The sequence below is a fragment of the Populus euphratica genome, unplaced genomic scaffold, assembly GCF_000495115.2.
Source record: "Populus euphratica unplaced genomic scaffold, PopEup_1.0 scaffold12.1, whole genome shotgun sequence".
Taxonomy (NCBI): Eukaryota; Viridiplantae; Streptophyta; class Magnoliopsida; order Malpighiales; family Salicaceae; genus Populus; species Populus euphratica.
Genome location: NW_011499858.1, coordinates 403,323 through 475,411, shown reverse-complemented (window position 1 = coordinate 475,411; position 72,089 = coordinate 403,323). Strand labels below are relative to the sequence as shown.

The 72,089-nt window shown below is 30.3% G+C and overlaps 6 protein-coding genes and 1 non-coding gene across 7 annotated transcripts; 5 read left to right on the top strand and 2 right to left on the bottom strand.

Annotated features, from left to right (window-relative positions):
• The first annotated feature begins 19,678 nt into the window (after nt 1-19,678).
• On the top strand, nt 19,679-22,697 carry LOC105123880 (probable WRKY transcription factor 51). The gene is made up of 3 exons (XM_011023645.1): nt 19,679-19,964; nt 20,133-20,279; nt 22,169-22,697. The coding sequence occupies exons 1-3, from the start codon at nt 19,705-19,707 to the stop codon at nt 22,377-22,379; spliced, it is 618 nt and encodes a 205-aa protein (XP_011021947.1). The 5' UTR covers nt 19,679-19,704; the 3' UTR covers nt 22,380-22,697.
• Nucleotides 22,698-28,666: 5,969 nt separating this feature from the next.
• Nucleotides 28,667-28,747, top strand: TRNAL-AAG (transfer RNA leucine (anticodon AAG)). The gene has a single exon. It is a non-coding gene; the product is annotated as a tRNA-Leu (tRNA).
• Nucleotides 28,748-32,667: 3,920 nt separating this feature from the next.
• On the top strand, nt 32,668-38,641 carry LOC105123879 (uncharacterized GTP-binding protein At5g64813-like). Its single transcript, XM_011023644.1, has 7 exons — nt 32,668-33,217; nt 34,634-34,725; nt 34,823-34,964; nt 35,619-35,923; nt 37,193-37,246; nt 37,350-37,480; nt 38,056-38,641. The coding sequence occupies exons 1-7, from the start codon at nt 33,127-33,129 to the stop codon at nt 38,249-38,251; spliced, it is 1,011 nt and encodes a 336-aa protein (XP_011021946.1). The 5' UTR covers nt 32,668-33,126; the 3' UTR covers nt 38,252-38,641.
• A 2,700-nt stretch (nt 38,642-41,341) lies between these two features.
• LOC105123878 (uncharacterized) lies at nt 41,342-42,218 on the bottom strand. The gene is made up of 2 exons (XM_011023643.1): nt 41,816-42,218; nt 41,342-41,687 (listed from the first exon to the last, which is right to left on the bottom strand). Exons 1-2 carry the CDS (start codon nt 42,058-42,060, stop codon nt 41,462-41,464), a joined length of 471 nt encoding a protein of 156 aa, XP_011021945.1. The 5' UTR covers nt 42,061-42,218; the 3' UTR covers nt 41,342-41,461.
• A 4,483-nt stretch (nt 42,219-46,701) lies between these two features.
• On the top strand, nt 46,702-49,124 carry LOC105123877 (DNA-directed RNA polymerase II subunit 4). Its single transcript, XM_011023642.1, has 6 exons — nt 46,702-46,949; nt 47,035-47,143; nt 47,749-47,826; nt 48,105-48,138; nt 48,224-48,292; nt 48,757-49,124. The coding sequence occupies exons 1-6, from the start codon at nt 46,901-46,903 to the stop codon at nt 48,832-48,834; spliced, it is 417 nt and encodes a 138-aa protein (XP_011021944.1). The 5' UTR covers nt 46,702-46,900; the 3' UTR covers nt 48,835-49,124.
• A 434-nt stretch (nt 49,125-49,558) lies between these two features.
• Nucleotides 49,559-65,288, bottom strand: LOC105123876 (ABC transporter F family member 5-like). The gene is made up of 9 exons (XM_011023641.1): nt 64,208-65,288; nt 63,409-63,750; nt 53,059-53,199; nt 52,775-52,954; nt 52,496-52,651; nt 50,668-50,769; nt 50,444-50,572; nt 49,999-50,103; nt 49,559-49,917 (listed from the first exon to the last, which is right to left on the bottom strand). The coding sequence occupies exons 1-9, from the start codon at nt 65,066-65,068 to the stop codon at nt 49,822-49,824; spliced, it is 2,112 nt and encodes a 703-aa protein (XP_011021943.1). The 5' UTR covers nt 65,069-65,288; the 3' UTR covers nt 49,559-49,821.
• LOC105123875 (DNA-directed RNA polymerase II subunit 4) lies at nt 57,363-59,827 on the top strand. Its single transcript, XM_011023640.1, has 7 exons — nt 57,363-57,381; nt 57,603-57,652; nt 57,738-57,846; nt 58,452-58,529; nt 58,808-58,841; nt 58,927-58,995; nt 59,460-59,827. The coding sequence occupies exons 2-7, from the start codon at nt 57,604-57,606 to the stop codon at nt 59,535-59,537; spliced, it is 417 nt and encodes a 138-aa protein (XP_011021942.1). The 5' UTR covers nt 57,363-57,381; nt 57,603; the 3' UTR covers nt 59,538-59,827.
• Nucleotides 65,289-72,089: the final 6,801 nt, after the last annotated feature.

The window sequence follows — 72,089 nt, the reverse complement described above, 5'->3', positions numbered from 1 at the left end:
CCGATTGACACCCCTTTTTGTTACAGATGAGATGATTGCTGGCCATACATTACAACATCGTTAGATTATTATTATCATCTTTGATCATCAACTTAGCTTTTCTCGTGGGAACTTCACCAGTCTATTGCTGTAATTTTAAATGCGATATTGGAAGGCGTCTTGTCTCTTGAATATAGAGCCAGAAAGGGTATTTCCAGCACTGCTTGCTTGGCTCTGGGCTGGATTTGGTGCATCTCTGACCGATCCATATTCTATTTAGTTGTCATTGACAGTACAGCATAGCACACAGGCCTAAATATTCTGTTCTTCTTCTTCTTCGTGGTCTGAATACTTGCCTCCATGCTAGGCAATTATGATATCTCACTTCAGCTTGGGCCTTGGCTCGCACGGCATCGCAAGGATAAACTGGGAGCACTTAATTCTCCCCTTTCCCACTCTAATTTGTTTTCTAGTTTAATCATGGGCACTATTGTTACAACATCATTTTTATATATATTGTTATAGTATAATGATATTTTTGTTATTTATAATCAAAGCCAATAAAGAAAAATTTGGGAGCCAAAATAGTTTTTTTGCAAGGGCATTTTAGTCTTTTTAACCTTTTCAAAACAGTAAAATAATCATATTGCCTTTAAAATCAAAATCTACTTAACTTACTTTAAGGTTTTTTTTTTTGTATTTTTATTATAGTAATTTTCTTATAATAAAAAAGAATGAGGGGTTATTTGGTAATTTAATAAAAACAAATATTATTAAAAAAATAGTTGATATGTGCAATTTACACATCAATATAAGGGTTGTCTCAATCAAAATCTACTTAACTTATTTTAAGGGTTTTTTTTAGTATTTTTATTATGGTCATTTTCTTATAATCAGAAAGATTGAGGGGTTATTTGGTAATTTAATAAAAATAAATATTATTAAAAAAGTAGTTGACATGTACAGTGTTCACATTAATATAAGAGCTATCTCCAAGTATAGAATCATGAGATTGCCAAACATTGATTTTATAGGTCACGTCAAAATATACTTGGCGACTCCTCCATGCCTAGACAACACATATAGTCAATAGATATTCGATGTACCTCAAACAATCTTTTTCTTCTTCTTGCTTTTCCATTTTCTTCTTGATTTCCACGCCAAATCCTTTAATTTTTCAAAACAACCATTCGATTTGTTTTTTCTTCACATTTGGTCTTTGCTCTTTTGATTATTATTTATTTTATTTAAAATAATTTATAAAATTAGATTTTTTTTTTAATTTCATCCTCATTCAATTTCTTTCATATATCATATTTGATCCCCACTTATTTGATTGTTATTTTTTATTTATTTTATTTTTCAATTTCATCCTGATATTGACCTTTAATGTCACACATTATTTTTTAATATATTTTTATGATAACAATAAAATAAAAAATAAACTAATAATATACTTGATTAAAAATAAACTTTAAACATGTTTTATATGAAAAACACATCAACAAGCATGATAAGTTCATATCTCATTGGTGCATAACATATCTTACCAAATTTATAAAAATTTTATATTTCTTAAGTTTTAGATTAAAAATCTAATATTATAACCTTAAATTCAGGTTCTATTTGGATATAATTTTATGGTTCTTGAACCTTTTCAAGAATATCTCATGAGTTGAGTTAGTGACACACTAATAAAAATGCCTCTATTTTAAGTAGGAGAGACATTCAGAGCTAGACCTTCAGTAGATGGAATTTATTTTATAGGAGTAGATAGGTGCTTGTTCCTTGTATTTTTATTTATTTATTTATTATAATGTTAATGTGAGTTTTTATCTATATGTGAAATGAATTTTAGAAAAAAAAAAAACAAGAAAGAATTAAGTTGATGCATGAGAGGGGCTATCTATTGATTTAAAAAAATTAAGTCAGCCATGTAAGTAAGAACTAGGTAGAAAAATCAATGAATTTGACTCATTGTATATGAATATAAATCTGTTATGAAGCACATGATATATAATTCTTATCAATGTGCACATGTTTATATATATATATATATATAGATTCTATCTATCATAGTGCTTGAAATTGATGATTTAAATGAAAAGCAAAAGAAATTAAAATCTTTTATAAGATGAATATTCAAGCGAGGGAAGGGTTGCATTATAAATAAAAATGAAAAAAAATGATTAAAAATGCAATTAAGTTTCCATGTTGTTACACAAAACCTCTTTCATTTTAGGAGTAATTTTATGATGCTTAAATAATAACTAATAATTACCATGTAGGATCCATTAAAAAAAAAAAAGATACAAATAAGAGAGAGAAATTCTAGGTAAATATATTTTTATTATTTTTAGTGGATCATAAATTTTATACTCTCTCTTTATTATATGTTTCTTTTTTCAAAATAAATCCTGAAAAATAACGAATAACATATTACTAGTTATTCTCTATATACCACAAAGTTTTTCTCATTTTAGAGCTTCCCCATTATTTCTCAAGTTCGAGTATGATATATATAAATAAAAATCTTGAATCTCAATCATTGGGAATTTCCCTGTTGAGAGATCGAACTCACATTTTTAATGGTGGGGACATTATTTTATTAGCATGTGTAACAAATGTTTGAATTATGTCAGAAAAGCAATTGGAAATAACGACATGACCTAATTTGTCTACATGCATGTATCTGCAAGAAATTTTTTGTCGAAGCCAACAAATTGATATCTATGGCGCTGTTCGACTTTTTATTTTTTAAAATACAGTAAAATAATTAAATTATTTTAAAAATTAAAAACTTAACAGGTATTCATTGGCATTTTTATATTTTCATCCTAGATATTTTGTTATAATACAATTTTATATTTTTAAAAATATTAATTAAATAAAAAATAACTAACATATATAATACACACACAATTTTCATACTATTAAAACAGCACGTGATAGGTCATATGGTATGGTGGCCAAACAGTAATTTAAACAGTAATTTTTAAGATAATGTTAAAATTGTCTTGGCAACAACTTTATCCCTGGGCTATACACGTGGCCAATAAATATTTAATTTAGTGTTAATGATTTTTTTTTTTCATCCTTGATTTTTTCATCTAACTCTCTAATTTTTCATAGAAGCCATTCAATTGTTTTTTTTTTTAAGATTTGATCTATGTTTTTTTTTGTTACTATTTGTTTTATTTGATATTATTTATAAAATCATATATTCTTTTTTCAATTTTAGCCTCCAATTATTTATCTGTCAAACTTGGTCCTTGTTCTTTTGATTACTATTTATTTTATTTAAAAATATTTATAAAATTAGATATTTTTTAATTTCATCATCTTTAATTTTTTTTATTTGTCAAATTTGATTATTATTTTTTTTATTGTTATTTGTTTTATTTGAGATAATTTTTAAAATTAATTTTTTCTATGATTTTTTTATTGATTGAGAATTGAGTTTCTTGATTGAAACCAATTCTAGGATATCATGGATTGCGAGTTTGAGAGATTAACCTAGGTTTAGAAGATTTGTTCGGGTTTACTTGGTTTATTTTTCTTTTTTTTAAGTTCATATTTTTTTTAGTTCCATCCTTCACCATATATTTAATTGGATATTGGGCCCGTTATGTTTTTTTTTTCTGTAGGATTTTTCACTAATTTTCAAAATGACTTGGATTATCTTGAGTCTTTTTTAATTCTCATTCTTTGTTATATTCAGTTTTTTTCAAAGAAATTTTATTTTTTAATTGAATGAAATAAAATTAATTAAATATTAGTATTATATGCTCACTTCATGATAATTTGTTTGATTTGCTTATGGGGTTGATAATCGGACGACATGTGTAACATCTTTCATCATGCAGCCTTTTGTGGTGGCGTTAATACCATCTTGATGAGCTTCTTTTTTGTTTGAATGGTGGGGCGATGTCCATGGTGGAGCGATAATGATTCTGCAACAAGTTTTTCTTCTTTATCCTCTCGAGTATAATATTGGCAACTTATTTTTTATAGTTAATCATTGCCAAAAAAAATTTGTTCATTTATTTATTGTTGATGCTTTTTTTCTAATTATATTATTAAATTAACAAAGTTTATTGAACTAAGTCAGGTGAATTGCACATGTCTCAAATTGTTTTTTTTTTAAAAAAACACTAGCATAGTACGAACATCATTTTTTTTCTTTAGAGAAATTTTGACTTGATCCATGGCACAATGTGAGACATCAATCTAGTATTATATGTACATATAGCATATATTGTACCCTTTTAATATGTAAGCATGATATAATTTCCCTCTTTTCTATTATTGTTTTTAGAGTATTTTGCTTATTAACTCACTTCAAAAAAAAAATTGGCCAAATAATATAGGTGCAAAATGTATTGAAGAAATAATATAGTTTCATATTTTTCAAGGTTCCTAAATGCAACATTTGAAAAATGTCATGATTTGAAACTATGATATCTACCGAACCCTAAATTACCCTAATTTTTGTATTTATTCCTAAAATTCAACACAAATTATAATTAATCAAAATTCAACTTAATTCATGTTATTTTGATGTTCAATTGCTTGAAATCAACACTAATTGCAACAACTAAATTCCCTGAAATGTTGGTGGTGGTAGAGCCATGTAATTGTTTTTCAACTCTATGGAACTCTCTAAGAAGCTTAGTCCGACGGTGATTTCATCTAAAATGTCAATGGCAAAGCCATATAATTTTTTACAATTCTTCGTAACTCTTCGAGGGGCTTAGTTTGTTGGTGATTTCCCTCTAAAATGTCGGTGTCAGAGCCATGTGTTTTTTTCAACTCCCTAAAACTCTTTAAAGGCTTAGTCTATCAATGATTCTGTCAGTATTTATAGTTCATCAATAATTTTATCGGTGTAAAACAATTTTCAATTACAAGTGTTCTTATTTTCAACGTGATACAATATGTAGAAGTTTGGATATATGCTTTAGCCAATTGTTTGGTTATAACTTAAAAACTACCGACGAGTTAATTTAGTCGGTAATACCTATAATAATAATAACACATTATTTTTTTCACACCATCATTTCTGGTTGTAATTCTCTCGATGTATACCGATAAAATTATTCCCTCAATAAATTACACAAGGATATAGTGGGGAAATATTTTGTTCGTAGATGTCATTGTAATTTATCAACGATAAAAAATTCCTTTAGTATTTTCATATGTGTTTGCTAATTTTCTAGCACTGGTACATGAAATTGCATGGTAATAAACTAAATATTTCATGTTAACCAGTAATAATCTTTTGAAAACCCCATGCTTTTGATTTGTAAAACCATTCTTTTATTTTGTTCTAACTAGTGATTTGTTTTTCATACCAGCTGAATCAGAAGCTCTGAGAGGAAATTATACCGATCATGCAACCACGCATTATTATTGGGTTTAACCTATCCATGCATTATTGGGTTTAACCTATCCATGCACCGATGAAAATATTGAAATTCTAGGAAAGTGCTTCCCTGGAAGGAGGCGTGATTAAATCCCAACATCTACAGGGGAACCCTCTTTGATTGCAACCTCACACATGTAAGTGCAGTGCAACCTTTTTCATTTCAACATCCTTGATGACCTTCCTTCTGTCTTCCTTCTCCTTTAATTTTAATTGAGTGTCAAGCAAGTCAATTCTTTGTAGTCTATATCAATCTCTTCTCTTTAATATTTCAGAGCTTTTGATATCCCATGTTCTCGTATTTCCTGAAAATTTTAATTTTAATTTTTTTATATTTTTGAATTATTTTAATATATTAATATTAAAAATATTATGTTGATATATTTTTAAATAAAAATATTCTTTAAAAATATCCGTGGCTACACTTCCCTATTTTTAAATAAAATATATTTTAAAAACATCCTTGGCTACACTTCCAAACAATCATGTATTTCACTCATGGAATATTAATATTATTATAAACGGGAAATAGCCCTACCAAGGCTTTTACCAAATGAAAGACCATACATTCACTAATAGCAAGTCCCAGTAAATGAAAGGTCAAATGATGAGAAAAGTTCTTAGGTGGCCATTGCTGTCATATGCAACTTCTTCTTGGTTTCCAACCCTGATATAATATGAAGACAAATTATCAATGGTTGAAATTTAGTCATGATCAAAGATTTTTTATTTTTTTCAAAAGAAAACAGGGGATAGTTTTGATCGAAGACACATTTCCTTGCAGTTTCTCACATCAGCGCTCCAACTTCGAAACAAAAAGTGGTGGATAATTTAAGTGATTTCTTCGTTGCTGCATCTCATGTCATGAACAGAGGAACCCCATTCACGACTAGAGAGGAATCTTCCCTTTTGACTTGTCTATGATTAAGCATGTGTGAGGGAATTAGTTCTGGTGGGATTAGGTGGGGTGGAGTTCTTTTTTAGGTACAATTCTATTATGCTTTTTTTCTGGGATTATGTTCCGAATAGATTTTGGTTAAAATTTATTTTTTTTTAATTTTTTTTATGTGTTTGAATCATTATGAGATGATGATATTAAAAATATTTTTTAATTTTTTTTATGTGTTTGAATCACTATGAGATGATGATATTAAAAATATTTTAAAAAAAATAACAAAAATTTGATGCATTTCTAATAAAAAAACTTTGAAAAATAATTCTTCCATACTTTCAAACATCCCTTAAATCACAAACCATTCCTCATTAAAAATTAAAAATACATGTGTTTTTGTTGTTTTTTTGGTCTCACCAATCACACCTCACCGCACCTCAATCTCAAACACCCCCTGAAGCTTTCCTAGATTAGAATGTGTTGGACGTGCACCTGTGCTATGCCATGGGGATAGATTATTGTTTTCATAAAAAATAATGTTAAAATGTCACAAATATATTTAAAAAAAAAAGAAAAAAATTTGTGAATTGGATAATAAACTCAACTTGAACAAAAAAGTTAAGTTTATTTTAATTAGATGATAAAAAAAAGCAGGTTTATTTTAATTAGATGATAAAAAAAAAGCAATTTATTTTAATTAGATGATAAAAAAAAGCAGCAACAACAAATGAAACAAATATAAATAACTTGGAAAAAGAAACCTTTTTTCAAAAATAAAAAAATAATGTAACTCAATTCTCAATCAATTAAATACAAAAGAATGAAATTTAATAAAAAAAAATTTAAAAAAAAACCCTGCATGATTCAATCTGAATTAGCATGATAAACTTAAAACTCAAGTAATAAAGATCAAGTCAATCGAGTTAATTTGTGACTTAGGACATGAGAATAAAATTACCTAATAGAAAAAAAAAACAAAAAAAATCACAAATCACAAATTGAAAATGAAGGATAAAAATGAAAACAAATCAAAATTTTACAAAAGAGACAAGAATAAAAGTAAAAAGTAAAAAGAATAAAGATCAAAATTAAAATTTTAATAAATAAAAGGACAACTCTTGAATTTTAAATACCCAACGCAAATTTTAAGTAAAGAAGAAAGCATTGTCGATGACAAATTACCTCACCACTACCTTGACAGAGAAAAGATGCCACAATGATTCCAACAACACGATGGAAGGGAATTTTTCACTACCAGGAAATGCCACACTAGCAAGGAAACCTCAGGTGCCTCTCACACATGCCAACTACTTTTTTAATTATATTTTTCTTTATAAAAATATTAAATTACCCATCAATCAACTTGATTATTACAAAAAAAACAAGGTTGAAAATATGAAAAATCCCTTAGATACTAGTTTTAAAAATATTAATATGAAAAAGCCTCTAGATGCCAATTTTAAAAATATTGCTTTTAAAGGTATTTTACTCATTTTATTATGCTTTACAAACATAAAAGCAATAAATTATTTGGAATCATTCTTATAATAATTAATGGAACTTGTGAAAAGATCGCACTACTCGCTTATCTAGTTTAATGATTTTTGGTAGGAATGGAAAAAGTATCATCACATTGCTCCAGCGAACAATGATCTCTTTTATAATGAATCGCTAGATTTCTGGTTTGTGCATCGCCGCGAGACAATTATTTTATTTTTTTGACTAAGGAAAAAAAATATGAGACCCAAATCATTGGACCAATTAGTAATTTAAATAATATAAAAAGATATGACAACAATAAATAAAATGATAAGAAAATGATAGTGAAAAAAAAAAGATAAAAAATTTGACATGAGCCTATTGGAGTGTAAAAAACCTAATGTTGAAGGTGAAAATGCAAATAAAAATAAAAATAAAAATCAGTTAAACCTGGTTAACTCACAAACTCTGTAACAATAGACATAATAAGATTAGAATAACCTTATAGATAAATAAACAGGGAAAAAAGGACCACTTGAAAGGAAAGGGAAAAAAAAGCATGAAGATCAATTTTTAATGCATCAAATGTTATATGATGAAATTGAAATAAATAATTTTTTTTAAAAAAAAAACTAAAATTAACCTACGTTAACCTTTGAAACTGATAATTCTAGTCATAAATATGAGATTAACCCTATAGAAGTCAAACAGAAAAAATAACAAAACAAAACTCTAAAAAAAGTGTAAAAATAATCAACTAGGGAATAAAAAAGAAAAGGAACTAAGCAAATCCGAGCAAACCACCTAAACTTGATTTAATCTCTAAAACTCACAACTTGGAAAGTCTTAGACCCTTGTTGAATTAAGAAGCTTAATTATTAACTATTTAAATTTTAAAGAATAAAATCATGAAAAAATATCAATACATAGAATTGGGATCAAGTTTGATAGAAGAAAACCTATCGAGGATGAAAATGTAAAAAAAACCTAAAAAATAATCCCAAATAAAATACTTAAAAATAAAAAGAATGAGGACCAAATTTAAAAGATAAAAAAAAATAAAAAAGGGTGAAATTAAAAAATATTTGTAATTTTATGATACAAGTGTGTTTAAATTCTTTTTAAAAAATGTAACTCGAGGCATAAAAGCGATCAAGGAAAAAAGATTGATATGAGGACAAACAAACAAAAAATAGAAACGACCAAATATGCACAATTAAAAAAATATATGGATGGTAGATAATGAAAAAAAGGGTCTAATCATTGATGATATAAATATTAAATAATAAAATTATATTAGTATTTTCTTTACTATCTAGCTAACCTTTCAAGGTAACTCAATGGTCAGATTCTTATATTATGAGAATGTAACGTGATGGAAAATGATAATATCTTAGGTTATGTTTCATTAAGAGGGATGAGTAAAAAAAAGAGAAAAAAAACATAAAAATAACAAATAAATATTGAATGATAAAATTATAAAAAATCAACTTTAAAGCATAGTTTTGAAACTTGATCCAGTCATTAATCCAGTCTAGTGATCGAGTCACAAATTAGATGGGTTGACCCGGGTCAACTTAATAAAAAACAACGAGAAAGTAGAATGGATAAAACTTTTATCCATTCATAAAAGACAATATCTCTTGAACAAATGACATCAACATTTGTGTCATTGATTACTTATAATTTTCATGGAAAATCCTCACTTTATGGCCAAGAATCCTTTCAAAGTTTTACATTTTGGTGACCTTTTCACCTTATCTTAAAGAAAAGAGAAACAAAAGAGGATTGGTTTATGGGTCTGACATGTCCATCGGCATCGATTCACCTTGTTCTCTGCTCATATGTAGGGCAAAACATGCAGAGGTAGAGCTGTAAAATCAAAATTAAAAGAGAGGTAAGTAGCTTTGTATTCCTCAAACTTTATTTTTGTTGTTTGAATCCATATGCAAAATGTTAGGGAGTACTATAAGAGCTTCAACAAATCATAGACAACACTATTTTCTCGAAAACCCTTCTTTATTATCATCTCTTAGACATATCTCATCGAGCAAAAGCAATGGAAAGGCAAATCAACACTTATTTACTATTTCTCACTTCGTTAACAATAGCTCATCTAACCTTATTCTCATATTTTAAAACATAATCAAGGATTTAAGAGTATCTGCTCTGCTTTTCTTCACAACTAAAATGGGTTTGAAGATTTCTTGAATTAAATTTGAAATTAATTAGGTCTTCTGCATTGCTTTCATTCCTCTACTCTTCTTGTTTTGACTTTTTAATTGTAAAAGACGAAAACTACATTGTTTTTGTCATGAATATATATATATATACTACATTGTTTTTGTCATGAATATATATATAAAATAAACTCGAGTCTTAGCTGGGTTTGCCCCGGTCATCCTGCCGGGTCGACCAGGTCTTATCGGGCCAATTCCCAACTTTTTTTTTTTGCTTAGACCCTACCTGGCCCGGCTACAGACCCATGTCCCAGGTCGACCCCCCGGGCCTGACTAGGTTTTAAAACTATGCTTTAAAGTAAGGTAAAAAAAATTCAGAAAACCTAGGCAAAGATCTCAAACACACAACTCATTAAAATATAAACTTATACTTAATTAAGAAGCTCAATTATTTAGCTAAAGTAAATCCAATAAAGAAAAACAATTAAAAAGATGAAAGAAAACCCGAGTCAATTTCAAAATCAATTGAAAGTCCTAGAAAAAACAAACAAATAAGAATAATTTTAAAAAATTATCTCAAATAAAACAAATAACCTAAACAAAGGGTATGAAATAGATAAAGAATTGTAACCTTATAGATTGTTTACAAAAATCATTTCTAATATTGAAGGAAGAGATCTGGAAAAAAATTAGAAATTTAATTTATTAGTAAAAAAACCCTACAAAGAATAATAAACAAAAAGACTTGAGATAACTTGGTCAATTTTAAAACTAGCAAAAAGCAAACTTATCTGTGTAAAAAATCCAATTTTCAATTATATAAATAGTGAAGGATGAAATAGAAAATTAAATAGCCTAAACAAAGGAAAAAAGAAAAACAAGCAAACTAAGGCAAACATCAAACATGGTTAGATCTTAAAAATTCACAACATGTGAAACCCTATATCCAGTTTTAATCAAGAAGTTTTTTTATAAACCAATTTAGAAATATCATTTTAAAAAATTTGTCAAAGCAAGAAAATTGTCAATAAAAAAATGAAAATTAAATTTGATATGAAAAATAAACAAAGAATGGTGAAATTGTAAAACAAAAGCAATATGAAAAATAGTTTGAAAACAAAATAGTAATCAAAATAATAAAAATCAAATTTGAAAGATAAAAAATTTAAAAGTGATGAAATTGAAAAGACATACTAATTTTATAAGTTATTTAAGATAATAAAAATTATAATAAAAAATGGATCAAATCTGAAGAATCAACAAATTAAATGGTTGTTCTTGAAATTTCAAGGGGTTAACATGAAAATCTAGACGGAAGATTTAGTATTTATATATGTTTGGTTAAAACTATGGTTAAAATTAAGATTGAATAAAAAGTAGTTTAATGTGTTTGATTAAACATGCTTCTCTAATTGAGGTTATAAAATAACTAAAAAAGATATATATTATTATTGATTGATGACTTTTAATTTAAATATTATAAATTTAACTACCACTATTACATCATTAAATAAATAATAATTTTATTAAATATTTTTTATTATTTCATTAACTTATCTATAATTTCATCATATATGAAATTCATCTGAAAAGTATTATAGTTTCCATAATTTTTTGAGCGTGTAATAAAATCAAGTAAAAAATTATCAGAAATAAAATTGAGATTGTGATCAAATTCTACAAATATTGCATCATCATGTGATGTCCTTCTAATTTATGTAGTGTTATTGAATAATAATATTACATATTAATTTTTTGAGTAAAATACAATTTTAAAAAAATAATTTTTTTTTACGAAGTCAAACGCGGTCCAATTCACCTAGACGCTGAAGTGAACAATGCAGAATGAATAATTTGCTCCGCCCTATTCACTTCAAGAAGTGAATAGTGCCGAGGCAAATTATTCACCTAGTATATACGTTGCGAAACGAAGAAGTAGTTCTCAGCTGCTTTGCGCGAACTGGCGGTTTCAACATAAAATATATAGGTCCCACACAAATAGTAAATTGAGTTTATATATTACCAAACATGTTCTTTATGCGATTTGCTTTAAAACATAAAGCTATTGAGTAAACAAACACCATTTTTGTCTAATGATTATATAGGAAACAACCATGAATCCTTTTTTTTTTTTAGTTTTCTACAAGTGACCTGAACGCCAAGTAAAGTGAATGCTTTCACAAAAAAAAAAAGGTTCATACATGATAATAGAAGATTATATATATATATATATAAAACAAATAGTCTTTTTAAACAAAACAGACTGAAAATATCATACAACATGATAGATCCAAATAAAATAAATTTAAAAAAATTCTCTTAACATCGACCCAACAAAAACACCATTTGGTCCTGGGCTTGGTACCCCGAGCCTAAAGTACAATAAAGGGCTTATGAAGAGTTGGCTCAGGCATAGTAATCTAAGCTTAACTCCCTAAAAGGCATAAACTTGGCCAAGAAACCGAAGCCTATGCTAAGTGTGCTGTTACGCCTAGTATGGGCGTGAAATGCTCGGCACCCTTGGTGTATGGCGTGCACCCAAACACCCCCGCGTGTTCAGGCTAGAGAGCATGTCCCAAGTCCAATATATTTAGGTACATGAAGCATGTTTGAACCCATTTATCAACTCTAATAGCCCTGATCCCACCACTCGCTAGGAATTTTTTTAAGACCTCATGCGAGTCTCTTAGTATTTTATATTAATCCAATACATATTAAGTACAATAAAACTCAAATATCATAAATGTAAAATTATAGTCTAACCTCTTCTCTCCACAAAAGGATAAGATTTATAGACTATAAATACACCATAAATCCTTGAAGTTAAAAGTTCATAATCTCTTTATTTTCTATTGCATTTATAATTTTAGAGCATCTCTCTCTAAAATAGTATTTCACTTTCTTTTTTTATGAAGTTATTGACTTTACAATCAGAGAGTCCTCGCATCCATCAAATATGATCTTTTGTAATTCTAACTACCAATCACCTGACTTACCAGACATCACCTACTATTAGTTATAAACCCTATGAACTTTTTATATCAAGTCATCAAATATCTTGACTATAAAGAATGGATTAAATTGTTTGAATTAAAAGATCGGTTAATTATTCAACACATTAATCTTATTCTTAAACATCTTGGATTTTAGGACTAGTCATAACCCTATCCAAAATTTATGTCTATTTAGGTAGCCTAAATAGACTGATCATGTCCACAACACCCTAGCTTTCCAACAATTACTATTTGAACCTTTACCTAGTACCACAACTGAACAACCGATACATGTTACATTCCAAGAAGTTAGAATGGTATTATGTGTTATCTGCTAGTGCTTCGTGACATCACACTTAACTCTCTAATATAATGCCTCCCTCTCTTGTGTTTACACTTAAACTATTAGTGCGATGCCTTTTTTTTACCAATGTCTACTTTCTACTAACATATCTTTTTAGAGGGTGCCTATTTATCATACTGATGGCTATATTTTACCAAATTGTTCTCAGTCATAGTGTTAAGGAGTCCATACACCTGATTTCTATCTGTTACACTAGACAATCCTGCCTCCAACCATAAATCTAGATCGAAATCCAAGTGGATTAAAGGATCGTCCTTATACCTCTCTTTCAACCAACTATTTATTTCTCTTGGAAATAAAAAATGAATTCATTGAGTTCAAGAAAATAATAATTTAAGAAAAAATAGTTGAAAATCAACATACCATAAAGTGTTGAGCTCGGTTGTCGACGAACTATTGCACCTATTTTTTGACGGCCATTAATCCACACATGCATTTCCATAAAAAGCTTTATTGGACTTGGCTCACATTCAAAAGCTGTAACCTACAAGATAAAAGTATTATCAGTTAAATATATTTATAAATAACAACAAATTAAAAAATAAATATAATTAAAATAAATCTTTTCATTTGCCTTGCATGCGAAATGAACAAAACAGAGCTGTTTATGTGCGTGGTAACCAAATCATGAATTTGTTGGATTTGGTTCCCCACACCAGACTATGACCATCATGTTAAATGTTCGGACATCACGTGCTGAATTTATTCCATCCATATAGTCTTCGGGATGTACGGTGACCTGGAATTATTCCAAATTACCACGTCATTCTAGCCTGATAGAGTGCTTTTTTAGCATATTTTTTTGATTTTTTTGGCACCTCCTCTCAAAAATCATGCAACCTATATGGTACAAACATATTATCTATGAGTAAATGACAAATGAGATTCTAATATTTGGAATAAAAAAAATTATCTTGATTTTAATATTACTTAGTTGCTGCATGATTCTCTTAAACCTTCATCGCAATATTATTATTTACTCTATCCCACTCAAATTTAGCCTTGCAATAAATATTTATAAAAAGAAAAACTTCAATAAAGTAAACAAATTAACATAATAAATAAATAAAAAAACTTAAATTAATCTTAATTTTAAATCTTGAAAACTATGCATCAACCTACGATTTCCATTCAGGAAATTTAGAAACCTGGCTCCATTGAAATATTGAAATCTCCATCAATAAGTTAAATGTTGATGTTATTATTCGAATGACCTCAATGTTTGTAAACTTAAAAATTGATAAATCTAATGAAATATTATTTGTTCATAAATTGTTAAACATAAACAAATTCAAAGCAAAACAAACTTATATTGAAAGGCCATCCTTCCACTATACCTCATACTTATGGTTGAATAGATCCTATTGTAAAGGGATCTATCTCTACATTGCGACATCACACTCGAAGAGACAATGTCGTGAGTCAATGTATATGCTTCAAGTGACTCTTCTTGGTGAACACCTAATAACTCATGGTTGTCATTATCATTCCTAGAAAAACTAGTAACAATCATGTGCTCACGATATGAAATTGATTTTTTCCTAGGTATCTAAATAAATTTACTGAAAAATATAAACAGTTTTGATTTTTTATATAAAAATTTGAAAGCTCCATACAGAAACCTACCTAAAATTTTTAATCCAGCAAATAGACAATATATATGCTATAAATCAGTTGATTTTATTCTATTTCTACCAAAAATTTTGAATAATTCAATTTCATAAAAAATCATCATTTTCTACTGAATTTATTTTAAATGGGATACATATAATATAATAATTAAAACTAATTCTACACATTTAACTAAATATTAAAAACAAAATTAAACAAAGAAAATTACTAAAATTCAACAAAATAATAATAAAATATTTCAATGACAACTGAAGTTGAACATAATTATTTCTAAGTGCTAATATTTGTGATCCTAAATTCACAAAAAAATAAAAATTATTCCAAATGGTATACAATACAATATAATAATTAAATATAATTCTATATATTTAATTGAAATTGATTAACAAATTTGAAAATAATATCTAAAATTCAACATAATAATGAAAAATTATTGCAATAACAACTAAAATCCAACACAACTATTGGCTTAAGAAATGAAAAATTCATAAAATTATTACTTCATAAAATTATAAAGAACAAATAATTGACCAAAAACTTAGACAAAAAAAATAATAATGTAGAAACAAATATTGGCCTAAAAAAGAAAAATTCTTACCTTAATGGTGTGCTTAATTTCAAAGTTGAACAAGTGTGATATTAAAAAAAAAAAAAAAAAGACATTGTTAAAAAAACCTTAGAAAAGAAGAAAATACTTCAAAAATTTAACCATAAATACCTGTTGATTGTGTTGATATAAAAAAAGCTTGATTTCTAGCCTTCATGTTTGAGAGATAGAATGTAATGACATATTAGTGAGGAGAGAATAAAAGAGAAAACAAAGATTTTAAACCAAGAGAAAAAATAAAGGTGTGTTATGCTTGTTGTGTTTTTATATTAGGTTTTATGGATGAAATTATCGATGGAATATTAAATATTATTATTTTTAAATAGTTCGTTAGTGATTTCGTCTATAAAGTCCCTTTGAAGTTTTCATTTTGCACTAAAATTTTTAAAAACCCCTCCAGATTTTTTAATTTTGTCTTTTATTCTGTTAGTAAAATAGTAAATAGTCAAAAATCTTTTATTTTGCATTTTGTCGGTAATTCTGTTGGTAAACCTGTAAAAACGTGCAACTCATTTAGTAAAAACATTAAGTGTCAGTGCGTTGGAGTTCACATTCTGTCGATGATTTTATTGACAACATAAACACTTTAATTTTCATAACCGACATGTGAAGGGGAGCATTGAATTTTGCCTCTAGAATATATCGACGTATTCAGACCATTGATATATGTGTGTTTGTAATGAATAAATCATTAGTATTTCCATCGATATGAAACAATGTATGACGCTAGACTAATAGTTCCACGTATAACAGAATAGCACAAGTTCATATAATAATAATAATAAAATAATAAAAATAAATATTACATCATAGTTTATGTATTACACTTTCATGTTTTGCAAATTATGTAGGATTGTCTTCTTTTTCTTTTTCAATTGACTTGTCATCAACTCCATTGTGATCTTCCACGTTGATTTTATTGTTATCATCATCTTCATCTGCTTATACTTATACGCTGGAACTTAGAACAATATGCAACTTCTCTCCGTCAACATCGACAAAAATATTCTCGGTGAAGTAAAAATTTAAATTTTCTTCTAAGTCAATCGATAAAGCAACTTGATATAGATCAGCTAACTCATTAACCTGAAAGACATTATCTCCCATGTTTGATTCATCGTTCTCATCCTGAATAACTTTAACAAGACTCATAGGTTTGGTTTTCATTATGGATAATTAATCAACTCTTGAACAATCTTTTCTAAAGAAAGAGTTGTAGATGTAATAAATTTGTTAACATTGCTTGGCGAAAACAAAGACATTGTCGACATCACAAAGTCTAGCTTTTGAATTAATTCTAACTAAACCATGATGGGGATCTACTTTAATTCCTCTTTCAATGGTGTTATACTAATCATATTTGAATAAAAATATTCTATTATGCTTGTTAAGATATTTTCAATTCAATTATCTCTTCTAATTTCTCATAATAATCGACTTCAAATTCATTAAAAATCAATCCTTTAACACAAATTCCACTGTTATATCTTTTTACCTAGCTTATATTTTTCAGTATAAAACATGTATCCATTGATGAAATACTCGTTATAGCACTTCACCTTTTTTTAGGACCCAGACTTAGTAAAGACCCATTGATGAAATACTCGTTGTAGCACTTCACCTTTTTTTAGGATCCAGACTTAGTAAAGACAATGTTACATTAGCATTCCCTCTCAATTTATAAACCTGGTACATAAAATACAACCATAAACAGTTAACGAGAAATGTGTAATGAAATTAAGTATCCCTATAGATAATGATAATTAAATAGTACGTACATATGTTCTAAACCACATGAAAAATTGTTCATCTTGTAATCAAAATATTTAAAATTCAGTCAGCTGTAAGTTTTGAGACTATAAATATTGATGATGTTGCCTATGAGGTATTCAATAATTTACCAGCTTGTGATAATTATAAGAGATAAATAATTTATTAATAATAATTTATCAATATAAAAATTCTCTTTCAGCTTGTTCTCTTCAGATAAAATATTTCTCATCTATTCAACAATTTTATCATAACCAGCCTCACTCAACCTATGATCCGATTTGATAGTGAATACCTATGCAACAACCGATAATTTACTGTGATTTGTGCAACCATCCTATAATGGTTCATCAGAATCTTTCAAAAGATCAAAAGATATGGTCGCATCTGCATTAAGTTCTTTATCTCTAATAGGACATTGACTAGCATGACCTTGATTCATTCTCATCACATCTATAACCATAGTTCTATAAGGATTATTATTATTATCTACAACTCCATGCACGTTACTAGTACTAAAATTTGACCCAACCATCATTTCTACTGGTCTCATGAGGAATATATAGTTCTCCATATGCATACCAACACATATATTGTTCCATGAAACCTTTTTGTAGAAGATGCATTATTATAACATTTAGATCAAAAAACTTTTTTATTTTTACACCTCTTATGTAGAAATCTAATATTGTCTCCACTAATATTTTGTTAAGTTATGTTTAGATTGAAGGGGGGATGGTTGTTTTGTTGCAAAGAAAAAATTTGCAAGGAGAAAGTAGAAATGGAAGATGGGGAGAGGAGAGTCAAGCGCTAAATTATATATTAAATATTACCGATGAATTTATTGATAGAATTATTCTGATGGTGACTCCATCGATAATTCTATTGATATCAATATCATGTCACTGTATGATTTGCTTTTTTTAATCTCATTGTAATATCATAAGCAATGTCGTCAGTATATATCGATGGATCAATATATTCAAGGATGAATTGTACAGTCGATGTAATTTCATAAGTAACTCCATCGATAATTCCATCGATATCAATATCGATGTAATTTCATAAGTAACTCCATCGATATCAATATTACATCACTGTATAATTTGCTTTTTTTAATCTCATTGTAATATCATAAGCAATGTTGTCAGTATATATCGATGGATCAATATATTTAAGGATGAATTGTACAATCGATGTAATTTCATAAGTAACTACGTCTGTAAAAACTTACACATCATTGTAATATTTGGCTTTTTTTACTCCTTCTATTCCTAGTGCAATTCCCTCGAAATATATCGACAACATATTTTTATCGGTATTTACTAGTAGAGTTAGCGATGAAAAAATTCGGTTAGTAAAAATTACTATAATATATCAATGGGAAAAATCTATTAGTATTTTTATTTATATTCGCCAAATTTTGATAGTGCACTAAAGTTTAGTCAAAAAAAAAAATCAAACATTATGAAGTGCATCCGGCTAGCTATGAGATGGTTTTTTCAATTTTACAGTGTGAAGTATTTCGAGTTAATTTTTATTTCGTGGAATTAAATTCATCTTCTAACCCAGTTTAAAAGTTAAAATTCATGTGAAGTTTATTTAGCATAATTAACGTGGCTTGAGGTTTGAACCAAAAAGTTGAAAACAAACCCTTTTAGCTATAAGGACAACTTTTTACATTGTTATAATACTCAATATAGATATTTTTTATATTATTTTTATTTTTTATTTTTTTTAAGTTGATCTTTTTATATTTTTTTTAATTTTTAATTTTTTTTTAAGTTGATCCAGTTAAATCAACTTAAATTTAATTTAATTAGATTAGATTAATATTTTCTAAATTTAAACTAAAACTCGATTTAGATGAAGTTTGAAAATATAGTTTCTCGTATCAACACGTAGTTTTAAAATGCAAGTGTAAAAATAAATAAATAAATACTCATTTGTGCAATATTCCTCGCAATGTAGGAGAGGGTCCCTGTGATTGATAGATGAAATCCCTGAGATGCTGCCAAACGAAGACTAAACAATACGGCAACATGAGTAACTCCGCTGTGAGTGGCAACACACAAGGCCGTCCTCCCGACCAATTACTCTCCATAGCCTTCTCAAAAGCAACGACACGAATTATTACAACCCACATAGGACACCGCCAAGCGGTCCCAAATCCCAAGACATTACAGTGACGTTATCATGCTGACTTCAACATGTCTAACCAAATGTTGACACGTAGCACCAGTTGGGCACCTTCATTGTATCTCGCCAGGAAGGTGCCTACGAAGGACAGCAGCTCAAAAGAATGAAGATGACCATACTTTTGGATTACATTTTTTACTTTATTATAAATATATTGGAAGCATGGTCCGGGCATATTTTATTTATGTCCCTCCCTCTCAGTACTACTTGTCAACCCCCCCTCTTGTACGCAATGGACTTCCCTGAGAACCCTAACCATGATTTCTCTTATTTCGATGAAGGTTTCGACCCGCCGGCGACTGAGTTTCAGGTGTCAGATTACCTCATGCTTGATGGTGGATTTGGTGAAGATAATTCATCCTCACAAAGTATGGCATCATCGGAGCAAGTTCCAAGTGGTTCATCAAGCGGATATAGTGGTGCAACATCAAGAAATAATAGCATGCAAGTGATCATGATGCCCTCTTTAGATTATTCTACTGCTACTAATTCTTTAATTTGTTATTTTCTTAAAAAAAGAAAAATAAAGTATTCAAGATTAACTTTTTTCTGTTTCTTGAAGATCAAAATGATAATCTTGTCTGCCCATTAATCTTTTGTATATTTTTATAGAAAATGCAAGAATGGAGTGAAGAAAAATAAGATAGAAGGGGGGCACAGAGTTGCGTTTAGAACAAAATCAGAGCTGGAGGTGATGGATGATGGATATAAATGGAGGAAGTATGGAAAGAAGTCGGTCAAGAACAGCCCAAACCCAAGGTAAGTTTGTTTGTTAAAGTACGATTATTTCTCAATTTATTTTAGAAGTTAATCTATTGCCTGTGGATAAATGGACCTGACAGTAATCAACTGACAATGAATTTGATTAAATGGCAGAATGATTGTGCTGATCGATACATGCATTATCCATATTTACACACCCTTGGATCTCATGTACATAGGTCTCTATACATATATATGGCTTTGATAAGGCATTTCTTTACTTAATATCTATGGACTATCCACAATTGTTATGCAGAGCTATAATGTTAGATAAGAAATATTTATTGCTCAAGGACCCATTTCTTTTAAGTTCTGATTGATGGTTTTAGATATATCAGGCATCACTTCTCTCTAATTAGCTTATACAAAACCCTTTTTTTTAAATTTTATATGGATAGCCTTTATAAAACAATACTAGTTGTAGCCTTTGCAATTGGCACCTGGGCCGGGTTCTCAGGCCACTGCATGCCCATACACTCACAGTAGAGAGGCGATGGTGGCTAAAGGTGGTTGAAGAGCAAGGGCATCAATATTAATCACATCAACCAAAATACAAAGCCGCCCATGGTTTTATAAATGCACTCATATCTTAAGCTAGCTAAAAGACATTTGATTCCAGCACTGAAGGAGGCTGAAAGGCACTTACTACCACCGATTACGTCACCTACCACACGTAAACCCACCTAGCTAGAAGACAGTAAAAAATGCAATATATGGCTATCATATGCTACGTCCACTCCAGTGACTCCACTATATATTGGCCGAGTGTGTGTTGTGTTGACTTTTCCATTTATTCGGCGACAGCCATATGTATAGATATGTCCACCCAGCTAATCAGACATCTTTTGCAGCCACTGTACTGAGAATGGTGAAGGGGTGTGATGCCTCTAAATGTGTCCATGTATCTCTGTGTATATGCATGTGGTCCTGGAGCTTGCTGGGCAACTTGGAGAATCATATAATTCACCATTATAGAACAGAACTCTGTTTATGTGCTGAACACACGCATTACTATTATTTTTTGTCTTTTAATTCGATCAATTTTTAAATTTATATATATATAGACTTAAGTGTATGTTAAGTGTTGAAGTCAAGAATTAGGGTTAATCAATGCTTTTCACTTAACAATACTACTAGTGCTTGCTTGAAGAGCGAATGTTATCCGACTTCGTATATATTACTCCCTCTTAAGGGGGAAAAAAAAAGAGTTTTATTTTCTTTTAATCGAAAAGGAGGTTCATGTTTTTGATTCATTTAAATGCTTTAACCTTTTGCGTCATGTAAAAGTTAAGCTTAGAAATCAACTTCCTCGTTTATTTTATGAATTAAGGTTGATGATGATACATTCAATGAGATATATTTCTCTAATATAATTTTATATCTAAGATTATGTTAACTTAATCTTTGAACTATCATTTTTATAAGATTTTTAGTTCATTCTATTGGATTTAACCGTGTGATTTATACATGAGAAGCATTGAAAACTTAATGCATAAATATTCAAGAAAGAACTTATTATTACGTACAAATCATATAACAGGTTCTAGTTTATGTTAAGTACTGTTCGCGTGATGCTACTTGAAATCAATTCTGACAAGTGACAACTGCGCCTAAACCATACCACTCCAAGAAACTCTTTAATCACCAAGGATATATTTGATTGTAATGAACTATATATACAACGTACGTACGTATTGATTAATCATTATATTCATATAGGATTTGGTTTTATCAATTTGAAAATTGTAATTAAATGAATGATTAGAGACTATAAAGACTCGTTATATTCTAAATCGTAAATAACATGCTAGCTATTAAATGATTAAGAAAAATAAATAAAAATGTTGCAAATACTATTGACTGAGTTGAATATTGTAATTGTTCAGGAATTACTACAAATGTTCTAGCAGCGGATGCGATGTAAAGAAGAGAGTAGAGAGGGACAGAGAAGACTCGGCATATGTGATAACTACATACGATGGAGTGCACAACCATGAAAGCCCTTGCATGGTGTATTATAATAACCAGATTCCTCTTGCGGTCCCTAATGCTTGGACCTTCCAGGATTCTTCTCCTCGCTCTTCTTCCTCTTCCTAGTTAAGAGTATCCATAGCCTTTTACTTCACTTCACTTCATGTCCTCGTTTGGATACTGAGGATCACCATGCATGCTGTATTATGCTGGAGAAATTACCATGTAACTCCTTCTCTTTTTTTGATAACTGAGATTGAGATGTTACTAAATGTATCTAAAGGTAATTAGTGATATAATGATTTGTGTGAGTATTAATTACCAAGAATAATCACAGGACTTTCCAGTTCTTGGGCTTGGCTAAAACATCCAAAAACATACAAGCAACAGCAAAACTGAACGCATTGATAGATGGTAGTTCGGACTAGCTGAATTCTGGGCCTATTTATATGTACGTGCTTGCTTGTTTTCTTTTTTCTTCTGTGTATTCTTGTCTTCAAATCGTGAATGGGATATCTTCTCGCACACTAGGAATAAACTATTTGTGCGTCTAAGCATATACGAGGTAATATCTATTTTTCTCAAAAAGGTGAAAAATTATGTTTTCAGTGATGCAAAAATATCTATTAATTAAACAGATCAAATAAGAGCATTAATTGGTTATTTTACGCTTATATAAAAAAAAATGATTATTTTAATTACATAATGAAATATTGAAATGGAGATTATGAATTGAATTATCTCTTCTAATAACAAGAGTCTATATATAAAAAAAAATGATTATTTTAATTACATAATGAAATATTGAAATGGAGATTATGAATTGAATTATCTCTTCTAATAACAATAGTCTATTACACTGTTTATATAGACTAGTATGAAAACAGAATAATCAACAGTTAATTAACAGAATAACAAACTCTTCTAACAGCTTTAACTAACTCTATCAACTTTAACAAACTCTGACTTCTTCAATGTTGCTTGCTAAAGAAGTTAACTGAAGATTGCAGGATTGCTTGTTACTGTTGCTGCTGGAGATTTGCACTGCTGTATTCATTGTTATAGCTATTGATGTGGAGAAGACGGAGAAGACAGAACTGCAGGCTTCATTGTGGACGTGAAGAAGATTGAGCTGCATGCAATTCAATACTCCCCCTTAAGATGAGACGCATAAAAAGATTAAGGAGAATAAATGTTACGAAGACTCATCTTACGTAGCAAAGGATAAAAAAGAGAGAAGCCAAGAGCCTTACTAAAGATATCCGTAAGCTGGTGTTTGGAGGACACATGAAAAGCGCTCCGAATACCTAACTGATTCTTCTCTTGAACAACATGACAATTAATATCAATGTGTTGTGTATGCTCATATAGACGGGGTTAACTGTAATGTGAAGAGTAGCTTTACTGTCACAATAAAAAAGAATAGTTTGAGGTGGAATTTGTAGGTCTTGAAGAAGAGTGCAAAGCCACATAACCTCACAATAATTGGATGTCATTGCTCTATATTCAGCCTTAGCAGAAAACCCGGATCCAGTGATTTGTTTCTTTGATTTCCAAGAAATTAAAAAATTATCAAAAATCAACATAACCTGCCCAGTCAAAATCACATAATACCTTCATTTGTAAACTAGAAATAACTGGAAAGAGCAACCCTTGAGCTGGAGAGGTTTTAATGTATCGCAGGACTCTAGTTGCTGCAGTTAAATGAGAAGCTATAGGCTTGACTATGCTGCAGTTAAATGAGAAGCTATAGGCTTGTCTATAAGTTGACTTAAGACTTGAACTGCAAATGAAATGCTAGGTCTACTGATAGTGAGATAAAGTAATCTCCCAACAAGCCATCTGTAGGCAGTAGAATCATCTAATATTTGGCCAGAATCTTTAGAGAATTTTATATTAGGTTTCATTGGAAATTGTACTGGTTTTGGTTTTGAAGTTAATGTACCGATATCTGTAAGAACTTCCCAGGAATATTTTCTCTGGCAAACAGAGATGTTAAGCTCACTGTGAGCTATTTCTAAACCAAGGAAATATTTTATCTGACCAAGTTTTTTTAGCTTAAATTTATCATAAAGCAATTGAATAAATTTCAAAACCCCAGCTGAACTATCATTGACAACAATTATGTCATCAACATAAACCAACAATGAGATGAATGAATCCTCCAAAGTTCTTGTACATAAAATGTAATCAGCTTTGGATTATATGATTCCAAACTTAAGCAGGGCATAAGAAAATTTAGCAAACCATTGCCTGAAAGCTTGCTTTAAGCCATAGATTGACTTGTGTATCTTGCATACTTTGAAGTCCCCTTGTTTGGGAAATCTAAGAGGTAAGGACATATAGACTTTTTCATCAAAGTAGCCATAAAAAAAAAAGAAGCATTATTCATATTCAATTAATGAAGATCCCATTTCTTTACTGAGACAATTGCTAAAAAAGTTCTCATAGTGGTGAGTTTAACCAAAGGAAAAAAAGTTTCATAATAATCCAATCCCTCGCACTGATTATACCTCTTGGCAACTAACCTGACTTTATACCTTTTCAAAGTCCCATCAGATTTTAACTTGACTTTGAAAATTCATTTGCACCCAATAACATGCTTTAAAGCAAAAAGATCAACAGCAGTCCATTTATCATACTGTTCAAGTGCTTTGATCTCATTATCTATAGCCTCACGTCATTCCTCATGCTTGATAGCTTGGATATAAGATGTGGGTTCATCTAGTACAGAAATAAAAAGACTAAATAATTTCTGAGTTGAGGAAAGATGATCATAGGAAAAAACTAAAGAAAGAGAATAAGGAATACCTAAAGTTGTAAACGAAGGTGCAGGATCTAAAGTGGAGGTTGCAATATAACAATGATAGTCATGTAAATATCCAGGTGTGTGTTTTACCCTAGAAGACTTTCTACTAGGCTGTGGTATAATTTCTGAAGCAGATAGTTTACATGGTTTTATAGTGGGACTCATGTTACTGGAACTAAAAGGTGAATCATTGATGGAACTCAAGGGAAAAGAATTTGTAAGTAAGGGATCAAGTAAAGGAATAGCTAAGTCATGTATTGGAATAGGCAAAGGTAAGATAGAATCAGTAGGAGATATAGGATATTTGAGTGTAAAAGGAAATATATTTTCATGAAACACAATATCTCTAGAAATAAACATAGTATGGAGATGTAAATCATAGAATTTGTAACCTTTCATGCCAAATAGATAACTAAGAAATATGCAAGGCTTGGCTCTTGGATCAAATTTATGTCGATTTTAAAAAAGAGTATTACCATAACAAAGACAACCAAATACTCGCAAATGAGAATATGATAGAGAAGATTGAAAAAAAGTTTCATAAGGAGATTTATTTTGCAGTATAAAAGTAGGAATCCTATTTATCAAATACACTGTAGTAAGAATACAATCCCCCCAAAACTGTAAAGGCAAATATGATTGAAAATAAATGGATCTAGCCACATTCAGAATATGTTGGTGTTTGCATTAAACAGTAAAGCTTTTGTTGTGGTGTTTCAACACCTTGGTTGATGGACAACATTCTTTGATGCATAGAAATGACTCATTTTGAACTCAACTCCATTATCTGACAGCAAGGACTTGATTTTAGCATTGAATTGTCTCTTAACCATATTAAAGAAAGCTTAAACATGAGTTTTGGTTTAAGATTTATTATCTAAAAGGTGAATCCATGTAAATCTGGTATGATCATTGACAATGGTTAGAAAATATGATGAATCGGTAAGAGATTTTATAGAAAAAGAGCCCTAAATATCACAGTGAATTAAATCAAAAGGTTGTGTGGAAATGGATGTGCTATGGGAAAAAGATAAACGATATTGTTTGGTCAATGGATAGATGCTGCAATTCTTATTAGATTTATGCAGAACTTGAGGAATTATATAAGAAAGTAATTTTAAAGGAGAGTCTGAAGGATGTTCTAATCTATAATGTCATAAACTATTATTGATAAAGTTTACAGAGAAACTAGTAGAGGCTAAATCAGTGATTTCATGATTGAACGTGAATTTTGCAAAATTCACAGAAACAGAATTCTTAGGTAAAATAAAAACTGGATTTTGCAGCAAATAATATAAACCTCCAGCTTCTTTTCCCACACCAATCGTTTTCCAGCTTGTAAGGTGCTGAACAAAACAAAACTTTGATAAGAAGATGACATAGCATTGTAGATTTCTAATCAGTTTACTAACAGATAGTTGAATGAAAAAGAAGGAATACAAAGTACATCAATTAGAACAAAAGATTCTAAAATCTAAATTATACCAATGTGAGTAACTGAAGCATATTATCCATTAGGTAATCTTACGGATTTGGAAATAGCATAAGTAATACTTATAAAAAATTATATGGAACAAATCATGTGATATGTAGCACCAGTATCAATGATCCAAGAAGTTTTGTAGAATTTATGAGTGAAGATTGTTGAGTTAAAGACAAAGAAGATGCAAAAATAGAATGTTTTGAATCTAGAGTAGAAAGTTGAATATCATTTGTGAGTGAAGAATTACCTGCACTTGTCATTCTTTCACCTTGCATGGAGACTTCTGACTCTTTAGTTGTAAATGAGGAAACTTGGTTGACGGATAAGTCATGCTCTAAGATGGATGGTTTAAACATCTTAATGAGTTATTGTCATTGTTCATAAATAATAGGAAGTTAAGGGGTATTATAGCCAGAAACTTGATTAACACTAGGAGGTGCATTCTTTCCTCCGTGAAACTTATAACCAAGTGGAAAGCCATGAATTCTATAACATTTCTCCATAGTGTGACCAGAAATACCACAATAACAGCATATAGATTGATCTTTTCGAATATGAAAAGATTTGTTACCAGCAAAACGAGTTGGAGACACAGCTTTTGTAAACAAAGCAGTGGTGTTCTGACTGAATGAGAGGCTTGATGAAGAAATTATACATTGCCTCTTTTCTTGGATGACAAGTGAGAAAACCTTATTAATTGAAGGTAGTGAATCAATCAATAGAATTTGACCTCGAACATGTAAATAACTTTCATTCAATCACATTAGAAACTGATAAACTTGTTACTAATGATGGTAACATAGAATAGTTTTCAAAGCTCCACATATGCAGGTAGGAACTGGCTGGTGATTTCTTAACTCATCCTATAATCTTTTCATGGCAGTAAAATATGAGCTAACATAATTGTTTTCTTATGGCAAACATGAGATAGATTTTTGAAGCTGAAAGATTCATGGTCTATTGTGCTAAGAAAACCGATTTTGAAGGTCATTCTATATTTCAAATGCATCATCAATGTAAATGATGTCATTAACAATTTCTATTGAAATAGAATTGAGCAACCATGAGAGAACCATATTATTACAACGAGTCCATGCCAAACCTTAAGAATCATAAAAATTTGATGGTTTAGGTAAAGTGTCATTAATAAAACTGAGTTTATTTTTGGCTGATAAAACCATCATCATCGTCCTTTTCCATGAATTATAGTTTTTACCATTAAGTGGCTTTGAAATGGTTATAGCTATAGGACTGTCACCATGATGCAAGAAGAAAGGATTGGAAGAATCCATCTCTTATATAGGGTTGGTATTGACAACCATTGCCAAGAAAATAAAGAGAAAAAAAGAACTGATGAAGAGGATGAGGATGCGGAAATAAAATTTCAAAGAAATTGCACTGATACCATAATAAAATATTGAAATGGAGATTATGAACTGAATTATCTCTTCACTTTATTAATAACAATAGTCTCTTACACTGTTTATATAGACTAGTATGAAAACAGAATAATCAACAGTTAATTAACAGAATAACAAACTCTTGTAACAGCTTTAACTAACTCTATCAACTTTAACAAACTCTGACTTCTTCAATGTTGCTTGCTAAAGAAGTTAACTGAAGATTGCAGGATTGCTTGTTACTGTTGCTGCTGGAGATTTGCACTGCTGTATTCATTGTTATAGCTATTGATGTGGAGAAGACGGAGAAGACAGAACTGCTGGCTTCATTGTGGACGTGAAGAAGATTGAGCTGCATGCAATTCAATATTACAACACAAAAGGGATCGCATAAAAGCGTTAGCTTAAGATGTTTTTACACAATTAAAGATTGAAACTGCCAGTGAAGGAGCTGCAATTGACATGGACCGAGGTGAGTCAATCAGAATCCTTAATTATGCTCACATATTTCTCATTTGTATAATAAACATGAAAAACAATTCAGAACCGGGTACATGGAAACATAAGCTCTCTGAATGACCCAATCTTATTCATGGATTCCACTTGCTGGAACTAGAAACACTGTCCGTTGGTAAGAGGAGAGAGTTCACTAAGAAAAAGGCTATCATTGTCGACAACTATTATCGTATTATATTGATTATTATATAAAAACTTCCGACAAGTTGAGATGGCCGAGTTGGTCTAAGGCGCCAGATTAAGGTTCTGGTCCGAAAGGGCGTGGGTTCAAATCCCACTCTCAACACGCATCTATTTTGCTTCTTTATTTAATCCTAAACTGGCCGATGGTCCCTGCTTGCTTGCTTGCATAAATAATATTGATGCATGATTTTAAAGTTAAAAGCATACAAAATCAATAACCTCATTCAGGTTTTTCCATTCTAAAATCAAAATTAGATATCTCTCCCTCATCCTAACTTTCCATCCTCCAAATACTTTGCATTATATTCTTTTCTAAAATATTTAAAAGATTAGGTCAAATTAACTAGCATTGAATTTACATAATAACTTAATTAATGTTACGAGTCTAAAAATAATCTGGATTGTCAATAAAAATATAATTTAATTTTAAAATAATAGTTTTTTTATGTGATAATAAATTAAATCAATTTAAGTTTTACAATGTAACTTATAAAACTTACGACTCAAATTATAAATTATATTGAGTTTAAAATTTTGTTTTTAATTTATTTATTTATTTATTTAATGATACGATAAAATAAATAAATATTTTAAAAAATTAAATACAAAATATTTGTTTAAGAATACAATAATTTCATTAAAAAATTGAAATACATAATAACAAATAATTTTAAATTAATAAAATATTGAATAAAAAAATTAAAATAAAAAAATTAGAATATAGATTAAAAAAGAAATAAAAATTTTGAAAAATAAAAAAATAAAATTGAGGAAGTACCATGTTTTCCAATTTTATTTAATTATATGCTTCTACTTCGAGCAATCTGTTTTGTATTTCAACAATGATGATTTTCATGAATTGTGAACGGTTAACATATACTATAATATACCAAATGGACTTGTTATTTCAGGTGTGTTTGGTATTGTGATTGTTGTTGTAATTATGGTTTGAAAAAAGTTGTTTTATAAAAAATATTTTTAGTTGAGGTTAAGTTGAAAAAATATATGTTTGGTTAAAACTGTGGTTGAAATTGACGTTGAACAAAAAGTAGTTTAATGTGTTTGGTTAAAAAAATACTTTTCAAATTGAGGTTATAAAATGATATATATATATATTAATGATTTTTAATTAAATATTATAAATTTAACTACTGTTATTACATCATAAAATAAATAATATTGATATCAAATATTTTTTATTATTCCATTAAACTATATGTAATGTCATCGCATGTAAAATCTATCCAACAAGGACTATATTTTTATTTTCCATGGTTTCTTAAGTGAGCAACAACAAAAATTGAATTTTTTGTTGCGTCATCAAGTGATCTCCTTTTAATTTTTCAAATAAAACATAATTAAAATAAAAAAAATAAATTTTTTTAATTGGGTCAGACCCGGCAAGAACATAATTGGAATTGATATCAAATTACACAAATGATACGTCATCATGTGATATCCTTCTAATTTATATAGTGTTATTAAATAATATTAAATACTAGTTTTTTGAGTAAAACTCAATTTTTTTAAAAAAAATTACAATTTCATTACGTATAAAATTCATTTGATAAGAACTACAGTTTCCATGATTTTTTGAGCATGCAATAAAATTAAATAAAATATTATCAGGAATAAAATTGAGAGTACAGTACGAGTTATTTTTTAGTCGTGCTCCACTGTTATGTTCCTCCCTCACGATTGAGAAGCAGCAAAATGCTGCTTCTCAAAACCTGCGACACAACCTTTTATTTTAGTGGATTCTACCAGTACTTTTAATTTTTTTCTACGTTACCAAATGGTATTATATGTGGCTGCGGGTGAACCTCACCCACAGTCACATTATCAAACAAGCACTTCATTGCAATAGTTAGCAGCGAAATGCTTTTGTCCTTGGTTCTCAAGGTTTTTATTTTATTTTATTAACATTAGATTTAATATGTATTGGACACCATAATATATTTTAATTTATTTTTTTATAAAGTTATTTTAGTTATATAATTTAAATTTGGTAAGTTTATCTAGATTAACTTAAGTTATTTTTTCTATGTTTTTATTTAATTAATTTTTTTCTCAACTCTATCTTCTAATATTTGATCAATTGAGAATTTAACTTTATATTTTATATTTTGTTATATATAAGGTTATCATAGTCACATTACTCGAGTTACGAGTTTTGCAGATTAGCTGGGTTAGCTCATGTTTTTTTTCTCTCCCTTTAATGTTGAGTTGATTAAGAATTTTATTTCATAATTTTTTTATTTTTTTCTATAGAGTTATTCTGATCTTATAATCTGAGTTTGACAAGTTAATCCAAATTAATTTGAGTTTTTTATTTTATTTTTTATCTAACCCTTTAATACTAGATTGATTAGGGATTGCGTTTCATAATTTTATTTTATTTTATAGAGTTATCACAATATTATAATTCGGGTCACTAGTTAGGTTTTTTATCTTTTTTTATTTTTTTTAATTTTATCTTTTAATATTAAGTTAATTGAAAATTAAACTTCATAATTTATTTTAGTTTGTTTTCTATAAAGTTATTCTGGTCTTATAATTTGGATCATGGATCTAGTCAATTAACTCGAGTTGACTTAGATGGTTTTTTCATGTTTTTTTAATTGATTTTTTTAAACTTATCTTTTAATATTGAGTCGATTGAGAATTGAGTTTCATAATTTATTTCAAATTTTTTTATGTGATCTTATGACTGGGGTTTGACAATTTAACCTGGTTGACCTAACTTGTTTTTCTCATTAAATTTTATTTTTAATTTTATCCTTTAATATTTGATTGATTGAGAACTGAGTTTAATAATTTTTTTTTATTTGCTATCTACATGTTTATCAGAGTTTTATAATCTAGGATAAAGATTTAATAGGTTAATTTAAGTTAATCAAAATAAACTCAAGTTGATTCAGGTAAATTCAATATATTGTTATCTAAATATTTTTAAAAATATAGTCTTAATTTTCTTTAATCAAAATATTTTTCTTTAGTAAAAATATTTTTTATTGATTATTTAAATTATTTTTAAATCAATAAAATTAATTATATCATATTATATCAATCTCTATATAATTTATTTATTTAGTACTATAAAACATATCAGCAATATCTTAATATATTTTTCACTTTCAAGAAAACAAATTGATCCAATCCGAATGCTACTGCAGGCAATTATCAATTTATATACCAGTAAAAAAAAACAACATTGATATCCTCAAATAAATAAATGGTTATACTTAGTTGAAAGGATTGTCACTATCTATAATTTTGTCATTTGTTTTTTTTTTTTTGATTTACGTGGAGTGTTCGGGCCAGCTTACGCGCACCACGACTAATCCCCACGGCCCACTGAACATCCTGCAAGCCCAGTGAGCAGGTAAGACACTGAGGATTGTCACTATCTATAATTTTGTCATTTTTTTTTTATTTGTATGCGTAGATAAATGCTAGGACTAGCTTTAATTTAACATATTAATCCTTCGACTATCACTACCGCTAGGCCAGAACCTCACTTGCAACTCTCACGAAAGAAGAATTGGTTCGAAAACAAAAGAAATTCTTATTCAAATTTGTACAATACCTGATTCGCTCATAAATTCCTAAATTGGTCCGAACACACGCGGTTCATCCTAACACACATATGAAATGAGGCATCTGTTTTTCTTTTAAAATCCTATCTGTCTTAAAAAATTATTTCTTTTTTGTCATTAATTTAATAAATGAGTTATTAGGTTATATAAAAACCCATGAATTAGCTCAATTGATTATAAATTTAAGTTCTTTTAACATTACTAGATATTTATATAATTATTAACTTTAAAATTTATAATATTAGTTAATATACATATAAATTAGTCTGGATATTTATATTAATAAAAAAAAGTGATATAGGGGATCTAATTGAAAAGTATTTTCATCTGGTGACCCAGCTGAGGATCAATGACAGTTTAGGGGACAAATATGCTACTTTCCCTTTATTTTTTTTTTTTTTTTTTTTTTTGTGAACAACTTTACTTAATATATTTTCTGATCTGAAGATTTCTCTTTCTCAATTTTTTATACTTTTCTCCACAGCCACACGAAAAGTTTAATTAGATTCAATTCAAACTCAGAAATCCACTTCTTTCTTTATTCCATATCGAATCTGACGAGAAACCCACTACTTGATTTTGTTTTTTCTTGAAAAATTTGTCGCTAGATCTGTTGCCGTCATTGGGTATTGAGAGGGATTCATTTTTATAACAGCTGTTTTCCCCCACTCTTTTGGCTATTTTAATACGAGAACAACATGAGCTTAGATCATTTCTAGGCTGCTTGAAATGTACTACTAATATGGATTTGAATTTGGTGATACCCATTTGGAGAATTTGTTGTTCGCTGTTGAGATTGAGTGTGTTTTATGGGACTTATTTTGCTGGTTCGGTTTTGAAGGAGTGATTTACTTTTGTTTTGGAGAAACAAAACATTACTACTATGTTTTGGAGGGACCGTGAGAGAGAAAACAAGGACCAAAATGGTGGACCACCTTGTGGTCAGGTTCGGGTTCTGATCGTTGGTGACTCAGGCAAATTTCTCTTCTTTTTTTTGCACTCTTTCTTGATCAGTTTATTGGTTTTGCAATGCTTTTTTTCTTCCTGTGAAATTTTATGTAAGGGGATCCTGGTGGATTGTGCTTATGATAAAAACTTTGTTTGGATGGCACATAGATAGTATTAGAGAGTTCATTGAAGTGGTAGAAGTGAATATATTTAGTGGACTTTAAGTAGTAAGATATGCAATTTCTGCTGAAATCTACTGGAATCAGATGATATAGATTATCGGTAATTTGTTGTATAAATGTACAGTTCCCAATATGACTAATGGATGGTCTAAATACTCCATGTTGGACGAGGAAAAGGTACGCGATGGGCATTGGGTTAATTGCCCTTTTGATGACATGTAATTGATGATGACTCGATAGTTACAATGTGTCATTCATGGTGTAAGATTTGAAGAGGTTGAAGGAGACATTGATTTTGTTATAGACTTGCACTTCCAGACTGGTTTATGCCTTCAGATCTCCAGGGATTAAACTTCAACTCTGAACATCAAGACGACTCCTTTTGGTATTATCTTAATAGTAAAGTGAAATGTCAGCTTCTATTATCAACATATTCTGCCAACATGATGTGCAAGTTGATTTCTCAGGAATTCTATTGTGTTATGATTTTAATTTTACTGGAAATCCCGAGGAGCAGAATTCGGATTGAGGTTTGAAGAAGGGAAAAAAAACTGGAACCTGACCAATTTTTATAAATTTATGTAGCTACTCCTGTAGCAGTTTTATGCACAGAAATTAGCCTTTGTGATGTAGGAATAAGCTCTGGATTCTGTTCAAATAAGGGAAAGTCGAACAATTCCCTTAATGATTGTGCTGGTGTCTTAGCGTGGCAGGGGGGAGAGTAGACGTGTAGAGCATGTCCTGTGGATGGCAAGAACAGTTCAGACTCCTCTAGGTTTATGCATGCATGGGGGGCATGCGGGATGGGCATAATAGTTGTTCTTAGCCATTAGTAATAATATATAATAAAAGGTTAAAACAGTTGCCTGCATATTGATTCTCAAAATAAATTCGCCTTCTTGTGCTCAACTCCACATGCATTGTGACATGTTGGAGGTCCTCGGATTTGCTTGCATGATTTCTGGGTTGCTTGTTTGAATTGAAAGTTGTTTTCTCCTGTAATAATTGTTCTTAGCCATTAGTAATAATATATAATAAAAGGTTAAAACAGTTGCCTGCATATTGATTCTCAAAATAAATTCGCCTTCTTGTGCTCAACTCCACATGCATTGTGACATGTTGGAGGTCCTCGGATTTGCTTGCATGATTTCTGGGTTGCTTGTTTGAATTGACAGTTGTTTTCTCCTCAATGTTCCTGACTGTATTTCCTGCTTTGGTAGCTGAGTTCAAATTCTTTTCTTTCTTTCTTTATCCTTGTAGGTGTGGGTAAAACATCACTTGTTCATCTTATTATCAAAGGTTCTTCCATCACTCGCCCTCCACAAACAATTGGATGCACAGTTGGTGTGAAAGTAAGGTTTATCATGACTTTGTTACTTGACAGTAACTTGGTGGTATATTATTAGAGTTCAAAGTCTTAACTAAGTTCTTACCTTCACTCCTTTACAGCATATTACTTATGGTAATTCTGGCAGCTCATCAAGCAGCATCAAAGGTGATTCTGAGAGAGATTTCTTTATTGAACTCTGGGACGTGTCAGGTCATGAGCGATACAAAGATTGCCGGTCTCTATTCTATTCTCAGATTAACGGTGAGTTCCATACTTTCTTCATGGTTAGCTGTCTTTGCTAAACTTTGACAATACATATTTAGTAATAACCGGCATGTATTTATGGCTATGCATACACCAGTTAAAAACATTTTCCTCTCTTTTTAGGCATGCATGTCTGTTTAGATATGATTACATATTAGATTTTTCAATGTGAAAAGATTTTGATAATTGTAGCATCTCTTTCTTGGAAACTTCTAGTAAATATCCTTATTCATTTATATATTTGGCAGAAGGCATTTGATTAGAATCAGGCATTTGCTATTTTTGTGCCAGTCTTGTAGGAAGCAAGTGGTGTTTACTACCTAATTCAATGGTTATTTTTCATTAATGAAGTACTTGAAGGTGCAGTGCAGTAGATTTAGAAAATGGTTTAGAGTTTTGTTTCTACTCCTTGTCTGATAAATTGGGGTTTTTGGGGCAAATCTGCTAAGTACATGTGGAAATGATATTCTGTAAAGCTTGTTAAGACAGCTACAACATCATTTTCATTTTCACTACCTCTTATCCAACAACATTCAGATGGTTCTTTTCTGATTATTCCCTGTCATAACCATTGTGGCTCTTCACCTTGTGAAACTTGCAAGATGTGCTTTCTTTGATTCTTGCATATGATTCTCACTTTAAATTCTCCAGGGGTTATTTTCGTTCATGATCTCTCCCAGAGAAGGACCAAAACAAGTTTGCAGAAATGGGCATCAGAGATTGCTGCAACTGGAACATTTTCAGCCCCTCTGAGTTTTGGAGGTCCTGGTGGTCTCCCTGTCCCTTATATTGTTGTCAGTAACAAAGCTGATGTTGCTGCAAAAGAGGGTACTAGAGGAAGTAGTGGCAACCTTGTTGATGCAGCACGTCATTGGGTTGAGAAGCAGGGTTTGCTTCCTTCCAGTGAGGAAATTCCATTGACTGAGAGTTTTCCTGGAAGTGGAGGACTGATTGCAGTAAGCATCTCAACTTAAGCTTTCTGTTGTAAATATTTATTTAATGCCAATAGGAGTCAATGTTTCTGTGTGTGAATTAATATTTCAAAGGAGTAAATGTGGAAATTGTAAAATATAATAATATTGGAAGAAAACAGCTGTCTGTGGAAATTGTAAAATATAATAATATTGGAAGAAAACAGCTGTCTCTTTCCTTTTTCTTCTTATTTTTGCTCCTATTCTTCTTTGTGTCTTTCTCTCTCTGTGCAGAAGAGCTTACCCTGCTCTTTTATGAGATCTCTCCTGTCTATCCGCTTGTCCCCATTGTCACAAGACTGGTCTTCATGGGAACCTTTCTCTTGAGTTTCTTTCTCTTATCATAATTCATTGTATTCACGAGCTTTCTTCCTCTTCTTCCACACTCACACTTGCACACTTCCACACAAATGACCACAGCTAAATGTTCATCGTATGATCGCAAACTCAAGAAACATAATCACAAATCTAGAGAAAATTTTTTATTATTTATTGATGTTGCATGTCTAAGATAAGTGACAAGTTGGTATGGCATTTCTTGTTTGTGCAACAACCATGCAGTTCTGTTAGTTTTCTCAATGATTGGCATTTGGCGGTAGGGAGATTTCAGACTTATAAAAGTGATACTCCATGGAGTGATGTGGCAAGTTGGTATAGCGTTTCTTGTTTGTGCAACAACCATGCAGTTCTGTTAGTTTTCTCAATGATTGGCATTTGGCGGTAGGGAGATTTCAGACTTATAAAAGTGATACTCCATAGAGTGATGCCTTCGTAGCTGGTTATGTGTATTTCTCAGGGTGTAGAATTTTAGGCATGATATTTTCTATTGTAGATCCCTTGTAGCTGGAATCTTGTGCTTTCCATCTCTATTGCTCTCTTTTTTTTTCTTGTTCTTTTCTTTTCTCGGTCTGAAAGTGTATTTCGAAAAAGAATTTATGCATTGAACTTTTGAATGACAGAGATTTCTAATCCAGGTGGTGAGTTTTTCTAAGCTTGTTTTTTCTATCTTGAAATTATCAGTAGTCAATGTAATAGCTTGGCTAAAATTTAGGTAGTTGGTCTAATCAGATGACTTACCCTTAGTTTACAGTTGGTACTTCTAGCATAGGATGTATGAATAAATGTGAGGTGCTTTTAAGAATTATCTCAAATATATTGTGCATGCTAGCTAAAATCATGGTCAGTCAACTTAATCCCATCCTCTTCATATCTGATATGAACTCTGCATAATGGTGTCTTTGTTAACATGGGCAGGCTGCCAAAGAAGCAAGGTATGACAAAGAAGCTGTGGTAAGATTTTTTCGAACGGTAAGTATTCAGCTCTTACATCTTCAGCTTTTAGCATGTCTGTGTATATTTATTTATTTATTCTTCATGCTGGACATTTTCCAACTTTTGGATCACTTTTCAGTTGATCAGGAGAAGATATTTTTCTGATGAACTACCCACACCAAGTCCATGGTCTGCTTCTCCAGTTCAGAGATCTGTCCAGCGTTTAGATGAAAATATAAGTGATGAGGATCCATTTTACAAGGCTACAAGGTAGCCAGTAGTGATGATATTTCTATATTTGTTTGCTGTGCAAGATATTCATGTATTCTATCTGTGTTCCACTAAACAAAAAGGTCACTGTTGTATAGATTAAGATGAAAGCTGCATTTCACAGTAAAGAAGAGGTCAAAAATAGAATTTCCTCATCACCAAGATACCCGGGGGGTTGCTTTTTCTCAATGCTGAAAAGCAGCGTTGTGCTTGCATTGAAAGTGCATTTTTTAACAGATCCTAAGATCATGTTTATTATGCACTTTGCTTTGTTGATATTTTTGCCTCCCAGAATCTTATTTGATCTTTTCTTGGGGGCTGTTGGGGGAGTGAGTGGTTGCTGGCCTCCATTGATATGTTCTGCTTAAGAATGAGAGAAGAATTGTTGAAACTGTTACTAATATTTGATTTTTTTTTTTTGGCTTGGTGAATGGCGATACAACTTAGAAGTTTGGTTTGGGTGTTGCTATGCTCAGATTCTATTTTTATAATTTGTTATATTGCAGTGCATCATCTACTCGTATTACTTTGATTTGTGTTCAATTGGGTTCATGACCGGACTTCTGCTATTGCAGCTTAGCAGGCGACTCTTACAAATACAACATGCTCCCTCCCCTGCCAGCTCAACGAAATCTTACACCACCTCCAACTCTTTACCCACAGCAGCCGGTTTCGGTCACAGAGAGTTATGGCATTCCAAGATTTCCTTTGAGTGGTTCCCAAGAAATAAGCAACACTGCAAGATCGAAGCGCATGGATATTAACGTTTGATGATCTTTGGCTCTGGCTTAGCCGGGCACAGGATGCACATTTCCATGAGGCTGAACTTCTGCTTGTTAAAATGGAATTCTTCCTCTTCTGCTTGTGAACCGTTGAATTGATTCTTTTCCATGCCCTACACCGCTGCAAGTTTTAGAGTTACAGTGGTCACAACTTACATGTAAATTGATTGATTGGTCACCCTGAAGTAAAGGCAATTATTCTCCACGGAACTTGTCTTTTCAATCTGTGTTTGCTTTTGAAGAAGGAAAATATACTCTTGAACTGTTGTATCCCAGAGATTCTGCTACTGGTATCTTCGAAGGGATTCATTGTTGAAGCATACTGCATTACAATTTTCAATCCCTTTCCTCAAGGCCAAAAGGGAAGGTTTAAACTGGCTTTCAATCTCTCTGTATCTGCATTGGATCGAACAGACTTTAAGCAATGAGGGTGTAATACTAAATTTGTTTGAATCTCTCATTAAATTTTTGCCTTAATCCAACACAACTAAGTCTTTTTACTTTCAATCAAACAAAAGATATCACGATCTCAGTAATTGTATATATTAATCACATTTAAAAGAAAAACATCCCAGAATTGGTATATCAATGAAATGCCGAAGACTCAAAGGCTATTCAATGACAATATAGCATGTCACGTCGAGAGTTTGGTTGCCCGTGATGAGCTATTTTCTAATTAAATATCTATTTTTAAGCTGTGTTTTCAAGCTCAGACTGGATGCGTCAATATTTTTAGCAGCCATTTAATTTAATTTGTCTTTATCATATGATCTCTTCAATACCTAAAGTAGATAAGATGTTATTGATTTCTCACTAATTTTCCCTCAAATCAGATTCGTAAAGAGTTATTTAGGTGTTTGGTACAAGCAAAACTCGAATTCTCTCTCAAGACATCTTGAATATCAAACATTTGTGCTTGTTTTGTCGGTGATTATTCATATTCATTTTTTTATATATATAACTTAGGATATTTGGATCAGTTTACCTGCACTATTACTAATTCTCAAGTCCACTAAATATTTTATAAATCTAATAAATAGATAAAATATCATAAAAATAATAGATATAATCAAATCTGAATACAGAGGGAACAAATCTTTTTATTTACCGGGTTACAAACTCAAGTGCAACTATTCATACTCTAGAAACTACTGAATGTGATCTTTTTCTCTAAAATAGAAGAGTCTAATATTTTAGAGTGATTAGGAATGTTAAATCTTTATCTGATATTTTATAGTGATTAGCGATGTTAATTTTTTTTTTACTTAACTGCCCATGTTTTTTTTTAAGGGGACCGCCGTACTTATATATATGTGTGTGTGTGAAAAGGAAAGACAAGTTTATTGTAATCGTAGACACATTTTCCTAGTCACTATAATATTAACATGAAGATGATCTTATTTTGATCTTTTTATATAATATATTAGTCTTTAAAATTTATCTGGGGCTATAACTGTCTTTTCCCTTTTTTAACAGTAAAATGGCATCATTTCCTCTAAAATCAAGAAATTATAAACCTAGCTGGGAGCATAAACAAATCTTTTTGTTTGTTAATATATAATTAAAATAATTATCAAGGCGTTCTGCCATTCCCAAACCAAGTCAGCCGGAAGCCCTGCCTCCGAAACCCCTATGGGATGGTGTGACCAAATGGCTGACCACAGACAAAGTGACGGTGATGGTTACATCCTGGTTGTTTTTATATTTAAAAGTATTTAAAAAAATTTAAATTAATTTAAGTATTTAAAAAAATTAAATTTATTTATTTTTTTATGTATTTAAATATTTTAATATGTTAATATTAAAAATAATTTAAAAAAAATAAAAAACAATAATATTTTTATAGATAAAAATACTTTTAAAAAATCATTACCATGCTCCAAAACAATCCAAAACCATCACCATACCTTGACATGTTTTAGAAAATAGCTAAAACTTCAAACGGATCAGTGAACTTCAAGCACGTGCTACACTGGTTTTGATGCATTACAATGTATCAGACAAACTCAGTAGAGAAAGACAAGACATGGAAATCTCTCCTGATATTAGAACTGGAAAACTCGAAAACTCAGAAACTCTTGGACTCTTGTTACACGTTTGCATTGAAAGATCTATATAATTGATGATTATAAAAAACTGGTTTTATATACATTTCTATAAATATATTAGATATTTACATTAAATATCTTATAATTTAGATATTTATTAAATATCTTAAATATTTTTTAAGATATTTATCTTGAACATAAAAAAAAAATCTCTCTAGGGCTCATCTCTTTAATTAGTCAACATAAGTCTAACAAACACAAGTCCAATCGAAATCTTAAACCAATTTTAAAATACATTTTAGTCTATAAAATAATATTTATTTATAAATAAAAAATACTTTAAAAAAATCATTACCACGCTCCAAAACAATCCAAAACCATCACCATACCTTGACATGTTTTAGAAAATAGCTAAAACTTCAAACGGATCAGTGAACTTCAAGCACGTGTTACACTGGTTTTGATACAGTACAATGTATCAGACAAACTCAGTAGAGAAAGACAAGACATGGAAATCTCTCCTGATATTAGAACTGGAAAACTCGAAAACTCAGAAACTCTTGGACTCTTGTTACACGTTTGCATTGAAAGATCTATATAATTGATGATTATAAAAAACTATACACTGGTTTTATATACATTTCTATAAATATCTCTATAAATATATTAGATATTTATTAAATATCTTAAATATTTTTTAAGATATTTATCTTGAACATAAAAAAAAAATCTCTCTAGGGCTCATCTCTTTAATTAGTCAACATAAGTCTAACAAACACAAGTCCAATCGAAATCTTAAACCAATTTTAAAATACATTTTAGTCTATAAAATAATATTTATTTTCCCCATCATATATTCAAATATTATACTCACATAAACATTAAAGTGTTTTTTTTACGGGTGTAGTTTTTCAAATCCAGTTTTATCAGCCAATAAAAATCACCATAATCTTTCTCCTCGTAATTTTTTCAAGTCTCATGATCCTTGATACTCAGCTAGTAGTTTATATATATATATATACTGCTGGTTAATAATATCTATCATATTGCTGAGCTTCATGAGCAACACCAGAGATCTGTTTAAACAACAAAAATAAAATAAAACAATGACAAATAATTAGTTAAAAAGACGATAAACTAGCTAGGTTTGCTCAAAGTTCATCATGTCTGCTCTCCTGGTCATCTGAATTGGATAGCCTATTCTTCACCTTTTCTGCCGCTTTATGCATTGCTTCTACCATCACTTCTGCAGCCGATTCAGCTGATGTTTCAGCTGTCTTTTTGCTTGTCCTAATACATTTCTCCACGACCTTCTTCATCTTTTCACCTCCACCATCTCCACTCCTAGTGCTCTCTTCTTGATCAGTGCTTCTAAAACTGAGCCAAGAAATATGAAAAACAACAGAACATTAAGAAAACCATACCACAAATTACTAATTAAACAGTATGGTCGTTTCAAGGGAAGAAAAGGAAGAACTCAGATGGTATTTTTTTTTTTATCTCACTCTAAATTTGGTGGATAAAACTGTATCTGCAAATCACGGATGATGATTTTGACTTTGTCCCAAGAATTACCACAGGATCTCTTCAACAAAGATATCTGATCTGTTACTATCCTAGTAAGATATGGTGGTTCTTCTAGCATCTCTCGGGAAACATGATCTGCATCTCCAGCCACTGAAGGGATCTGAGAAGAGAGAATAAAGAACAAGAGAACAAACGATATGGTGATTCTTTCACATGTATCCATTCGGATCGCTTTATAATTTGGAGGATAAAAAAGCAGAAGGGTGTTCTATCAAAGGAGAACTGATCATTTTATGCGAGTGGGGAGGTTATTTCGAAATGCCATGCGCGTTCCAATCCCATACATGAGTGACGTGAGGGTAGCATAATTCCGTGTAGATAGACTCGTTTGAAGATTTCAAAACGTTGTTGGGAGATGATCTGATACAAGCCAAGTGCAATATTGCAAGATCTGCCTCCTATTACTAGCTAGCAAAATTATAGCACAGGAGGAGTGACCAATGAATAGGCGTGAATAAATTTGAATATGGTAAAAATGAGCCCCATCATAGTGTACCTATAGTCTCATCAAATATATTTGATGGAGATAAAAACAAAACAAAAGTACAGCAACCTGTCTATTCGGGCCATGGCCCGAACAACAACTTTGTCGTCCGCTAACAACTCGCCGACAGCCTGGTTGTCCACGAAGTTGTTTGGGTCTTGGCTGAACAACAAACCGTGGACATCTAGGTTGTTAGCTAAGTTGCCTGTGCCTTGGCCCAAAAACAAACAGCGGGTAGTCGAATTACAGGGGTGCGGACTGAGATTGCGTGGATGGTGAAGATTTAAAGTATTTTTTAGTTAGAATTATATTAAAATAAAATTTTTATTTTTTAATAATTATTTTTTATATTAACATATTAAAATAATTTAAAATCATAAAAAAATTATTTTAAATATAAAAATTAAAATTTAAGGGAATATGATTTATACTACGTTCCCTAACACACTTTAAAGAGATAGGTTAAGAGTAGATTATTGCTTATAATTTTTTAAAATATGCATTGTTTTTAATTGTAAGATAATTGAAATAATATTTTCTAAACATGTAATAAAGAGCTCGTAGCATTAAAAAATATATGATTTATCTTTCAAACAATAAAGAAGTAGTATGTAAAAAATTTATATCAACTATCTCAAAATTCACATAAAAATTAAATTGTAAAATATAAAGCGACATCAATCTAACATAGACATTCTTTAAGCAATTCAAAACAAAAAGTAAACGATGAACAAAAAGAATATGAAAGGCCAACTTTTGAGTGAAAAGTGAAGTTCCAGCAATTGTTAACAAATAAAGAGTAATAAATGTTTGGACCTTATGTATAAAATATTATTGTAAAGACCTGAACAACTTAGGTAATTATCTACAAAAATATTTTATACATCAATCTATGTATCTGGATGCAGTGTATAAAATGAGTATGGTATATACTTTAAACACTCACCTTAAAAAAAAATTAAAGAAAAAGCAACTTAAAAATATTTAAAACATTTAAACTTTCTCGGGCAAACATTGACTAAATGGTTTCCTCCAATAGATTATGCATACACACACAAAACAAAAAAGACTCCTTAATATAAATTGAAAAACTTATCCACTCTTCTAATTTAAAAAAAAAAAACCCAATAACCATTGTATAAAGTAACAAAAAAAAATCATAAACAATAAACAAATATAAAATTGAGAAAATCAAGTGAAAAATAAAGATCAAAATATCTCAAATTTCAACACAGGTATTTTACATGGTTATGTTTAATAAATTTCTCTATCAAAATAAATTTGTAATAAAAAAACATAAAAAAATTTATAACAGAAACCAACACATATAAAATTTATTGAACAATTTTTTTTTTTTGTGTGTGTATTAAAAAAAATACAAGGTTGCACATAACACATGAATTCTATTGAACAATAATTAAAAAATACAATGTTAGGCTGCACATATGAAAAATCTTATAAAAAAATATCAATATTTGAAAAAAAAATTAATCTATATAAAATTAACAAAAAAACATAGACGAATCGTACTCACCTCTCTATAAACTAAACACACTCAATATCATTTAAAAATAATCACAATGTAATTAAAACATAAACAACAAAAAAATTATTTGCAAAAAATATACACAAATAATGTATTATTTTTTAATATATATATATATATATATATATATATATATATAAAAGAACTAGGGCGTTTGTGGACTTAGTAAGTCAAGTCTAGTGCCCGGCCCAATAAAGCAATGGTCAGCGTTCGGGCTTGCAATGCTAGGCCCAAGCATAGGCCATTTTTAAAAAGTTTAAATGGGCAGACGATACATGTTTTAAAAAATAATGATGCATCACTTGCTTCAACCCAAAATCCAACCATTATAGTAGCTAAAAAAACAATGTCCATTATTTTTTTTATCTAAAATCTCATTTTTCACTTATTTTTTACTCAAAACACCTAGGTTAGAATCCAGCAACTCCCTGTCTCTCCTCCCAACAGAAAATGATTGAATAAAAAGGAAAATGAAGTTAGGTACCAAAATATATTGTCTTGAAATTCAAGAGACCGGTTGCCTTATACCTAAAAATATAAGGGATTAAAATGAATGTTTCAATAAAACTTTCAACCCGCCCTCCATGTTACCCAAGATTTTCACTTCAGTCCCTTAGCTTTCAATTCAATCCTCCCCCTAAAAAAATATACAATTGAGGGCTAATTGGGCTTTAAAGAGCCAAATCGCACAGAATAAAAGTTTAAGAATCAATGTGAAATTTTTATATGCATTACTCCAAACCACAATCAATTGTGAGAGGGTATACAGTAATCTTAAAGGCTGATGCCTTTTAGTTTTATATAATTTGTTGTGTTACTTGGACCTCGTCATTTAGGTTGGGTGTTGATCCAAACCTAACGATTCCAGGTTGTGATGAGACCATAAAAACTTTGAATTGAATCTAGGTCTTTCATGATTAACGAGCCATGTTAGAACTTGATCATTGTGTAATGATAGGATAAAGTGATTGGATTTGGCCACTGCTTAATAAGTTAAAAATTTGGCTAAACTTGGTCATTCTTGTTTGTTTTTATATTTTTCTTATGCTATGTAAAAAAGTTGGCGCTCATGAGTGATTGATGAGAAAAATTGGTGCCCACTAAAAAGATAAGTTGATGAGAGATTACCATTGACGAGAAAAATTAAATTGTAGTGACAGCTTATGCATAAACACACGAGGTTAAGCAACCGTGTGAATTTATTAGAGACTATCATTATGTATTATGATGTATACCAATATTAGATTCCAATGGATTGAGCTAAAAAAAAACATAGCAGAGCATGTTGTCTTTAAATAGATAGCTTTTTATTCATGTAATGAACATGGTTAGTCCATTCGAGCATGGCTTACAAGCATAGTCTTTTTCTTTATGGGCTAGGCATATGGGCCCTTCCAAGCCCATACACTTAGTTTTTTTTAAATATATTTTAAATTTAAATCTATTAAAATAGATTAATTTAAAATAAGTATTTTTTTCATTTCAATCACATAATGAAACGACCACACATCAAGGAGCATTTTTGTATCTTCACAATGTTTTTTGTTAATATAATATTAGTCAAAGGGCAATTTGGTATTTTATAAAATAAAAAAAATAAAAAGCATGGTGAAACAACTAAAATGCTCTTATAAATAAAAAATTTTAAACAGAGTTAATAGATTTTTTCATTTTTTCATAATAATTTTTTGTTCATATTAAGTCAGTTTAGAGACAATTTAAAATTTTACTACATGTGTGTATGTAAAGGTGACAAACATGTGGTGTATTTTCTGGTACATGAGAGGCACCCACACCCTTCAAGTGGTGTCTCTTTACATTCAAACATTCTATTTTTTTGTATTGTTGAAAGTGTCATCGTATTATCTTTTTAATAAAGCAATATGTGTCGACAACAACAATTTTATTTGTAATTGAAGGACTTTTTTTTCCTGCTTTAAAAAGGTTAAGGTTGAATAAGGACTAAAAGGTAAAGAATAAAAATAAAACATAAAAAAATATTGACTAAAATTGAATTACCAACACAAATGACCAAGTTATTATATCTAGGGGAGAAAAAACAAAAGAAAAAAAAATATCACCAATAACAAATTAAATTACCAAACCTTACACATGTCGCTTTACATCAAAAAGACACGACGTCATTTTTAACAAATTGATTATTTTTAAACATTGTAAAGTACTACACATGTTATTAAAAATGTTCAAGCGTCTCTCCCATACCTATGTCTTTTATTTTAGCTAAATATTAAATCACTCTCAAACTTTAATAATAACGATAAAATCATTCTGAAAAATAAATAAGTTCCCAGGTTTTAGTTTTAAAATTCTTTCTTTTAAAAGCATTTTAGTTGTTTTATTATATATAAAAAGAAAATCTTGTTTGTTTTGGATTAATTTAGTTATAACTAACAGGTACGGTTAAAAAAACTTTAATGCTCTCACAAGTTAGTGTTAATTTTTTTTTACTGGTATTACACTGTAGTAAACAGTGTATACGAGTTATAGTGATTTTCAAAGGGCAAGTAGTTCTTTTTAATTATTCAAAAAATGTATTTAATGCTAAGTTACAAAAATGCATTAATTAATTAACGGAAGCTTAATTTCTTTGAGACCTGGAAGCGTAGCCGTAATAAGATAAATTCATTATTGAACCAAATAAAAAATAAAAAACCCGCCCCTCTCTAACGAAAAACCTTAAAAAGGAAACGAAAAGAAAAAATAAAATAAAGAAATTATTAACTATTCAAGGTAATCTTTGAAAGCTAGTTTAGATATCTACGCTGGTTCGATTCCTTAACATCACCAAACTGCTTTTGTTGTCTGAAACTTTAGAAATCAACTTCTACTTTAGGTTTTGTCATTAGGGTTCTTGATGAAGTTCGAAAAATATTGAGCTTTAATAAGAAATTTGTTCTCCCTCTTTTTCTTCTTGTTAATTCGACCGTGTTTGATTTATTTGTGAGTCACAGTATGTCAGGAGAAGAGGAAGAGAATGCTGCCGAGCTCAAAATCGGAGATGGTAGTACTCTACCTTTGAGTCTTGATATCAGTTTAACGTGCGATTTAGCAGATTTTTTTTATGATGGGTTTTGTTTTCTTTTTAGATTTTTTGAAAGCCAAGTGCTTGATGAATTGTGAAGTTGCTTTAATTCTTGAGCATAAGTATGAGCAGCTTCAACAGATGTCTGATGATCCTATGAATCAAGTATCCCAGTAAGTAATACAGTTTTACAGTTCTGAAATTACTGTGCTGTGCATCTTTCAAGTCTGCGTTGCCGTACTTGTGTGTTTGTGTGTGTGATATGTGGTTGTATTGGTTGAGTAGCTTTTGGCTTGTTTTGAGTTTAGCATATTCACAGACGGACTTTCTGGTTTCTGTTTAGTTGGATGACATAAATTGATTCTAGAGGGGAGATGATAGGGGAGATGATACAAAAATCATGCAAAGCGTCTTCTTCTTTTCTTTTCTTTTTTTCTTTGATTAAGCTAATCGAGCATAGATTTTTCAATATCTTCTTCTCGTGTTGAGGTTGTCTAAATCATCTTAATGACAGTGAGGAGCTTATGGTCACTTTATGATAAATAGGTTTAGTCTAAATCATGAATGTAGGAACTAGGAGGCCTTTGATGCAATGTTTTGGAGGTAACTTCATTGTAAAAATTAAATGATACCAATAAAGTTTGCCCCTGCTGGGAAAAAAAAATCTGCTCCTGATGGTTTGTCAAACAAAGGTGAAAACTGACGAGGTTTTGCATGCCTTAAATCTACGTTTTCTTTTTTCGAATGTGCTTAAGTATTGTTTTTCATTGCATTGCAGAGTATTTGAGAAATCACTGCAGTATGTGAAACGCTTTAGCCGCTATAAAAATCCCGATGCTGTCAGACAAGTTCGAGAGTATCCTTGAACTATAAAGAAATTCTAGAATATTTGATAATGTTGAGGGTTTCCTTTTAATTATTCTGTCATGTTTAGTTACCATGGATTCAAGTTTCTAGGATCTCACTTTTATTGAGTGCTGATCAAAGGATCAAAGGACAATGGCAATTATTTTTCATCAGTAAAAGATGGGGGCGGTTTGTTAGTTAGAGGATGATGCATGTAATTGGTTTATAGTTTGTTTTCAAATTTCTAGTATCTTGCAGAATCTTTGTGAAAACTTAACCAGCATCCAGAATTCTTAGCCGATACCAGTTGGCTGAATTTGAGGTAAATTACAGTTACACGATGAATTGAGATTTATGTTTCTACTCATGATACAGAATATAATAAATTGCAATTATTTATCTTGTAGCTTTGTGTTCTTGGCAACCTTTGCCCAGAAACAGTCGAGGAAGCTATTGCCATGGTACCTTCTATCAAGGTTAGTCTTTTCAGACATTTGGTTTGGCCCTTCTATTTAAGACTAATTCTCACCAGGTCAATATACAGTGATAATGAAATCAACAGAGGAGACAAACAAATAAATTGATGCATGCTACCAATCTAGGCACTTTTCTCCCTCTCTAGTTTTTTTTTTAAAATAAAAAATAAAACCAAGAACTTATGTTATGCTGATCATTTTGTTGGGGTTTTATTGGACAATGAAAGTAGCTATTTTTCATGATATTACTAGGCACTGCTCCCGAAAGAAATTGACAAGTGTTTTATTCATTATATTATGCGATTCTCATAATTCAAAGAACCTTTATGAACCAAATGTATTTTTTAATGTACATGAAAGGCCGGACTCACAATGATGAAGCAATTGAGAAAATGTTGAATGAACTGTTATTGATGAATAAATCTAATTTGAACGTTACTTAACCAAATGTCTTTGTTATGTAGACCAAAGGCCGAGCTCACGATGATGAAGCAATTGAGAAAATGTTGAATGACCTGTCATTGATCAAGAAATTTGAATAGGGGCTACAATATCCCCTTCCTTTTCAATCTGGATGATTGTCATCTAAATGTTCAAGGCTTTTTCGCTTGCAAGAATGAGAGTGGTTTAAGCTGTTGATGGCTATCAATATCGTTCTAAATTTCATCTGAGCCAAATGGTTTATACATCAGTCCTTATGGCCATGTACTGTGATACTGCTCTCACGTGACATTTGGTAATTACTTGCACTTGATATCAACTGCCTATTCGAATGTTACAGTTCAGTCTTTGTTTTGACCCGTTTATAAATAGCTATATGATTTAAGACAAACTGAACCTAGAATTGACTAACTGCTGCATGTTTTAAGTTAGCTATTTAGTTTGATGGAAGATATTAACTTTTTTCTTTCAAAAAAAGGGAACGGTGATTAAAGCTTGTAGTTTTTTGGTGCGTGTTTGGTATTGCATCATAGGTTACTTTTCAAATTAAAATGATGTTTTTTCATATTTTTATTTTTGATACACATTAATATCATTCAAAAAAACAACCTATAGAATGCTTTGTGAGAGGTTGTTCCCTTGGAATTCCGAGTCCAGGCTAAAAAACAACCTATAGAATGATTTTCTACTCAAGATTTTGGAGGAACCTTGACATGATGCGACCGCGCGTTTCCTCTACTCCGTTTTATCCACACCACATTTTTCATTTTCCATGGCAACAATTATATTCTCCAGCAAACCCCAAGTTGATTTTCAGGACGTTAATTGAAAAGGAGCAACCTGTGTTAAGGAGTTTTACACATACTGCCTGCTATCCTGCATTATACAGATCGTAACACGATCAAACCAGAAGCAAAACTTGGATCACAAGATTTCCCATCCCAGACTTTAACGAGGACCTGTATTTCTATTGCTATTATTTACAAAGATCGAGTTCCTGGCACAAAATAGGCCACATCACTTCCTAGGATCTTTACAAGACAAAATTCGTTTAACAAAGTGTGATGATCAATGTAACTGTATAGCTCTCAATTCCATCTCTTTGAATTCTTCAACCCTTTTGACTTCTGTTTGGCAGCCTGATAGGCCTGAATTTTTTGTTTCTTCCGAGCTTCCTTCTCAGCCTGTTATAAAAGAACAAACTTTGGCTCAAATCACCGCCATTGCTTACTTTGTAACAGGAGTAAACAAGTGGCAGAACTCACCTTTGACATCTTAGATTTGGCCTTTACTTTGGGAGCCTTGTCCTCAAGCTCCGCCTCTCGTTCAAGCTCTCTCACCCTTGCGTCCAGATTTTTCTCCAGATAATACTGTGAATCACAAAAATTTGGAGCCAACCAACCATTAACATCCTACATTTAAGATTATAATGCACCCAGACTTCTACTTGTGCCATACGTGCAGGATTAGTAAGAAACTTTGATTTCTTAATCTTCAATGTATCAAGCATTGGTTCGAGGTAAAAAAAAAAAAATGTGGCCTCACAAAGTTCCATAATAAAAAAATTTACATGAAACAGGCATGAAAATACATGGCCCCCCATCTTAGAAATAAATATTGTGACTTTAATACTATCACTCTAGGTGAATAGCATGCCAGAAGATGCGTAGTTGTAAGATGAAAGAAGAGAGAAGCAGAAGGAGGACTTACATTGTAATCGCCTGCATAATCCTGTAACTTGTCGTCTTTGACTTCCACTACTCTATTAACTATTTGCTTTATGAAATAACGGTCATGAGAAACTGTAATGACTGTGCCTTTGTATTCTGATATGGCCTCCTGATGTCACAATAAGTCATATATCGACCATAATGTCTAAAGCAAAATAAAATGTAAAAGAAATGGAAACAAAACAAATATGTAAAAGACCAAACCTCAAGCATCTCTTTTGAAGGTATATCCAAATGATTAGTTGGTTCATCCAAAACTAATAAAGTTGAAGGTTTAACCATGAATTTGCAAAACGCTAGGCGTGCCTGAAGGAAACAGAAATAAAACACTCAAGACTTCAAGCTTCATTAAAAGAAAAGAGAATAAAAAGGGAAGACAGCACAATTAAAAGAATTAGTATAGAAAAACATGTGGCATAATGTGTTCCATTCATACAAAACTATAATAACGAACCCACTCGACCAATAACAACAATCTAGACATCAAGTATCAAAAGTCCAAAAGCATATTGAATGTGTGCATGCAATATATATAAGTACAAATATGTTAAAACTTTGGTGAGTTTTATTATTTTTTGTGGATAAAATATACTTGCAAATTATTACAATCAGTGAAAATTCAGAGTTTGGCCACTAATAGGAATCATGTTCAGTTTAAAATATTTCCATTTCGGAATATCTCCAAAATGTAATATTTGTGATTTTATTAGTTGTGAACTCTACTTCTAATAAGTTTAATATTCATAAGTTAATGAGCAAAATGACCAACTAAATTCTAGGAAGACCAACACAATTAGACGATTTTATTAGCTTTAGTCAAAACCAACCACTTTAAAGATAAAATAATGGTTTATTAGCATATCTTAAGCTTTGATAATTGTACTGTTATCTTTAGACTGTTTTCTTGCTTATGATACCAGCATAATAATATCTTCACCTCCTTTTCACTATAGATAGTATTCTTAGGTTCAACACGAGTACATGCTAACTAGTTAGTTCGTGGATGTTTAAGAGACACAGTGTTGCATAGAAGTGATGCAATAAAAAAACACCAAATCGATAAAAAAATGAGCAAGCAATTTAGAGAGATCTAACATGACTTTCAAAACCTCATGCTATTCATCAAAAATAAAAGGAAGATCTATCATGACAGGTGAGGATAGGAGACAATGTATAGGGGAGCCATGAGAGTAAATACAAGGCAGATACAATGGATAGGAAACGATGTAAATCAGAACTATATTTATTGGTGTAAAATGAAACCCTTAATTGAGAAATAAGTGTATTTATAGCATAGAAGAGGTGGCCTTCACCCATAAGAAAGTTCTTACAGTGAAAAAATAGTTGATGAAGAGGAACTAGAGTTTGATATATGCCACAGTGACATGTGATTTGATATTGAGCATCTATGAGTACGGAAAGGAAAAGGTTGGCATGCCAAATCCCCTAAACTCAAAAGCTTAAATTCCTTTGCAAATACCTCAAGAATCCTATTCATCATGTCTAAAGAAACTAACCACAACCGGATAGAGAAGAGGAATTATTTATGTGTCACATGCCATATGCCCTGTGCTTAGAACAGAGTGCAAACTATGATATGCATTATACCTAGGAGAATATAACCTAACTTAATCTAGCTATATCTTGTGGATAGGGTAATTACACCGTGCTTGTATTGTCTTGTTGAACTAAACAGCATATATCAAGAAGCATCAACAATCATATATTGCATTGAAACAAACCCAGGTATCCATCTGCTTAAAAAGGACAACAAAAGTATTGACGATGAGAGCTAATGAAGGAAATATTGTTTCTCATCTCATCCAATTTTTCAGTTGTTAATGAATGTTAAGCACGTGCAGTATCATGAGCTCTGTACAAATTAATATCTAGTACAGAATAGAAGAATTTTTCAAGAAATGGATGGAAAAGCAGGACAAATTTCTGTAAAACAACCAATAGAGCATAGAGTGAGCAATAGAATAAAGATGTGAGATTGAAGATTTTATAAGAGAATCTCAATTTAGTTTACCTTTTCTCCACCACTCAAAAGTGAAACCTTTCTATCAAGCATATCCGCTTTGAAGTTACAACGACCAAGGAGTCCCTTTATATCATCAAGTCTCCAGTCCTCTGCAACTTCTTCCACTGTTTGAAGTACTGTTTTATCTAAATCAAGTGCCTCAGCCTATTAAGTGAATAGATTATACTCAGTTGATCTGTTTAACAATTAAAATTAGCAAGAAAACATGAAGGACAAGAAAGCACGTGATTAAAAGGAAATGGCATCTGATTGAGGAGTGTAATGCACCTGGTTCTGCTCAAAATAATTTGGTAGTAAATTATGTTCCCCAAGCACAATTTCACCTCTACTTGGCTTCTCTAAACCCATGATCAGTTTCAGTAAAGTACTCTTCCCACATCCATTTGGACCAATAATAGCAATTTTTTCTCCTCTTTCTATCATGAGATTTGTCTTATTAAAAAGCACCTGGAACAAAAGCAACCAATAACCATCAATAACATGTCTAGAAGATCAATGGGAAAAACAGAACTCGGTATTTCAAAAATCATCTTCCCTGTAACATGGCTTACCTTATCCTCATAACCAAATTCCAAATTCTTAATCACAACAACAGATCTTCCACTTCTCCCATGCTCTGGGAACCTGATCTTCATTTGTTTGCGTTGAAATGGCTTCTCTATTTGATCTTCTTCTTGAAATCTCTCCAGTTTCTATGATGATGAAAAAGAAATGTTAGGAGAAACTGAAGCAGCCAGGCAGGTTGTAGAGATTAGATGACCACAGTGGGTAGGGAAAGACCACTCTAGATATAAAAAAAGATAAATAAATAGCATAGCTTTAAGTTTTTTTTAACTGGGTACCAGTCAATCCTACTTCCTTAAAATGATCTAGTTAAAGTGAGATAACAACAAGGAATAGTTATAGCAAAATTTCATGTGTTGGGTGTGGTAGCTTATATACAAAACACACATAGCGGAAATCACCACCAAACACTAGTAGGTTAATTTAAAAGAGAGGAGACTATACAAGTCCAAACCACTAAGATGATTTTCTGAATTCCACTTTGATTATTGCTTATAATTTTTTAAAATATACACTATTTTTAATTGTAAGATAATTGAAATAATATTTTCTAAACATGTAATCAAGAGCTCGTAGCATTAAAAAATATATGATTTATCTTTCAAGCAACAAAGAAGTAGTATGTAAAAAACTTATATAAATTGTCTCAAAATTCACATAAAAATCAAATTGTAAAATATAAAGCGACATAAATCTAACATAGACATTCTTTGAGTAATTCAAAATAAAAGGTAATATGATGAACAAAAAGAATATGAAAGGCCAGCTTTTGAGTGAAAAGTGAAGTTCCAGCAATTGTTAACAAGTAAAGAGTAATAAATGTTTGGACCCTATGTATAAAATATTACTGTAAAGACCTAAACAACTTAGTTAATTATCTGTAAAAATATTTTATACATCAATCTATGTGTTTGGACTCAGTGTATAAAATGAGTATGGTATATACTTTAAACACTCATCTAAAAAAAAAATTTCAAAGAGAAAGCAACTTAAAAATATTTAAAACATTTAAACTTTCTCCGGCAAACATTGATTAAATAGTTTCTTACAATAGATTATGCATACACACACAAAACAAAAAAACTCCTTAATGTAAATTGAAAAACTTATAAACTCTTCTAATTAAAAAAAAACCCAATAACCATTGTATAAAGTAACGAAAAAAAATCATAAACAATAAACAAAGATAAAATTGAGAAAATCAAGTGAAAAATAAAGATCAAAATATCTCAAATTTCAACACGGGTATTTTACATGGTCATGTTTAATAAATTTCTCTATCAAAATAAATTTGTAATAAAAAAACATAAAAAATTTATAACAAAAACCAACACATATAAAATTTATTGAATAATTATTTTATGTGTGTATGTGTGCATTAAAAAAAACAATGCAAGGTTGCACATAACACATAAATTCTATTGAACAATAATTAAAAAATACAATGTTAGGCTGCACATATGAAAAATCTTATAAAAAAATCAATATTTGAAAAAAAAAAATTAATCTATATAAAATTAACAAAAAAACACAAATGAATCGTACTCACATCTCTATAAACTAAACACACTCAATATCATTTAAAAATAATCACAGTCTAATTAAAACATAAACAACAAAAAAATTATTTAAAAAAAATATACACAAATAATGCACTTATTTTTTAAAAATATATATAAGAACTAGGGTGTTTGTGGGCTTGGTAAGTCAAGTCTAGTGCCCAGCCCAATGAAGCAATGGTCAGCGTTCGGGCTTGCAATGCTAGGCCCAAGCAGAGGCCATTTTAAAAAAGTTTAAAGGGGCGGACGATGCATATTTTAAAAAATAATGATGCGTCACCTGTTTCAATCCAAAATTCGGCCATTATAGTAGCCAAAAAAATAATGTTCATTGTTTTTTCATCTAAAATCTCATTTTCCACTTATTTTTTACTCAAAACACCTAGGTTAGAATCCAGCAACTCCCTATCTCTCCTCCCAACAGAAAGTGATTGAATAAAAAGGAAAATGAAGTTAAGTACCAAAATATACTGTTTTGAAATTCAAAAGACCGATTGCCTTATACTTAAAAATATAAGTGATTAAAATGAATGTTTCAATAAAACTTTCAACCCGCCCTCCATGTTACCCAAGATTTTCACTTTAGTCCCTTAGCTTTCAATTCAATCCTCCCCCTAAAAAAATATGCAATTGAGGGCTAATTTGGGCTTTAAAGAGCCAAATCGCATAGAATAAAAGTTTAAGAATCAATGTGAAATTTTTATATGCACTGCTCCAAACCAAAAGCAATCATGAGAGGGTACATGGTAATCTTAAAAGCTGATGCCTTTTAGTTTTATATAATTTGTTGTGTTATTTGGGCCTCGTCACTTAGGTTGGGTGTTGATTCAAACCTAACAATTCCAGGTTGTTATGAGACCATAAAAACTTTGAATTGAATCTAGGTCTTTCATGATTGATAAGCCATGTTAGAACTTGATCATTATGTAATGATAGGATAAAGTGATTGGACTTGGTCACTGTTTAATAAGTTGAAAATTTAGCTAAACTTGGTTATTCTCGTTTGTTTTTATATTTTTCTTATGCTATGTAAAAAAGTTGGCGCTCACGAGTGATTTATGAGAAAAATTGGTGCCCACTGAAAAGATAAGTTGATGAGAGATTGTCATTGACGAGAAAAATTGAACTATAGTGACAGCTTATGCATAAACACACGAGGTCAAGCAACCATGTGAATTTATTAGAGACTATCATTGCGCATTATAGTGTATACCACTATTAGATTTCAGTGGATTGAGCTAAAAAAAAAACATAGCAGAGCATATTGTCCTTAAATAGATAGCTTTTTGTTCATGTTATGAACATGGTCAGTCCATTCGAGCATGGCTTATAAGCATGGTCTTTTTCTTTATGGCCCAGGCATATGGGCCTTCCAAGTCCATACACTTAACTTTTTTTAAATACATTTTAAATTTAAATCTATTAAAATAGATTAATTTAAAATAAGTGTTTTTTTATTTCAATCGCATAATGAAATGACCACACATCAAGGAGCATTTTTGTATTTTCACAATGTTTTTTGTTAATATAATGTTAGTCAAAGGGCAATTTGGTATTTTATGAAATATAAAAAAAAAAAAAAAATAAAAAGCATGGTGAAACAACTAAAATGCTTTTATAAATAAAAAATTTTAAACGAAGTTATTGGATTTTTTCATCTTTTCATAATAATTTTTTTATTCATATCAAGTCAACTTAGAGACAATTTAAAATTTCACCACTTGTATATATAAAGGTGACAAATATATGGTGCACTCTCTGGTATGTGGGAGGCACCCACACCCTTCAAGTGGTGCCTCTTTACATACAAAAATTTTTTTTTTTTTTTGTGTTGTTGAAAGCGTTATTTTATTATCTTTTTAATATAACAATATGTGCCGACAACAATAATTTTATTTGTAATTGGGGGACTTTTTTTTCCTCCTTTAAAAAGGTTAAAAAGGTTAAGGTTGAATAAGGACTAAAAGGTGAAGAATAAAAATTAAAAATAAAAATAAAATATTAACTAAAGTTGAATTACCAACACAAATAACTAAATTATTATTGTTAAGAGAAAAAAAAAAGAAAAAAAATATCACCGATAATAAATTGGATTATCAAAGCCAACACATGTCACTTTACATACAAAAGACGCAACATCATTTTTAACAAATTGATTATTTTTAGACATTGTAAAGCACTACATATGCTGTTTAAATTGTTCAAGCGTCTCGCTCATGCCTACATCTTTTATTTTAGCTAGATATTAAATCACTCTCAAACTTTAATAATAATAACGATAAAATCATTCTGAAAAATAAATAAGTTCCCAGGTTTTAGTTTTAAAATTCTTTCTTTTAAAAGCATTTTAGTTGTTTTATTATATATAAAAAGAAAATCTTGTTTGTTTTGGATTAATTTAGTTATAACTAACAGGTACGGTTAAAAAAACTTTAATGCTCTCACAAGTTAGTGTTAATTTTTTTTTACTGGTATTACACTGTAGTAAACAGTGTATACGAGTTATAGTGATTTTCAAAGGGCAAGTAGTTCTTTTTAATTATTCAAAAAATGTATTTAATGCTAAGTTACAAAAATGCATTAATTAATTAACGGAAGCTTAATTTCTTTGAGACCTGGAAGCGTAGCCGTAATAAGATAAATTCATTCTGGAACCAAATAAAAAATAAATAACCCACCCCTCTCTAACGAAAAACCTTAAAAAGGAAACGAAAAGAAAAAATAAAATAAAGAAATTCTTAACCATTCAAGGTAATCTTTGAAAGCTAGTTTAGATATCTACTCTGGTTCGATTCCTTAACATCACCAAACTGCTTTTGTTGTCTGAAACTTTAGAAATCAACTTCTACTTTAGGTTTTGTCATTAGGGTTCTTGATGAAGTTCGAAAAATATTGAGCTTTAATAAGAAATTTGTTCTCCCTCTTTTTCTTCTTGTTAATTTGACCGTGTTTGATTTATTTGTGAGTCACAGTATGTCAGGAGAAGAGGAAGAGAATGCTGCCGAGCTCAAAATCGGAGATGGTAGTACTCTACCTTTGAGTCTTGATATCAGTTTAACGTGCGATTTAGCAGATTTTTTTTATGATGGGTTTTGTTTTCTTTTTAGATTTTTTGAAAGCCAAGTGCTTGATGAATTGTGAAGTTGCTTTAATTCTTGAGCATAAGTATGAGCAGCTTCAACAGATGTCTGATGATCCTATGAATCAAGTATCCCAGTAAGTAATACAGTTTTACAGTTCTGAAATTACTGTGCTGTGCATCTTTCAAGTCTGCGTTGCCGTACTTGTGTGTTTGTGTGTGTGATATGTGGTTGTATTGGTTGAGTAGCTTTTGGCTTGTTTTGAGTTTAGCATATTCACAGACGGACTTTCTGGTTTCTGTTTAGTTGGATGACATAAATTGATTCTAGAGGGGAGATGATAGGGGAGATGATACAAAAATCATGCAAAGCGTCTTCTTCTTTTCTTTTCTTTTTTTCTTTGATTAAGCTAATCGAGCATAGATTTTTCAATATCTTCTTCTCGTGTTGAGGTTGTCTAAATCATCTTAATGACAGTGAGGAGCTTATGGTCACTTTATGATAAATAGGTTTAGTCTAAATCATGAATGTAGGAACTAGGAGGCCTTTGATGCAATGTTTTGGAGGTAACTTCATTGTAAAAATTAAATGATACCAATAAAGTTTGCCCCTGCTGGGAAAAAAAAATCTGCTCCTGATGGTTTGTCAAACAAAGGTGAAAACTGACGAGGTTTTGCATGCCTTAAATCTACGTTTTCTTTTTTCGAATGTGCTTAAGTATTGTTTTTCATTGCATTGCAGAGTATTTGAGAAATCACTGCAGTATGTGAAACGCTTTAGCCGCTATAAAAATCCCGATGCTGTCAGACAAGTTCGAGAGTATCCTTGAACTATAAAGAAATTCTAGAATATTTGATAATGTTGAGGGTTTCCTTTTAATTATTCTGTCATGTTTAGTTACCATGGATTCAAGTTTCTAGGATCTCACTTTTATTGAGTGCTGATCAAAGGATCAAAGGACAATGGCAATTATTTTTCATCAGTAAAAGATGGGGGCGGTTTGTTAGTTAGAGGATGATGCATGTAATTGGTTTATAGTTTGTTTTCAAATTTCTAGTATCTTGCAGAATCTTTGTGAAAACTTAACCAGCATCCAGAATTCTTAGCCGATACCAGTTGGCTGAATTTGAGGTAAATTACAGTTACACGATGAATTGAGATTTATGTTTCTACTCATGATACAGAATATAATAAATTGCAATTATTTATCTTGTAGCTTTGTGTTCTTGGCAACCTTTGCCCAGAAACAGTCGAGGAAGCTATTGCCATGGTACCTTCTATCAAGGTTAGTCTTTTCAGACATTTGGTTTGGCCCTTCTATTTAAGACTAATTCTCACCAGGTCAATATACAGTGATAATGAAATCAACAGAGGAGACAAACAAATAAATTGATGCATGCTACCAATCTAGGCACTTTTCTCCCTCTCTAGTTTTTTTTTTAAAATAAAAAATAAAACCAAGAACTTATGTTATGCTGATCATTTTGTTGGGGTTTTATTGGACAATGAAAGTAGCTATTTTTCATGATATTACTAGGCACTGCTCCCGAAAGAAATTGACAAGTGTTTTATTCATTATATTATGCGATTCTCATAATTCAAAGAACCTTTATGAACCAAATGTATTTTTTAATGTACATGAAAGGCCGGACTCACAATGATGAAGCAATTGAGAAAATGTTGAATGAACTGTTATTGATGAATAAATCTAATTTGAACGTTACTTAACCAAATGTCTTTGTTATGTAGACCAAAGGCCGAGCTCACGATGATGAAGCAATTGAGAAAATGTTGAATGACCTGTCATTGATCAAGAAATTTGAATAGGGGCTACAATATCCCCTTCCTTTTCAATCTGGATGGTTGTCATCTAAATGTTCAAGGCTTTTTCGCTTGCAAGAATGAGAGTGGTTTAAGCTGTTGATGGCTATCAATATCGTTCTAAATTTCATCTGAGCCAAATGGTTTATACATCAGTCCTTATGGCCATGTACTGTGATACTGCTCTCACGTGACATTTGGTAATTACTTGCACTTGATATCAACTGCCTATTCGAATGTTACAGTTCAGTCTTTGTTTTGACCCGTTTATAAATAGCTATATGATTTAAGACAAACTGAACCTAGAATTGACTAACTGCTGCATGTTTTAAGTTAGCTATTTAGTTTGATGGAAGATATTAACTTTTTTCTTTCAAAAAAAGGGAACGGTGATTAAAGCTTGTAGTTTTTTGGTGCGTGTTTGGTATTGCATCATAGGTTACTTTTCAAATTAAAATGATGTTTTTTCATATTTTTATTTTTGATACACATTAATATCATTCAAAAAAACAACCTATAGAATGCTTTGTGAGAGGTTGTTCCCTTGGAATTCCGAGTCCAGGCTAAAAAACAACCTATAGAATGATTTTCTACTCAAGATTTTGGAGGAACCTTGACATGATGCGACCGCGCGTTTCCTCTACTCCGTTTTATCCACACCACATTTTTCATTTTCCATGGCAACAATTATATTCTCCAGCAAACCCCAAGTTGATTTTCAGGACGTTAATTGAAAAGGAGCAACCTGTGTTAAGGAGTTTTACACATACTGCCTGCTATCCTGCATTATACAGATCGTAACACGATCAAACCAGAAGCAAAACTTGGATCACAAGATTTCCCATCCCAGACTTTAACGAGGACCTGTATTTCTATTGCTATTATTTACAAAGATCGAGTTCCTGGCACAAAATAGGCCACATCACTTCCTAGGATCTTTACAAGACAAAATTCGTTTAACAAAGTGTGATGATCAATGTAACTGTATAGCTCTCAATTCCATCTCTTTGAATTCTTCAACCCTTTTGACTTCTGTTTGGCAGCCTGATAGGCCTGAATTTTTTGTTTCTTCCGAGCTTCCTTCTCAGCCTGTTATAAAAGAACAAACTTTGGCTCAAATCACCGCCATTGCTTACTTTGTAACAGGAGTAAACAAGTGGCAGAACTCACCTTTGACATCTTAGATTTGGCCTTTACTTTGGGAGCCTTGTCCTCAAGCTCCGCCTCTCGTTCAAGCTCTCTCACCCTTGCGTCCAGATTTTTCTCCAGATAATACTGTGAATCACAAAAATTTGGAGCCAACCAACCATTAACATCCTACATTTAAGATTATAATGCACCCAGACTTCTACTTGTGCCATACGTGCAGGATTAGTAAGAAACTTTGATTTCTTAATCTTCAATGTATCAAGCATTGGTTCGAGGTAAAAAAAAAAAAATGTGGCCTCACAAAGTTCCATAATAAAAAAATTTACATGAAACAGGCATGAAAATACATGGCCCCCCATCTTAGAAATAAATATTGTGACTTTAATACTATCACTCTAGGTGAATAGCATGCCAGAAGATGCGTAGTTGTAAGATGAAAGAAGAGAGAAGCAGAAGGAGGACTTACATTGTAATCGCCTGCATAATCCTGTAACTTGCCGTCTTTCACTTCCACTACTCTATTAACTATTTGCTTTATGAAATAACGGTCATGAGAAACTGTAATGACTGTGCCTTTGTATTCTGATATGGCCTCCTGATGTCACAATAAGTCATATATCGACCATAATGTCTAAAGCAAAATAAAATGTAAAAGAAATGGAAACAAAACAAATATGTAAAAGACCAAACCTCAAGCATCTCTTTTGAAGGTATATCCAAATGATTAGTTGGTTCATCCAAAACTAATAAAGTTGAAGGTTTAACCATGAATTTGCAAAACGCTAGGCGTGCCTGAAGGAAACAGAAATAAAACACTCAAGACTTCAAGCTTCATTAAAAGAAAAGAGAATAAAAAGGGAAGACAGCACAATTAAAAGAATTAGTATAGAAAAACATGTGGCATAATGTGTTCCATTCATACAAAACTATAATAACGAACCCACTCGACCAATAACAACAATCTAGACATCAAGTATCAAAAGTCCAAAAGCATATTGAATGTGTGCATGCAATATATATAAGTACAAATATGTTAAAACTTTGGTGAGTTTTATTATTTTTTGTGGATAAAATATACTTGCAAATTATTACAATCAGTGAAAATTCAGAGTTTGGCCACTAATAGGAATCATGTTCAGTTTAAAATATTTCCATTTCGGAATATCTCCAAAATGTAATATTTGTGATTTTATTAGTTGTGAACTCTACTTCTAATAAGTTTAATATTCATAAGTTAATGAGCAAAATGACCAACTAAATTCTAGGAAGACCAACACAATTAGACGATTTTATTAGCTTTAGTCAAAACCAACCACTTTAAAGATAAAATAATGGTTTATTAGCATATCTTAAGCTTTGATAATTGTACTGTTATCTTTAGACTGTTTTCTTGCTTATGATACCAGCATAATAATATCTTCACCTCCTTTTCACTATAGATAGTATTCTTAGGTTCAACACGAGTACATGCTAACTAGTTAGTTCGTGGATGTTTAAGAGACACAGTGTTGCATAGAAGTGATGCAATAAAAAAACACCAAATCGATAAAAAAATGAGCAAGCAATTTAGAGAGATCTAACATGACTTTCAAAACCTCATGCTATTCATCAAAAATAAAAGGAAGATCTATCATGACAGGTGAGGATAGGAGACAATGTATAGGGGAGCTATGAGAGTAAATACAAGGCAGATACAATGGATAGGAAACGATGTAAATCAGAACTATATTTATTGGTGTAAAATGAAACCCTTAATTGAGAAATAAGTGTATTTATAGCATAGAAGAGGTGGCCTTCACCCATAAGAAAGTTCTTACAGTGAAAAAATAGTTGATGAAGAGGAACTAGAGTTTGATATATGCCACAGTGACATGTGATTTGATATTGAGCATCTATGAGTACGGAAAGGAAAAGGTTGGCATGCCAAATCCCCTAAACTCAAAAGCTTAAATTCCTTTGCAAATACCTCAAGAATCCTATTCATCATGTCTAAAGAAACTAACCACAACCGGATAGAGAAGAGGAATTATTTATGTGTCACATGCCATATGCCCTGTGCTTAGAACAGAGTGCAAACTATGATATGCATTATACCTAGGAGAATATAACCTAACTTAATCTAGCTATATCTTGTGGATAGGGTAATTACACCGTGCTTGTATTGTCTTGTTGAACTAAACAGCATATATCAAGAAGCATCAACAATCATATATTGCATTGAAACAAACCCAGGTATCCATCTGCTTAAAAAGGACAACAAAAGTATTGACGATGAGAGCTAATGAAGGAAATATTGTTTCTCATCTCATCCAATTTTTCAGTTGTTAATGAATGTTAAGCACGTGCAGTATCATGAGCTCTGTACAAATTAATATCTAGTACAGAATAGAAGAATTTTTCAAGAAATGGATGGAAAAGCAGGACAAATTTCTGTAAAACAACCAATAGAGCATAGAGTGAGCAATAGAATAAAGATGTGAGATTGAAGATTTTATAAGAGAATCTCAATTTAATTTTAAATATTGTAATTGCAATATTTAGATAACAGTAAGAAATGCAAGAATTGGTCTAATGTAAGGGAACATACTAATATACCAGAGCATAGACTGAATATTTCTGGACAGTAGCTCATTAGATATCAAGAAGGAATTTGAAAAATAACCAAGAATAGAATATTTCAAAATGAAGTTTGATAAAAGGAACTGGAGCTCTTTGAACCTCACTGTACCTTCTCAGCAGAAGAAGCACGGCCAAAGTTGGCTCCTGAACCTAGCCTCCTTATTAAATCTCTCGTGTGCTCAATTTCCCTTTGATGCTTCTCCCAAGCAGCAAGCTGAGCTTCAACCCATTCTGCTTTTGATATGATGTATTGAGAATAATTTCCTTCAAATGTCCTAGACACACCCATATCAGTTTCCACAATTTTTGTACACAATTGATCAAGAAAGGCTCGGTCATGAGATATGATGACCATCGGCACATCTTGCTTCTGGAGATAACCTTCAAGCCACTCAATAGTGTCAAGGTCAAGGTGATTTGTGGGTTCATCCAAAAGCAACAAATCTGGGTCCTGCAAATTTACAAGTTAAAATTTAAGTCAACTATCAACCATTTATTCCAAAGATCACAAACAAAACATTTTTAGATGTAAATGAGCAACCGTTTTTTGTTGCTTCACAGCTCAAGTTAAGTTACTTTACATCATAAAGTGATAGAAATAGAAAAAAGTAGCCGATTTTCAGTTATAACCAAGCTGCATCCACTAGCCATCAATTCCTCCAAACGAATACAAGCATGTTTAGCAAATTCCGACATTTCCAAATAAAAAAGGTAACAGTTTCAACTACAACACTAATGCCAATCTATTTCCTGCAAGCAAAAATAAAAAATCACCGCACCATTCTCTTGGCAATAAATCAGTGTCAAGTAAAAGCATCATACTTGAACATTCTAGACACAATGAACTCAAACTTATCATTGAATCTTATACGCCTGTAGTTTACCAAAAAACCAAAACCACATTATACCTGCAGCAAAATCTTCCCAAGCGACATCCTCATCTGCCACCCACTACTGAAAGCAGCCACCAACCTATCCGAATCCTCAGGGGAAAACCCGAGCTCAGGCATCAACTTACTAATCTTTGCGTCAACTTCATCCAAGTCCACAGCTTGTGCTCTTCTCTGCAACAAATCAAACTCATCCAATAACCTCCCCATCAACTCCAAATCCTCCACGGATCCCTCTATAGCCTTTTGCACCTTCTCCAACCTCTTAGCGATCTCCATTTCCTCTTTAAAAGCACTCATGAACTCTTCCTTCACGGTCCTACTCATAGAAACCTCAAACTCTTGACTCAAAAACGCAATTTTCATATTGGCTTTGGCTTTAATCACATTTCCTGAATCAGGCTCCTCTAGCCCAGTCATAATTCTCAACTGGGTCGTTTTGCCTGCTCCATTTACACCAACTAATCCAACTTTCTCACCCTTTTTCACTTCCCAAGTCACGTCTTTCAAAACAGTAACACCTTTATAACTCTTGCTTATATTTTCTAGCTTAATACCTGAAGATATACCTGAAGCCCCACGGTCTGATTGCTTTCTTAAGCGGTTCTTGTCGAACTCAACATCCGAATTGCTAGAAAACAATGACTCTATGTCGGTTTCGGGTTCGGCAACAGAAGTTTCTACCGTAGCCGTTGATAAGCGTGCTTTGATTTTAGAATTCGGTCTTCTGGTAGGGAAGTGGAATGAATTAGTGCTGTTTATAGTGAATTTAGCGGATAAGAGAGATGGGTTCGGTTTAAGAAGTGAGGGTTTTTGTTGAGGATTGAAAAGGGTTGTGCCGGTGAAGAAGGTAGAGTGGAATTTAGTGGACAAGTCCATGTTTGGTTGTGAGAAATTTGAGGGGAGATGGTGGGTTTGGGCGGGAGAGTGTTCCTCAGGGCGGGCAGCGGTCTCTGTCTGTCTCTGTGTCTGTGGAGAGAAGAAGACCCCTCAGGCCATGAAAGAGATACTGCTGCGTTGTGTAGTGTGGTGTGTGATGGTTTTGAAGCTGTTGATGGTATTGCTTGATGTTAATTGCCAGGGAAGATTGTAAAGAATTTTCCCCTTTTCTTTCTTTTCTTTTCTTTTCTATTTTTTCTTTTTTCTTTTCTTCGGGGAGATGGTATTATTTTCAGTCTTGCCACTCTGTAGCTTAATATTAATAAAGATTTACCACCCACTTTAACTTGAGGGTAAAAAAAATCAATTTTTCAAGAGTTTTGTGTATCCATTTTTTAATTTATTTAATTTCAAATATATTAAATACACGATTTCATTATTCATGCCTCCTAAAATTTGGATCAAGCACCGAGAAATAAAAGAAAGGATGGATGGTCTTTTAATCACCAAAATTAAAGTTCTTCTCAAAATCAAAATAAATTGAATACAAGAATAATATACATTAATAAGATGCTATATCCATAATGTTTAATTAATGGCTGATAAATACCATAGAAATAAACATTCATTGGAGAAAACAAAAATCCGATCACTTTTTTTCAACTTTGTAGCGTGAGTTATTATGGAAATTTGTATAATTGTGATTTAAAAAATATATTTTTAAAAAAATATTTTTAGTTATAATTTAAAAAATATATGTTTGATTAAAATTAATGTTAGATAAATTTTTAAATAAAAAAATAAATCTTATAAATAAAAAATATAATATTTTAATTTTTATAAAAATAAAATTTAAAATACAATTAATTTTATGATCCGGTGTAAAATATAAAAATTATTTAACTAAATTAAAAAAATTATAAGGTTAAAAAAAAACAAAAAAAAAAAGTATTATAATTCCAAACTTTCTCTAGGAACACGCATTTATGCTGTTTCAGACAGATTCAAGCCTTTTGAAAAAAATGCACGTCTGAGATTTTCGCTGTTGGAAAATTTTGTGGCCATGGAAACAGATAACGGTCGTGCCCAAATAAAGTTCCGTGGCCCAAATTCTACTGACCGAGTTCGAGCTTCTTCTTTACCCTGTTATCTGTTACACGTGTGATTTTAATGGAAACCTCGTCCCACGTGTTCAAACTTTAAACTAAGACAGAACAGATAGAATCATGTTTTCTTATCCTTTTTTTTTTTTCTTACATGGCGAAAGGTATGCAATCTAGAACCCGCGGATTTCTTTTCGATCGGGCCCGATATTTTATTGAAATAATTACAAAAATTCTTCTAATTTTATTTTTTTATACTTTTATAAATTATAATTTTCATAATATAATTTATATATATTTAATAATAGTTTGCATCCTCAATAATATATTTTATTTGGATTTTTTGTTTGATCCAAGATTTAAAATGTAATTTATAGAAGTATATAAAAAATTCAGATTAGATTATAAAAGATTTGTTGTAATTATCCCTATTTTATTTCTTTTTGTGATGTTTTTTTAAATCCGGCTTTCATGTAAATTTTTGTTATTTCAAAGCGTTGAGCCCTTTCCGGCATTTGGGAGGAAAAGGTCAGGAAAAATATAATACATACATGTATGTATGTGTATATATATATATTTTTAGAAACATAAGGATTTACATTGAAGATTTTGAAACTATCAAAATCGAAATGAAGAAGCGGAACATTGCTGGATGTATTAAATTTAAAATATATTTTACTCTCAAGAATTCGCTTTTTCATGAGTGAAATTAAGATAACTTATAATAACAAAAGAGTGGATAAATAAATGATTGAAAACGATGGCTGTCATGGAAATACATGCCCTTGTTTATATATAAATTATATTATTATTATAAAAAAATAAGAGGAATTAGTAAAACATCGTGACAAGTAAAAGATTTTACAGTGAATTTTTATTTTATTTTTATCCTTTAATTTTTTTATTTATTTTTTTAAAATTATGTTGATTATTTAATTTTTATGTCTTATATATCTCTCGATATCAAGAAAATATTATATCATTCAGTTGATAAAATAAAATTTTATTAATATTAAAATATTAAAATTTTGAAGATCGAATTTAATATATTAGCTTTATAATTAAGATAATAATTTAATTATATGATGAAAATATAAACATTAGATATAATAAAATATAATTTTAATATAATTTTGATAAATACATACCATATAATTAATATAACAGCATATTCTATACTTAATTTTTGGTGATGTTTTTTATTTGTTTTTAATTTTGACTCTTTATTTTGTTAGTTTTTATTCGGTTAAGTTGGCATTGCATTGTCTGATAAGCCAAATAGGCTCGCAGGTGATTTTTTTTATTTTATTTTTTTAGTTTATTTATTATTGTTATTGTTTTCATGTTATTTAAATAATCTCTTTAGTCAATTACTTGTGACTTGAATTTTTTTTCTTGACTTGTCACTTTTCTACGCTGGAAAAAAAATTAACTTCTGGCAAAGCACGATTAACATATCTTGTACATATTAAGATGCCTTGGTATTTTATTGTAGTAAAAAATAGTGAAATATCAAGGTTTTTTTTCACTCTGCTTCTCAAAAGTTTTAAGGACATTCTATTTTTTCTTTAAAAAATAATTTTTTTTTCCATTCAAATTGATCTTACAACATTAAATTTAATGGGCATTGTACTTCATAAATTGTTGCATTGCACTTTCTATAAAGTTATAATTATCTAATTACCCAAATTATGATTTTTTTAGGTTAGTCATGCTTGCTTGGTTTATGTTTTTAATTAATTTTTTTATTAATATCATCCTTTAATATTTAATTAATTAAAAATTATGATTTATAGTTATTGTTTTAGTTTGTTTTATATAGAATTATCACAACTTTATAACCAAAGTCATGAGTTTTATTGCTTAATCAAGTTAAATTATGATTTTTTATTTTTTTAATTAATTTTTTTCTTAATTTTATAGTGTTAAAAATTATAATTTATAAATTATATTATTTGGTTTATATGAAGTTATCTTGATCTTCTAACTTGGGTTTGTGGGGTTGACTCAAATCTTTTTTTTTCTTCAATTTAATTCTTAAACATTAAATTAATTGATAATTAAATTTAATAATTTTTTATTTGCTTTTAGCAGGGTCATCAGGTCTCATAACCATGATAGCAAATTTGACATATTAACTCAAGTTAATCTGAGTTAATTTAACATGTTATTATTTTTATATTTTTAAAAATATATTATTTTGATTTTTTTAATTAAACTATTTTTTTATAGGTTATTCGAATTATTTTTAAACTTATTAAATCAATCAAGTTATATCACACTAATCTCTATATAGGTAGATTATTGTATAAGAAAAAACATATTAATAATTCTTATATCTTTTTGTACATTTAAAAAAAAAAAAATTCAACTTGTAACACACAGGGCAGTTTTTTTAAAGTTACATTTTACATTTTGAAATTTGAAGGAAGATGATACATTATATTATTGAGAGTTCCAGTAAAAAATATCAATAAAAAAATCTATTTACCCACAAGCCTACCAATATTTTTTAAATAATAATTAAAACCGAAAAATAATACAACTATGTTCAAGTTACTTTCCCCTTTTCATTGTAACTCCATCAATAAATTCCAATGTGCTTTTCCATTAAATAAACCTTTCAAGAAACAGCTATAATAGGAGTGACTTGTTATTATAATGGCACTCTATATTAAGAATTCTAATAACAAATATTTTTTAAATATTTTTTATTTGATAACATATTAAAATATTATATATTTTTTATTTTTAAAAAAATTATTTCTGATATCAACATATTAAAACAAAACAAAAGCATTTAAATTTAAAATTTAATTTCAAACTAAAAAATTTAAAATTTAATTATTAGTTTTTTGAAACACCAATTCCCAAACTAACTCTAAATCCATGCCTGATTCAATGTCTCCCTCCTTGCAGAAGGCACTGACTAAAATAAATGCTGAGAGGCTAGTTGCTACTTCTCAAACCCTGAATCTCGTTCCAAGCATATCCTCAATTGAACCGACCGGGTTTTCCCTCTTTTTCCCCTCCATTTCTTCCGGGTATTGAGATGCTTGTTCCATATTTATATTCTGCCCTTGACGTTCTTTACAGTAAAAATTTATCATAATTTTTTCTCTCCATTGTAAACATTAGATGATGGCCCAGAATTCTTCAAATCATCAAACCAACCTCGAACAATCGTGGCATAATGGCAATAAAATAAAATAAAATAAAATAATTAAGGTTGAAAAGAAAGAGCGATTGGTGTGATAAGGCTAGTTTATATGCGCGTGTCTATATATATATATATAGAGAGAGAGAGAGAGAAGAATTATGATTATTTTATTAATTTTGAAAATTTACTTTGATTCAAGATAAAAAATTATAACATTTGAAAAAAATAACTGTAAAGGGAAAAAACAAAGATAAAAATTAAATTATAGAATTATCAAGATAATTTTTCTTAAAAAATAGTTAGATTTCATGTCACAATAATGCCAATCAAGCACTTAATAATTTTGATAGGATATAATTAAATAATCTAAGCTCGTTGTTGATAATTGAAATAATTACAAGAGTGATGAGTGATAAATAATCAATGATGTCTTTATCATATATCAATCCACCATGCGTAAATATTTGTGATATGTTTTCTTCCATGTGTCGTTTCATAAGAGATTTAAACCTTTCTTTATCCTATAAACCTCTGCTGCAGCGTTTTATGATTTCACTTTCAGCATCTTCTAATTTATATACGACATTTTTAACTAGACAAAGAAGAAGAGTTCCTCGCGAGGAGGACCAGTATCCTCCAGCATAATTTATACAGAGAAATCCCAAAAAAAAAACGTATCCTTCAATTTATTATGAGAAATTGAGCTAAATTACAAGGTTTTTTTCAACAAGGACGAAGCTGGATGCTTCGAGGAATATCAAGGACTAAATTATAGAAAAAAACCACATTATACAAATTTGGAAAAAGGTTTCTGTGAACTTTAGGATGCAGATTCAAAAAGCAACAGATTTTATTGTTTGGGAAAAAATATTTTTATCATAAAATTTATATTCTTGAATTCAAGTATTATTCCTGGTTATTCTGGTTTTTTTTTTTACAAGTATTATTCCAATTGTCCATAAAGTGTTTTTATGTACAATCCCACTTATGTTTTTTCACAAATTTTTTCATGTCTAACTCAGTGTTTTTATTATATTTTTTTTATCACTTTTCTAACTTTTTTTTCATCATGTAATTGGTTGAAAATTAAATTTTATATTTTTTATATAAATTTAAAAAATTAACGAGGATTAATGTTATTTTTTTTCTTAATTTTGTGATTTTACATGTTTTATTTTCTATCAAATTATCCCAGTTTCATGACTTGAATTATATTTTTGATGAGTTAATCTAAATTGACTTATTTTTTATTTATGAACTTAAATATTTGTCATGCTAATTCAAATTAAATTAAATTAATTTTTTTATTTTTTTATTTAATTTCATCCTTTCACATTTTATAAGATGAAAATTGAGTAACGTTGTTTATTTCTTTTTACAAAAATAATTTTTTTATGTTTTTATTTTTTTTTAATTTGGTCCATTTATTATCATATCTTTTTTTATTATCTAATTAAAATTAGAAAAAAAACTTATTTCACCAAGTTTGGACAATGACCTGAGTTACATAATCTTTTTCTTTCTTTAAAATGCATTTGCACTGCCTGAAAATCATTTTTAATGCAAAAAAGATATTATGGTGTAGCACAGCTACCTAGTTAATTAAATCTATTTTAAAATATTTTTTCCCGTGATAAAATTTTGAAAATATTAGCTATCAATAGAAACTTGTGAAATGAAATTGCGTTATACAGCCAGAACAATGTTAAAGAAAAAAAAGGAAAATAAATTTACTAGCATAGTTTTTTTCTTCAAAGTAGCACTTGAAAATTTTTGTGGGAAAATGGTAAAATTTGAAGGGTCGCATGTATTATATATGTTTTTAAAGTCTCAGATGTCACATGCAAATTCTTAAAAAATATGGAAGAGGCAATTTTATTAAATATTTTCAAAAGCCATTTTCAATTTTGAATTCAAAAAATAAATAAACATTATTTTTTATCACAACAATGATAAATAAAATATTTATTTAGATTTCAAAACTATTTTAAATTTTAAATTTAAAAAATAAATCAATCTAGAACTTATTATCAATTAACATGGAACTCAGATGTGTTAAAAAAATAGAATATAATTTATTTTCAGAGAAAAATAACCAACACTATGTGATGTGAGTATATCTTTATTACATGGACTGATTGATATTGTAATTAATATTTTTTGTCGACAAAAATAGAGAAAAACAATAACTGATCAAATAGAAAAAATATATAAATAAGTTGGAGTATTTAGGAGGAACTTCAATTACCACATAGCATCTAACTAGTATGCTTCATCGGGGCTATGCTGAGATTAAGCTTTTTTTATATATTTATAAAAATATCAAGTATAAAGATTTTTTTGGTAGTTTTATTAAATCTAATTAAGTAATTTAATTTTAAAACCTAAACTTTTTATCCAATTTAATTTTTGAATTTAGGCATATAGAAGTTAATTCAAAATGAATTACTTGATTTAATAAATTTAAAAATATCTTGACTAATCAGTAAAAGCATGACATAATTTTAAAAAATTACTTTAAAATGAATTTTTTTTTTATTGAGATGATACTAGATTTCATCGACTTTGATCATCTTGCGACCTGAATCATGGACTTCAATGGATTTAATAATTCTATTGTTTTTATAAATTATTCTTATTTAATTTTATTTTAACATTAGATGCTTTCAAAATTTAAAATCAACCCTAAGAAATATATTTGTTTTAAATCATAATAACCCTATAAAAAGTTAAAAAAAAAAAACCATGAATTCCATTT

Coding starts and splice junctions, on each gene's coding strand:
- LOC105123880 (XM_011023645.1), top strand. CDS start 19,705: ATGTCCCTCCCTCTCAGTACTACTTGTCAACCCCCCCTCTTGTACGCA. Junction 19,965..20,132: donor ACATCAAGAAATAATAGCAT/GCAAGTGATCAT, acceptor ATATTTTTATAG/AAAATGCAAGAATGGAGTGA. Junction 20,280..22,168: donor AAGAACAGCCCAAACCCAAG/GTAAGTTTGTTT, acceptor GTAATTGTTCAG/GAATTACTACAAATGTTCTA.
- LOC105123879 (XM_011023644.1), top strand. CDS start 33,127: ATGTTTTGGAGGGACCGTGAGAGAGAAAACAAGGACCAAAATGGTGGA. Junction 35,924..37,192: donor GAAGTGGAGGACTGATTGCA/GTAAGCATCTCA, acceptor TAACATGGGCAG/GCTGCCAAAGAAGCAAGGTA. Junction 37,247..37,349: donor TGGTAAGATTTTTTCGAACG/GTAAGTATTCAG, acceptor ATCACTTTTCAG/TTGATCAGGAGAAGATATTT.
- LOC105123878 (XM_011023643.1), bottom strand. CDS start 42,060: ATGGATACATGTGAAAGAATCACCATATCGTTTGTTCTCTTGTTCTTT. Junction 41,688..41,815: donor TTTTATCCACCAAATTTAGA/GTGAGATAAAAA, acceptor TTCTTGGCTCAG/TTTTAGAAGCACTGATCAAG.
- LOC105123877 (XM_011023642.1), top strand. CDS start 46,901: ATGTCAGGAGAAGAGGAAGAGAATGCTGCCGAGCTCAAAATCGGAGAT. Junction 46,950..47,034: donor CGAGCTCAAAATCGGAGATG/GTAGTACTCTAC, acceptor TTTTCTTTTTAG/ATTTTTTGAAAGCCAAGTGC. Junction 47,827..48,104: donor GCTGTCAGACAAGTTCGAGA/GTATCCTTGAAC, acceptor ACCAGCATCCAG/AATTCTTAGCCGATACCAGT.
- LOC105123875 (XM_011023640.1), top strand. CDS start 57,604: ATGTCAGGAGAAGAGGAAGAGAATGCTGCCGAGCTCAAAATCGGAGAT. Junction 57,847..58,451: donor CCTATGAATCAAGTATCCCA/GTAAGTAATACA, acceptor ATTGCATTGCAG/AGTATTTGAGAAATCACTGC. Junction 58,530..58,807: donor GCTGTCAGACAAGTTCGAGA/GTATCCTTGAAC, acceptor ACCAGCATCCAG/AATTCTTAGCCGATACCAGT.
- LOC105123876 (XM_011023641.1), bottom strand. CDS start 65,068: ATGGACTTGTCCACTAAATTCCACTCTACCTTCTTCACCGGCACAACC. Junction 50,770..52,495: donor TTTTGAGTGGTGGAGAAAAG/GTAAACTAAATT, acceptor TGTTTCCTTCAG/GCACGCCTAGCGTTTTGCAA. Junction 50,573..50,667: donor CTTCAAAAGAGATGCTTGAG/GTTTGGTCTTTT, acceptor TTGTGACATCAG/GAGGCCATATCAGAATACAA.